Raw genomic sequence first — 72,089 nt, forward strand, 5'->3', positions numbered from 1 at the left:
TCTCTGAAATTAATTATTGCATTCTGATGATCTCAGTCTGATATCTGCACTTATTGGAGGACACTGCCTACAGATTAAATCCAAAATATCTGTTTCTAAAGTAGTCCACAGGACTCAGGAGAGAGCTATTTTCATCCTACTTTGATCATATTTATTATGCATAGGTGAGGGAAAGTCTGTAGGTAGCTGTTATCTGCCTTGAAAAGACAGATGTCCTTTCAAGGACAGATAGAGCAGGAATATAAAAAGTTATTAGTGAATACTCATTATTATTTCCCCTATGAATTTAAAGAAACTTTAACAAATTATGTTAATTTAATTGCTAATTTTGATTTATTGCCTGTCAGCTTAGTATCTCAGAATTTAGAAAAGAGTTTGCTACTACTGTGAAAAGTTTAGTATTGCTTTTAGGAATTTTAATTTTACAGTTGCAAAGAAATTGCATCATTTCCCTCAACAAACAGAACAACTGGTTTCTTATAGAGGAAGCTATGAAAACAGACAAACATGAAAGGCCACCGCCTGTTAATTCAAAATTATTTCTGCTTATATGCACTGCAAGACTCCATAGCCAAGTCCACGTAGCAGCCATGTCAAACTGATTGTCCCAGGTGCTGAAAAAAATGGCCTTGTCCTTCCCAAAATCAGGAATATTGCTTTTAAAGAGTCTTATTTTAAAAATAATATACTGTGTGTTCTTTTTAATTGCCTTTGGTTTTACAGCTTTTAGAATGCACTTGGGTCATGTTTTTACACTTTTCCGTTAAGCTAAAAGAAAAAGAAATTAATTTTTCTTAAATGACACCCAAGAGTCTCACATAATCACATTACCCTAGGAAAAGGGACTTGAGGAGAAATACCAAACGCTGTGAAACATTTGATAAAAGCATGGAAGCAAGAAACTACAAAATAGTAGTAAGCTAAGAGTGTTTTAAAACAGAAGTCCCTACTGATCTTGGGACAACAGAAGGTCGCCAGACTGAAAACAATCCTTTCCCAGCCGTGTGTTTATGAAATCAAACAGGTGCCAGGTCCAAAAAGTCTCAGATACCCCTGATAACAGAGGTGCTACAAGGAATAATTAGTCTGTGATCAGAGAGATAGTTGTGGGGGGTTTTGATGAGAAACAAACACATAGAAGGAATCATCTGTATCTTGTTAGTCTTCAGTGAGAAAACACACAGATGTTACTCAGCTTCCAGACTTCCAAAAGAAAGGGAAACTGCAGCAAAGCAAAGCAAGCAAAGACTGGGGACTGGTGGGGAAAAATTAAGTGAAAAAGTACAAATCCAGCTGTGGTGCTGTCAGCATGTAACCATCCAGGCTGAATGCACCTTGCTGAAAATATAAACCTGTCTGGTGAATTACAGATATTCAGGACTCCTCTCTTAATTATTATCATCTTAGATAACGATTGCTGCTGCTGAAGTTTGTAATGTTAATACAAATTAATAAGAGAACCAGTGTTACTGCTTTGTTTTGAGATTTTCTGATTTCTTTAAGCAATCCCTTTTCCCAGCTGTTTGGTGAGCTGAACCTACCCTCCCTAGGCTGTGATTACTGACCTTAGAGATTTCCATTCCCAGGCATTTCCAGCATCCCTGTAGACCAGAGGGCTTCACTTGTGCGTTTCATTCAAGACCTTTAGAACACTGAGGTGGTGGCCTATAAGACAGCTGAAATAGATCTAATCCAAATAACTAATATGGATCAAGGGACAACAGATACCCAAAAGAAATGTTTATAGAGGCCTTTGATCAGTAGAAACAGGTTGTCCTGAATGTGGAAAAACTGGAATTCAAGAAATCAGTCAAATTTCTAATGTCAAACCAGCCTCATCTGACTAGATAATACCCTTATTGTATAATTAGATGGTGTTTCTGACAATCCATTCTCAAGATTTATATTGATGTCTCCATTCGAAATTAGTACCTAAAGGAATAGAAGAATTTTTTCTCTATGCCTGAGACTTGATTGCAAATTGCCTTCCCATTTAATTTATTGTGGTTACCCAGATGTGATCCTTTTTTAAACACCACAACTGGCCTGAATTTAATTGCTTTTACACAAGTGCAAAGTCAGACTGAGCCCAAAGGCTGCTTTGTAGCTGTTCTGGATTTGCCCCAAAGAGTGATGCTCTGCACTGTGCTGTGGATTGCCTGGTGTCAGCTCAGCAGCCATCCAAAATATGGAGCTGCAGAACAGAAATGCAACAGCCAAGGAGCCTGGCCTTGTGTTCAGGCACTGCTCAATGCAGAGATTTAATCACACCCAAGCAATGTCTGTAGCTCAGCCAGGACCAGCAACCTTAGGCTGGAGCTGAGGGCTGTGCTTTGCAGAGGGCTCTCAGGGAAGGCAGGAGACCTTTGCAAACTTTTCAGCTGAATCATTTGCTCAATGAAAGCTGCTGTGGTAATTCCCTCCTCTCCTGACCTCAAGGTGTACCCCACCATGCTTCAGAGATCTTTGGGAAGGGAGACAATTACACCTAATGTGTTTGGACAAGCCTAACATGTGTGCAAATTAATAAGAATGGGATATTTTGGTCTGCATTTCCCTTTACAAATGTTATCCTGCATTTGTGCAACCTGCACATCTGTTTACCTGCTCTAACTAATGATAATGGATCTAGCAGGATGAGGAAATATTCCCTCCAGTGGTATTTTGGGGAGGGGGCAAGAAAAGCTCCGTGCTCTACTGAAAGTTAGGAACCTTAACCAACTCCTTGAAAGGGGGGATGGATTTCTTATATAATTCTCCTCTTTGTACACAGGAGGAAGAAATATCCACCTACCCATGAATGTAAGCATCTGGGAGTTGGGAAGAACGCAGCAGTTGCAATACCCACTTTAAACTGTGTGAACAAATTCTGTGATTTATTATAAAATGAAGCAGCACTTTTGGCTCTGGTATTAAAACCAAAATAAACACAATGGATACAAACAGCTCGTGTCAACAAGTGTGTGGTATTCTTCATGTGACCGTGGGGTCTGTAAGCAGGCTTCATGTCAACTTCTAACATTGCATTTCTCTTTCTAAAGCTGTCTTTAAACAGCTTTTAGCTTAAACTACATGAAGGGGGGGAAAAAAAGAAAAGAAAATTTTAAAAAGGTACTTTAATAATACATTGCTTCATTAAAAAATCGTTCAAATGTTTCTGCAGTCCTGTTCAGTGGAATTTATGAGTAAATGAATGCCAAATTAAGAAAAGCTCCAGATTACATTGTTTGTGCATCCCATTACATGAGCATTTCATAGCTTTTTATATTCACTCTGAAGCAAGAAGCATCTGCAGTCATGGAAAGATTTATAGCCAGTCTCTGACTGAAAACACCATGTAGATCTTTTCTCCCTGGGAAACAAATTCCCTCTGTTCACCTGAGCACAAATAGCAGCACAGGAGCACGAGGTGCAGGTGTTGTAAGACAGCAAAAGTACACGAAGAGAATCTCCAGAGAGCAGCAATGTTGCCAGGGAGGTTTCTGGTGTGGTTTATCAGCTGTGCTCACAGCATTGCACTGCTTGGAGTGTGCCCCTGCAAGTGTCAGGACTCTGTCCTGAAGGGTTCAACACTAAATGCTGATAGTGTGAAAAGAAATAAAGTGGTTCTGCCTTTGCATGTTTTTTGCAAGAGCTCTCTGTGAGCCTGGAGCACGTGCAGCTGTAAGAAGTCTACGATAAAGGAGAAAAATCCTCCACATATTTGCATAATTCTCTGTCAAATCTTACATATATGAGACATTTTTGCACACCTTGTGCTGGTACTCTCAAAAGAGCTCCAGTTACAACACCTCTCTTCTCTTCTTTGTCCACTACAGCAGCACACATTTGCTCAAAAATAAAAGAAGAACAAATCAAAATTAATAATTTCTCTCTTTCTGAAATCTTTCCTTTATGGGAGAAAAGACATTACTTTTCTTCAGCTCTGACTATGAGCTAATGCTAGAATTGAAGCTGCTTCTCATCACATTTTTACCATTTATTACTTTTACATATAAGATACATGACTTCTAGATTATTAGATTATCCTGTAAATCATTGCAACTGATTTAATTATATTACCTTTCCTTAAATTGTATAGTATTTTTGACCCACAAGTCACAAGTAAAAGATGCTATAAAGTTTTTAAGAGCCTCTTTCAAACACTGCTGTGAGTTCAGAACACCAAATATTCATGCACTGAGTGCTAAAATATAGATTACACAAAGTTGGTGGGTGTATGAATTTCGGTATGTGCACGTCTAGCAGAACTGTAGGGCTTTCATTAGTTCATTACTGATGCTTATTAATTTAACAAGGCCACTTTGAAATTCCCAAGATTTCTCTTTTCAGGACACAGACCTCTTGATGCTGCTTCAAATATTTGGAGGAGCACTGCATTTTCTATCAGAGGAAACAATAAGTATCAAGCCTTAATAAGCTGCTGAATATTTCAACACTTGTGAAATATGAACTCATGGAATCAGAGCTGCTGCTTGCAATTTGCTGTCAGGTACAAAGGGATTGTTCTCATATATTTGGCATTACAGTCAGCTAATCCTTGTCTGATTTTGGTATGTCACAAGCCAGTGAAATAAAAATATAGGATGTTGTTTTATGAGCAATGCAATAATAAATTCCCAAAGAAGGTTTTTTCTTAAAGCCAAGCCTGCAAGTAACAGCTTGAGGAATGCTTTCTGGAATCATACTCATTATAACCTGGACCCAGTTTCCACAGGAATAAGATCTGAAAGAGTATCTCCACACTAAACCTTTAGGCTGGGATTCAGAATAGGCTTATTCTTTTTTGTATGTAGAGGATATTTTTGGCTTATTGCATTAAGAGAACAACACAGTAAAAGATGATTATGAGTTTTACTCTTGTAAATCCTGGGTATTCTGCTCAAAATTTGTAGGATGTTTGGAAAAGAGGGTTTTGATTTTGTTATTCTAGTGTTTGTGGAGAAACTTGAGGTCCATTTTAGATTCTGTTTAGCTTAGTAATAGTATTAACAATAGCAATCTATATACTGGCTTAAGTTTAGGAGACCAAAATCCAAAGCTTCTAAACTAAAGCTTTTTTGAAACATCCCTGTGTCCAATAAAGTCAGTGGTGTTACAAAACTATAAAACTTAAATTTTACAGAAAAAGAATAAAAAACCAGATTTAGTTCACTGTATAAACATCTCTGGATGATTCCCAGATGACATGCTGGAGAAAGAAGCTTGTTGTTCTTTGTTATAGATGTATTAACTCATGCTATTGCCTTATACATCTATTACAGAGCACCAGAAATTTCATTTCAGAGAGAAATTAATGATTTCTAAAATTAATTTATTTTACTTAATTTTTCCTTACTTTAAGGGCACCTTCTTTCCCAGTGTTGTGAAATTTTTCCCACCTTGATTAATAGGTCACAAAGACTTTAGGGAATGGATAGACATGAGTGGCAGCAGTAGCAGCAATTGGTATCGCAGCCTTAGTGGGAAGGTAAGGTCAGACAAAAACATAAAGCATGGATAAATACCTGACATAAAGAGGCCTCACAGAGTACTGAAGATGAAAATGATTCCTTAGTGAAGTGGATCTTGAAACATGAGCCTGGTACTGAGGCATAGTATTTGGTAAGGAGAGGAAATTAAATTTTACTTTTAAATTTTAGATCATGCATCTTTTTAAAAAGAGATTTACTGATAAGATGGGTATAAAACATGGTAGTAGATGGGCTTTTAAATTACAGACATTCACAGGCTTGTATTTTAATGTGCCATGCCCTGAGATAATACATATCAGAGGTTCCCAGATTATTTCACAGCACTGATCAGCTTTTAAGTGAAGCAGGAATTTCTTGGGCCACTTTCCCTTTGGGTGACATTCCTGCTCCCAGCTGTCAGGGCTTGTGTGCACCCTGAGCCTCACAGGCACCAGTGTGGAGCCATTGACCAAAAGAGCCATTCACCAGCACTTTAAACACAAACAAATGCATCCCCTCTTCTTGCTCTTTCAAACATGCAATTCCATGTAACAATTAATTATTTATTTCTTTAAGTGATTAAGTGCTAAAGAACTGTTGCAGTACTGTATGTAGAAGTAACAAAATTACTCAAAGGTTTTAGGAAAGTATTCAAGAAAGCAATTATTGGTAGTTGTAGTCAAAATTATTTGTTATATTAATTACCAGTAATCTCTGCCTAGACATAATTAGACTGGAAGCAATTTTATAGTGGTGCAATTTAATTATGTCATTAATATAAAAATAACAGATTATTTTATTTTAATTTGACATATTATATGTTTAAGAGCTTTCCAATTAAAGAACAAAGCATTGAGTTAAGGAACAAAGTGTGCACCAAGTTTTGGGATAATTTCTCACAGCAATAGCATGTTTAGACCGATCTTAAGATCTGTACATTTACATTCCTGTTGAGTGCTTAAAAATATGACCTGAACCTAAGTTTTCAATAAACTTCCTCTTTGGGCCTGAATTAATTACTCTCCAATTAAGTAGAGTAGTTCTAAACTCTTGTACAAATTTTACTCCTACAAATTCTTGTGGAATGTACCTTTCAGAGACCCTTGTGCTCATCTCAGTAAGAGTGACCTGATGAACAACATAATTTATTCACATTTGTAATTGTTGGGTTTTTTTAGTTTTCTGCTGGAAATAGTATCTTAACAGATCAGCATAACTTAAGCACAAGCTTATCAATAATCAAACATTTGGTGTAGTCCACTGTTGTCTGTTCTGTCTTCCTCTTTTCCTCATTTTTCATGGTAACAATAAATAAATGCTCAAGGGGTTTTCCAAATTTAAGTTCAAATCAGCAAGGAAAAAAGGAGGTTTCAGAACATAATCATAAAATATTAACTAGTGATATAGAATGTTTCTTTCTCTTTGGGAAAAATCCCAGACAAACAAGGAAAAAAGTCTCAGGTTTTTAATAAAATTAAAGGACATATCACAAAGGAAAAATATTTTGCTGAAAACTTCTCATAAATTTTTTTGGAGCGAGGCAGTTTGTGCAACACATTTTTGAATTGGCTACACTTTCAGCAGTGAATAATAATATTTCTGATAAGTGAAACAGAAAGACTAGCAACAATAGAAAGATTAGCTATCTCAGATAATTGTTTGTCACCTATAATAGCACTAGTTTTATGAGAATTCACTGATAAGAAGTGTGGAAATATACCCTAAATGATTATTAAGGATCTGCTTTCATTTGTATCATTGTGTTACTGCAATTTCTTGCTGCAGTGTTTTGACAGAGGATCTTCTGCCGAGGAATGGAACAATAACCCATAAAAACCCAGAACCCCTGGCAGGAACTCTCACTGGTTATTCCCAGACCATTTTTCAGAGACCCAGTGGACGAGAGGATTTTGTTGTGTTCTCCAGCCTGAGCAGGCACTGGTCAGGTTTTCCTGAGTGTCTTCAGGCACCTCATACCAATAGAGGCTGACTCTTTCACGAGCCATTGTCATGCAAAGGAAGGATGCAAATTTAGGGTTTGTGCAGCCTCAGATGCATCACCTCAGTGATGAAATAATTTCCAGGGTTTTAATGTGTAAAATGTTCTTTTAAAAGGGTGGTATATATAGAAGAAATTCATGTAATCCCCTCTTTTTCCATAGCATTTTGTTTAAAATAAACACTTGTTACTGCTAAAGCATCTGCTAAACCTGCAGATAAGAAACAGTGTAGGTACTGCTTTCAATTTTAGGAAGATTCCACCTGAGCAAATTATTTCTAGATACCTCAATTTCTGGAATGTATTATGTGTTCCTACTTGCATATTACTATTCAAAAAAACCCCCCACAAAAACATCAACCAACCAACCAAAAAACCCCAGATTCCTGCACATATTTGGCTTAGTTCCTCCATTATTCACTGCAGAGTACTCATGAGAGATCTAAGTTACATTTACTGGAACCTGAGGAGTCTGAAAATCATTTTCATTTCAGTGTTGAAATAAAAAAAAAAACCCTACTCTGTAATTGTCTTTAGCTTTTAGGTAGCTCATGGCTTTCACAGTGAATAGCTCATTTTGAATGTGATTGAGATTTTTACAGGAAATTAGTACCATTTGTTTGTTAAGTAACTTTCAAATTAGAACTCATGGTAAAAATGGAGTCAATTTATGGAGCATTTCAGATTTTGATTTTTTTTCCCCTCTCATATTTAGTGATGATGACAAATCCCTTTTTAATGAAGTTTTAAAATGAAAGCCAATCTCATGTGGCTTTTTTTATCACCTATTTACTTTAGATCAAAACTCTTATTGTCCTGAACCACGAGCATTATGCAGACTAAAAATGCCATATTAAATCTGTCGTTTTAATCCCAAGCCATGGATTGCACCATAATTTATTGGATAAAATTATAGTAACAAATAGCAGTGATGATGTAACACTATATTTCAACATGTTTTACAGCACCACACTGTTATTCTAGTGATTATACTGTAGTTGGAATAAATATTACTAAATTTGAGACAGATTTATTATGGTTTTAGACTTTCTTTTACTTGGTCCAGCAAACAGAGGATTCACACACTAACTCTTATTAACATTAATGAGCATTAATTGCTTATCTCCCTTGGGTGCCATGAGGAGTTTCTACCCCTCTGGCTGTCCTGTATGTTAGCACCTTTTAAGGTTTGGTTTGGGATCAGATCGTCCCTCCAGTTTCAGCACTGTGTGACAGGAGGCACTGAGCCAGAAAAACATTTCAATCCTTCTTCCCTTCATCTCTCCTGCCCTTGAGAAATCTGAACTGGCAGGCAGAGGAGCCAGGCCAGACCATGAGCAGTCTTTGATGTTCTCCTGGGGGAATAAAGGACAAAATGCTCAGCCCAGTCCAGCCTTTCTGCCCCTCGTTCCAGCTGCAGAGAGCCAGGAGACCATGTGAGGGACCTGAGGGGATGGAGAGCCTCAATTTGCTTTAGTGTCATAAACTGGCAGGTAAGGTCTGATTCCTCATTATCTGCATCCTGAAAAGATAGCTTCAGGTTTGGAACAATCAGATTGTTATCAGAGAAATCTGAACATCTGTCAGATAGAAACTCAAAAATCCCCACACTTTGGGTGAGATGCTCAACATCAGGAGAACCTTAACACTGTCCTACTGACTGGTCATTGACTCCCATCATCCTTGCAGTCAGGCATTGCTCTGTGATGTTAGGGAGAACCATTTATGGCATTTTCAGCCAGCCCAAACAGCAGAGGCAAACCAAACTCCCAAGAGAATTTGTTCTTACGTCAGCAGCCCAGTCCTGCCGGGGCTCTCCCTGTTCAAGGCATGAGGCTGGCAGCAAGCATTTGGATTTCTGACCTGCTTGCCACTATCTCTGAGGAAGAAAAGGCTGAATCCTCTTTCATCTGTACCAGAGCATTCCATTTACTTCAATTACCTTGGCCTGAAAGAGCTGATTTCCATTTGATATTTACACTCTTGTACCAATATATTACGGGAATGGCTCTATCTGGCCTGTGAAAAGCTTCCTTCCACACTATAAAGTCTATGCTTAACTTCTGTTCCCATATTTACTTTTAAAATAATTTTTAACATCTCGGAAAATAGCATATTTTAAGCACAGTCCTGTGCAAACCTGATCTGTGAGGCTTAGCCTTGTGCTCCAGCCAGAATCTCACAGACCAAGTGCTTAATGGAAATGAGCAGAAACTGGGTGATATTTCTCCATTACAAGTTAAATCTTTGGAGCTTCAGAGTACTTTGGGGAAACAGAAGAGGGAAAAGTATGGAAAACAATTCATACAGGTTGGGAACCTGTTTTGCTGTAATTTTGAGACACGATCTAAACCACAGGTAATTGATCATAATGAAAAAAACGCATTAATGAAAGTAATTGACAAAAGCCAGTACACCTGTCAAAGAAGAGAAACCTTGAAAAGGAACGGCGAGCTTTTGAAGGTCAAGGCTCAGTGTGGTGTAATCCCTACCATCTGTGTTCAGGCTGGTGCTATTCTCAGACTGTCATATGCACTCTCCTCTTTGAAAATAACAGACAAGGGAAAAAAGGCTTACCCGACAGGGAGCCTAAATGTAGTTAGTTTTACAGAAAATGAAAAAGCACCACTGTATAAACTTAAGATGACCCTTAATTTTCCTTCCCCTTGACCTACACACGTCCACAATTGGTTTCAGAGCTGTAGTGGCACTGGGAATGAAAATAACTGAGGGGCCAATAAAATGTAACAGTTATAGCTGCGAGTTGGAATAGCAGGCAACCATACCCAATGCAATCAGTCAAGCATGGCACTGTCCTACAAACTCACTAACCTGCTCCAGGAATTCCAGCCTTTCCTTCAGCTGAGCCAGGTTCTTGCCTTGAACCTCCAAAAAGCTCTGGGCAGATTCGTGTGCCCACATCAAATTTACAACCCGTAGTTGCCTCATCCTTTTGGATTTTTGGGATGTCCTGCTCCCTAAAGTTTCTGGACATTTTCCCACTTGTGTGGGATTAGTGACTGGGAGCACATTCATGTGCTGGAGGTGCAGAGCCCAGGGACAAATCCTCAGCCAGTGCCCACAGCCCATGAGCACAGGGCTGGAACAGGCAGCCTGGTACCCAGCTCCTGACAGAGGCACTGCTCAGAGCAGGAGCAGCTGTGTGCAAGCCCTGTGTTTTCTGAACACCAACTACAGACATCAGAGCAATCAGAGCCTCCTGCAGACCTGGCTTAGCATGCTGCTTGGGTGACTTAGAAATGGAGAGTCTTCTTCATCCACAAAATAGCATAGCTTGCTGATCAGGTCACTTTGTGTGGTCTGGAGTTCAAATCCCTGAGGCAGACGAGGAAATTGAATTCAGGTTTCCCACACACTGACAGGATATATTAATCACAGCATTATTATATTAAATAAGGGCATTAGCTCCTCCATGGCAGCTCTGCTTTGAAAGAAAAGGTTTAGAAAACAAGCTCCAGAAGCTGGAGTAGAAACTCCAACTGTCTCCTCCAGACATCCTCATGGCATCTGAACATGAAGTCCTGATGAAGTAGAACACACACATTTGCTCTTGTTAAATCATCAAATGCAGAGGTAGCTGCCTTCTTGCTTGTTTTGTTTCTTATTCCTCTTTTTTCAAACATCCAACGCATCCCTCAGGGAGCCTCTTTGGGAAGTTACTCCTTCCATAAGATGGACAGGTATCTGTAGTGATCAAGCATTTGGTCTTCAGGTTTCAACCCATTCCGGTTTATTTCCAACTCTACTCTGGATTATTTCACACTGAAAATTCAAGGATGTGAAAAATTTTCAAAACCTTTACAAAATTCCCAAATTTCCTAGTTTACTTTCAAAATACAGGGGATACATGGAGACAGCAGGCTGCCACTTGGAGACTTTTTTGTTTTAGACATTTTTTAATGGGAAAGGTTCATCTACTAAAATAATGGATTTTCATAGACCTTTTTACTGCAGAGTGCAGAAGTATGAAACTACAAAGCACAACCAAACAGATCCCCCGAAGCCATGTTTCATGTACTTTGTGGGAAATTGTGTACATGAAGAGCTGCTATTTCTTATTTTTGAGTCACAGAAATGGTGTGACTAAAAGAGCAGATACAAATACTATATATGTTATATATACTCCTTGCTCCTGAGAAGAAAAATAAAAAAATAAAAACGTCTGCCTCCATGCACAAAACCAGAACACACCACATAAAACATCCCTCTGTTAAATGGAGATTCCTGGGAAAACAACCACCATAAAAATAACATATAAAAAAATAATAGTGTTCCACAAATGTCTAATTAAAAAGGTTCTCCACCTCTTTGGAAGAAACACATTTTATTTGCCCTCATTAAGGTGATCTAACCACTGTGCTTCACCCTTCCCTGCCTGCATGATGTAATCAACACAATCCCTGAAAACAGCAAACAAGAGGCAAAGAATCACCTTTCTCTCACTGAGCTGTAACTGCCTAATCAACTTTAAGCAAATACCTTGATTAATGATTCAAAAGAATCCTGTTGACCCTGTCTCATCTAACTCTACAGTATATACAGAAGTTCAGAATTGGATCTACCTTGAAAGGCAGAATCTCCACTAATTCCTTTTCCTTGCTATTCACACTCACTCAAAGCAAACATTTATCTTACTATTTTTAACTTTGACCTGGATGCTTTCTCTGCTGATAGAACGAAACCTCTCGCTCAGAATTGTAAGCAGGCAATTCTGGCAATTCTTCCTCTTGTTTGCATTAATTACCCTTTTTGATTAATTCAGTTTCTTTACCTTTTTCTCCACTGTATGTGTCTCAGGATATGGTTTGCTTGCACTGAAGCTGTACAAGGCAGGTCAGAGAAAATGAGGAGGATGAAGCTGCATTAGCACTCAGGAACATCCAGAGCCCATCTGTGGAGGAGCTCATTGCCAAAGCTGTGCTAGACCACAACACCTTGGAGAAAATATGGAGTTGGTACAAAAAGCAAGAAGTGTTATTGAGTCAAGGAATTCTTTTTGTTGGGATACTCACTGCACAGTAATGGGGGAAGAGACATGATAAAAACCAGTGTGGGACTAGGCTGAAATCTCTTGATTTATGGCTGTTGAAGGTGTATAAAGGAATGAAAACTTCAGAAAATAAATATTCTAAAGAATTCACAGCTTTGTACTTAACTTTACTGACAAGAAAAAGTAAAAGGGGAATAAAAAGTAAAATTGAAATCTAAAATTGAGATGGAAATGCAATGAAGCCTTACTACTCCGAAACTCAGTGCCCAGTGGCAAAAAATGGAAATATGTAGAAAGAAAGAAATGAGGAAGACAATCCTAAAACTCTTCAAAATTTGTATTAAAATTTATAAATAAATATTTTTCTATTGTAGACTGCAAAAAAATCCTATTTTGAAATTTCCAGAGTTTGGTATTTTATGCACTGGCTTGCCAATCTCAAAGCACACCTGAAAAAATAAAGTGGGAAAGAAGTGAAAACATTCAGAGGGGAGCATTTCCATGCAGAAATAGTGAAAGAAGCCAGATCACAAACAAAGCTACTAAAGCAATAGAGATTTCCACTTGCGATGAAGCTTTAGGAAAAGCTTCTGACAGTGGGAATAACTTTCTTAGCTCACAATTCTAAGCAGTTTATGTCAAAATTTTTTTTCTTGTAATCCTCAGGGTAATTTTTTTTTTCCTATGAGAGGTATCAGCTCCAGTCAACATGTAGTAGGTGCAGAATTTGTACATTACAGCATTATTGATATGCTGCTGGTACTGTCCCCTACATTTTAATTAGCTGCACAGCAAAGAGAAGGAGCTGCTTCATTGCTTTGTGCATCTTCTGAAATGGAGCATTCCACAAGAGGGGTGAGGATCTCGAGGGGCAGAGATCACTGTGCAGGGGCAGGACATGCTCTGAAGGAACACTTCTACATTTCAATTTGTCGCTATTGTTTTGGCTCTTAAGTCCTCTCTGCTTTTTTCCCAAGCCACTGGAGAGCAGGCAGGAGTCAGGAGACAGTGCACTTGCAGAGCAGGACTGCACAGCCCCACGCTCGGGCTGACAAGCTGCCAGTGGATATCTTTCAGTCAGTACATCTCTGGAAATTGCACCAAAAATGCCTGGGGAGCCTTGGTAATGAACACATCAACTTTTACCCTGCACTGTAAAAACAGCTGTAAGGAAATGATTTCTATGCTACAGAGGGGGCACACAGGCTAAAAAGAAAACACAACACTTGCCAGAAAAATAAATGCCCTGCTCCATCAGAGAGATGAGAGGGGAAGATAAAGTGCTCTGTTTATGCTATGCCATCATATTGGGTCTGCAGGGCAAGGTTTGGGGAGCAGGGGAGCCACAGGGGTGACTTCTCTGAGGAGGAGCCAGAAGCTTCCCCTTGTCCAAAAGAACACAAGACACATCCCCTGCTGGCCAAGGCTGAGCCCCCAGCAGCAGTGGCAGCACCTCTGGGATAAGGAATTAAGGAAGGGGAAAAAACTGCACAACTGTACCTGGGGAGAGGAATGAGGATGTGGGAGAGCAAAAGTCCTGCAGGCCCCCAGGTCAGTCCAAGAGGTTGTCCAGGCAGTGGAGCTGGGATTCCTCTGCAGCCCCTGGAGGTCCAAGGGGAACACAGACCCACCTGCAGCCCCTGGAGATCCATGGGGAGGCAACACAGACCCACCTGAAGGACCCCACACTGGAGCAGGGGGGATGCCCTAATAGGCTGTGGCCCTGTAGGGTGACCACTCTGGATCAGTTTTTTTGGCAGGACCTGTGACCATGTGAGGGACCTGGAGTGGAGCAGCCTATTCCTAAAGGACCCTATCCCATGGAAGGGGCCAACATTGGAGCAGTTCATGAAGAACTGCAGCCTCTGGAATGGACTTGTGCTGGAGAAGCTCATGGAGAACTCTATCCCATAGCAGACACCCCACACTGGAGCAGTGGAAGAGTGTGAGGAGTCTTCTCCCTGAGGAGAAGGCAGTGGAGGAAACAATGTGTGATAAACTGACCAAAATCTCCATTTCCATTGCCCTGCATCAATGCCAGGAATGGGAAGTTAAGCTGGGAAGGAAGGAGGTCTGGAGGAAGGTGTTATAAGATTTGGGGTTTTTTCTATTATCCTACCCTGATTTGATTGGTAATAAATTCAATTAATTTTTCCCTGAGTTGAGTCTGTTTTGCCTGTGTTGGTAACAGGTGAGGGATCTCTCCCACCCAGGAGAATTTTGTTATATTTTCTCTCCCCTGTCCAGCTGATGAGGGGAATGATAGAGTAGCTTTGTGGGCACCTGGTTCCCACCTGAATTGAAGCAGACTACAAACCCTTCCCCTCATTTCCAGGGGACAAACATCAACAGATACATACAGCTCCTATCTTCCATGGGATGCTGCTTGCTGCCTAAGTGGCAACTGATTGAGGAAGTTCTTTCACTTAAGAAGAAAAGCTGGGGGAAACAAATGAGAAAAAAACTCATGTGATCTATTACCAGTCACAACCTTAATTTGCAAAATGCAGCATACAAAAACTCCCTGATTCTGGTTAATGATTCCATCCAAGGGCAGCAAGACAACAGTGCCTGAGCAGCCCTCGGTTCCCCACCTTGCTTATCCTTTGTCAGGTGCCAATTAAATCTTTGCAATTTTTGTGCTGCACTCTGCTGTTTCCAGAGCCTGATGGAACTGGGAATGGGTATTGTTGGGATAACCCAGAAACAGCAGGACTTTTGTGCATTTCACTCTCTGGACTCTTGAATTTCTCAGCTGAAGTCCAGTTTTCAACTAGCCAGAGCCGAGCTGAGAACAATAATAACCACATTGCCTAAGATTTGAGTTTTGATTGAAACAGCTTTCTGATTTACTTGCCTCAGATAGAATCCTTGCACAGATCCATGCAGCAGAAACAGCAGAAGCGTCTGAGACGGGGAATTGCGTGTCCCGTCCGCCAGCCGAGCTGGATGGGCTGCTCCATTGTACATATTTATGGAGCTGAGCTGAACCCTCAGGGTAAAAGTGAACAAAGAATTGACTGTTTTTCTCCTAAAGCATCTGGGTGTAAGTCTTATTTTGCCAGCAACCGTGGTGTTTATGGGCATGTTTTACTGGAAACCTGCTGCTTCTCACAACGCTTCCTGAGCGACTGTCTTAGTAAAACTGCATCTGGAAATGACAAGCACACAGCTGTAAATCTGAAAAGCAGTGTGCAGCCCTAATAGCTAGCAGCTACAGCACAGCTGTCCTGCTGAACGTTGGAAAGATTTACAAAGACAAAGCAGAGCAATGAATACGTTTCTGAGTGCTCTGTGATCACATTACACCTTTTCCTCTTCCAAGATATTTTTGTTGCAGACACAGAAGAGACGATCACTGCTCTTTGAGTGACTGCCTTAGGCAGATAACCTATTACTGCTCACCTGCCTAAGGCACCCAGAGTTTCTGCCCTGTACCTATCCTCCAAAGCAATGGTTAATGTTGTATTATATCACTTTCCATTTTTCATTTTCACCTGAGTTGGATCCATGACAAGACCCAGGCCAGGAAAATGAGCCAGCTTTAAAAAAAAGATATACTGCTACAGTGGTGTGCAGCATTTTGAGCATAGCAGGGAGTGTTCGTGCAGTGGAATCATCATAAAAGCGATATGCAAGAGGAAGAGATGAAGGAGATTTGTGCTTTTCATTATCATGTGCCCTAAGCTGTGGAATCCTGTAACCACCCTGGATGTCCTGAAGCTCTGAAGTGTGAGGAAGCAGTGGCAGGAGGTGCCCAGAGGAAACAACCAACACACGTTGCAGAAATCCTGACTTGGCTGACAGCAGGAATTGTTGCTCCACTGGACCAGTCATTGCCAGGGAGGACTGGGGACTGCAGCCAAGGTGTTGGAGTATGAACAACATGGCAAATTGCCCAGCATTGTAAAGAAATAGAGTTGCTCTCTTCTGTGTAAAAATCTAGGCAATAAGATACTCATTAAAAAAAAAAACAACAACCCACCCCAATATTTGAACAATAATAATAAAACTACTAAAAAAAAAAAATTTAATTCCTAAATAAGAAGTTCTGTTCTAATTCTCAAATTCAAAATATAGTTTCTTTCAAATGCCCTGAAGTTTTGCTAAAAAGTATAATACCTAAAAATACTAGAATCCTTAAACAAACCATCTCACTTGACCTAAGCATTTTTGCAATTCCTGCAGAAACCCACACTCAAACATACTAATATGTAGAGGTGTGTTTGTGAAAAACCAGGTGTTACTGATTTTAAACTGAACTGCTTGCTTAAAACTAGTTTAGTTTTATGCATATCTATATATGCACACACCAGTACCTAAAGTCTGTGTGTCCATGCTTGGTTTTGGGTTTGCAATGGCAGAAAATCAATTATTCACCAAGTCTCTTTCTGAAGATGATGCTACTGGATGTGTACTTAAACCTGAGCACCTGAGCATAAGCCTTAAGTTTGCTAATTTTGCATCTGCTTATCAATTCATACCTGTTGCAGACTTTAGAGAAGGCTGAATACAAACTTTAGAAATGCATCAAGCTCCTCTTTCTGTGAGCCCAGATCTCTAGACTTTTGATAGCTTTACCTGCCAACCTGTCAATAGCTTCATTAAGTCAAATAAGCCTCCAGCCAGGATTCATCTTTTATTTAGAAGCAACTACACTGATCTTTTATAGGTTATACATTGCCCTCCTATGTCCCTGTTTACTCCTCTATCTTTCTCTGTTTCTGGCATTTTTCCCATTTTACAGTACTATGTTTTGCCTACCTAAGCCACCTCAGGGTATTCCCATGGAAGGAATCCCATGGTAGAGCAGACTGCTGAAGGTTCCCCTCTCAACTTGCTTTGTTACCTTTCAAAACAACGTAGATGGGGATAAATGGGGCCCTTGAGAACCACAGCTCTGGGGACAAAGAACAGAAATTTCTCTCCTCCTTGACAGTTTAGCATCTCCTGTAACAGAAAATGTGTTTAGAAACATACTTTTTCCTTTTTTCTTTTTTTTTTCCCGGTTTCCCTGCCTCTCCCCCCTCCCTCTTGTAACCTTGATTTTACCCTTAGATTTTAAAATAATAGCAATTTAGGATTTGGGAAGAGTCATCAGCCACCCCAAAATACCCATCAGCATTAAATCCACTAAACACCTTTCCCTTTAGAGAGGCACAAAGCAGCTGGGTGGAGGCTTTGGTTTGTTCCTCTGCAGTGCCATTCCTTTGCTCTGCTCCCCGTTAAACAGAGATGATAATGCTCCTCACTCAGCTTGTTTGAAGATTAAATTAGCTGCTATTAGTTCAGCTCTTTGAAGATGTACCCGAAGTGGTAAGTGCTAAGTGTTCTTAAATGAATTTGAGTCATTTGAGCCTGGAGAAGTTTTGTTTGAGCCGTGGTGAAGTGTGGTGCACAGGAGCACCCCAGCCCCCAGCTCAGCCCCGCCAGGTGCCACACAAGAATTTCTGTCCTTAAACACTGGCACCTTAAAGGTAATTAAAGGACCAGGCTGCAAACTGACTTTAAAGTGTAATCCTTGGTCTTCACAATTATGAGAAGATTTCATTTCCCAAGTGCTGTCTCAGAAAATTGCTGTCTCCTTTTTAACAGAACTTTAAAGAAGCAAATCACCTGCATGATTTATGAAGCTGAACTTCGATTTAATTTAAAATAAAAAAGGCTGTCATCCTGTCTTTCAAATTTAAAGGAAAATGGGCAACTACAATTTCCATTAAATTACTCCAGTTGTAAAGGGTGTAACACAGGTAAGATTTGGCTCCTCATTCTAGCCCTCTAGTGGTAGTTGTCCTGTTTGTTAACACGGGAAATTGCCATATTATAAACTATATTATTTGGAATCTTTAACAGGAAATCAGAAGCATCTGTCCTTAGAAGCAAGGAGAGGAAAAAAAAATAAATTGTTAGTAGAAAGGTAAGTATCTCTGTGCAGAAATAATTGTGATTTAAATGTGCAGAGTAGTAGAAATTCTAAATGCCAAATCAAGTAAACAGAAAAGGCAGAAAGTGCTACCCTAAGCAGATGACAAGCCTGTCCTCAGGGACTGACAGGTACTATGGACTGAAAATGCCTCTGCAAAATCAAAGCTGACCCAGTTCTCCTACAGACAGGTCAGGTCTGTAAATCAGGATCTGAACACCCTGGTACTGTGGAGAAGCAGTCAGTGAATGTGCTGCCCTGGCTCCACAGGTAACAACACCCTTCATCCCTCCAGGCTGCATTTCTGCCTCTACTCCCCAGCCCCTATATTGCCATTTCTTAGACTTTCCTTCCTCTGGTAAGTTCTCTTTCAAAGCAAATCTACAAATGGCACAGTCCAAGGCAGCAGAGACAACACTGAAGCATTTCAGTGAAAATATTGCTGAAATGAGAAAAAAAAAAAAGGCTCAAGATTAGGGGAAAAAAATCATGGCAATAAAACCAGTATAGGTAGGACCACTCCTGTTATAATGTGCATTATATAATGTCTGCCTTTTGCAGAAAGAATCTGTTTTAAAAAGTAATACTACATTAAAGCTTAAACCAGTTTTCAAAAATGCAAGACAACATTACAGTTTGTTTCCAGAAGCAATTTCAGGATTTTAACAATAAAACTGACCTGTCCAGAGCCTGCCTGTCTCAGCCCCCAGGTTAATGACTATCTGTATATTCTGCACAGAACTGCACTTGTAGCTGATGTGCCTGGCAGAGCATTCAGTGTTTCTCAAGAATAACTCCCAGAATTTTATAGCAGATAAAAGCTTTACTCTGAGGGTTCTGAGTGTTTCTTCAGCATCTCCTCTTAAGCATCCAGAGGATTTTCTGGAGAGCTTACATGAATAGAGGTGCTTGTTAGAAGTACTCATTTCAAGGAAGTGTTTTGCGAGTGAAACAAGAATTATAATAGACAGTCAAGAGATCCTTTGGGGAAACGGGGCTGGTGGGAACAGACAGAACATCCTTGCTGAATAAAACATTTTTTCAAGGAATGTCAAAACTAAGCATAACAAGAGATCTCTTCCAGAAGGGGATGGCCTTCACCCTGGATACTTTCCCATTACTTTTCTCATGTTCCATGAGAGCTCCAAAGTGTCTGAACCATTTTTTGGACTATCTCAGAAAAGTGTTTATGACATTTATTTGTATTCTAAGCATTTGATAAAGTAAGTTTTTTAAAGGCAAAGTAATAGAGTGGCCCGGATTAGTACAGTCCTGAAAATTAGAATAATAAGTGTATGTTGTTTTGCTTGCAGTTACAGTATATACAAATAAGAGAGAGCAAACAAAGAAATATGCATCACTTACTAGTATAAGGTTCTCTGAAAACTATCCTTTGTGAGAAGGATGATCACTAGGTAATGTATAGGCCATGTCCAATAAAAATGTACAATGAACACACTGTGTGGCAGAGTTTAATTTCCTGACTCTTGTGGAACTTAAATCTCAGCTTTAATAAAACTGTGCTGTTGCACAAAAGGCACCACGAGGCAGTGTGATGCAATGGCTACAATGCAAGCTGAGTGCACAGAATTATGTTCTTTTCCTGGATCTACCATTGGCTTCCAAAATCATTTTGTACATGTCACTTCTACAGCTCAATTTCCTCCTTGATAAAAATGGGACTAACAATGGTTTCTCACCTTTGACACTCCTGGATGAAAAGTGCTTAGTATTATTAATTCATGAATTTATCAACCTCAAGCAGAGTTGTGACCTTGAAAATGGAGAAGAGTTCCAGAGTCTGCAGGGGCTTCTGGGGCAATCATTACAGCTATTTATTTTACCAGGCAAGCACGAGGCTGTTCAAGTGATGTTGCAGGGCTGAGGAGGAGAGGCAGTGTCACACACCAGATAACAGGGGGGTTCTCACGCCCAGAATTATGGAGACACAGTACTGAGCAAAGGTTGGAATAAGCCCATCATATCCAAGTGGAAGGGCTGCTCACCTCCTGGGAGATGCAGAACAAAGTTTTGGAAAACTCTCTATGCTTCAGTACTATATCTTATGGATTAGTTCCAGCAATCAGTCATAACTATTGATTAATGTGGCAGTACACAAGGACTCACTGTAAAACCTCCTTCTCAGTAGAGATCCCTTGAGAACATTTTTCTTTTTTAAGGTATTAAAATGATCAAGAAAACTGAGGTTGTGTTTTGTAAATCTTTGCTGGAGAATGATAAACCCAACACAATTCATCATTTGAGTTCCAAAAATTCTCTCTAAGAGTATTTTTCATATGGAAGTCAGCCTTAGTCCATTGATATTTCATAAGTCTATATAAGAATAGCCCAATAGTTTGCCTTACCAAAATGCTCAGTGCTTTATTAACTTGCCTTTTTGCCTTATTGCAAAGAGAATTGGAAAGCCCTGAGTGAGTTCCAGCTAAGGGTTCTGCAGCTTTTCACTCTGCTCTACAATTTCCTTCGTGCTCCTTTAGCCGATGTTAATTGTGCACCACTGCTGTCCTTGTGTCCCCTGCTGCCCTGAATCACCAGAAAGCAGAGATCTCTCCCAGCCCATCTGTGACAGCTCCAAGAGCAGAGACACTCTGTGGATATGCTGATTCAGTGTGGCAGGGGATAAGTGGGCTGGCAGCAGTGGCTTTGTGCATTTTAATATCTGACGAGAAAAGAGATGGGAATGACATTCAGGAAGTGAAACAGAATGTAAATTTTCTCTTCTCGACTAACCCAACGTGCTTGTGCTTAAGTTGCATTTTAAAGGACTAGAAATTTAGCTGGGACAATGAAAATTGCATGTATCTCTCATAAAATATTTATATTACACCTTAAAATAACTTGTATAACAGATCTTAATACAGATGGTACACATTTTACCATGTAAAATACACCAATGTGCTTCAAAAGATTTGCTTAGCGTTCTCTTGGTGCTGTTGTTTTGTCTTGTTCTTAATGGGGATTAGTGATAACTTGTCTAAGATTAGAGAATGCAGAGAAAGGAAAAGAGAAGCGCAACCAAGGAAAATACTTATCAGGATTGCCCACACAGTGTCTGTGTAGGTAAACAGATGTAAGTGATGACCTTTGGAGCTACTGATATGTTCTTAAATCTGATAAACACTCCATGGGTTTTGTCCAACAAATAACCAGCTATCACATCATATCATGTGTACCATATAATCCTACAGTGTGTAAATGTGACACGCAGAGATTAATGCATGGCACATTTCTTCTCAGCCTTAGATCTTATTCCTGAAACTGGAAAGAAATTTTGGATATCAAGAGAAAATAATGTAGAAAATAAATCCTTTTCTTCTCTAAAATAGCCGAGCCTTCCATACAGAGCAGACTGAGATTTCAGCAGCTTTCCTCACAAAAGTACAACAGACACATCACAATACTTAAATGGAACAGATACCAGTGGGACTCTCAGTTAAGAACATTCTGCCTCATAGGGAAAATCATGACCCTATGGATTTTTCAGTCACAAAGAAGTTATGACTTAGTGAATCCTAAAACACCCTTGTGCCCTGTCTTAAGCTGCTGTTAAGTAATTATGTTCCATTTTGAGCTACTGACCTGCTCCATGTGGAGGTGATCAAGCTTCTCTGGAGCTAAGGGTTGCCTCAGCTATTTATTTTTTGCTTAGTGTCCTTGACGTGAAGGAGTTTAGGACACTTTGAACAGAAAAAGAATTGGAAGTGTGAGACAACATTTTCTTTTGGGGAAGAAAAAAAAGTTGAAGAAAGATATAATATTTTTTCCACTTTTTCCAAATCATGCCTTTAGTGACCTTTAAAAAACAGCCAACAAACTGTCACTTTCCCAATAAATGAAAGAAAAAGGAAAAGCATGGCTGTTCATTAAACCGCGTCAAAACTCTTCCCGATTTTTTCAAATTTGATTGGCAACATTTGACCAGTTGTAAAGATAGTGTGTGTGCCATAATCTTTAGCCTTTCAGTCTGAACTGACTGTAAAAGATTCACTTTAATGTGAAACATAAACAAATCTCTTATCTATCTTGCCTATTTTGGAACTTCAGCGCAAACATAACTAATATAGCAATAAAACTTCTGCAAGGAGCAATTTATAGTACATTAATCTTTAGATTCTGTATTTGGACTGGAAATTATTAGATGATAATGGAGTAAATGCTTTGCTAAGTGAATACAAACTTAAATACTGTATATATCAAATGTGGACATGCTGAAGAATAAATCTGTACTACAGATTAATTAATTTACAGAAAGAATTTCTTAAATGAAAGCTTCTGAAATAATAAGTCCAGGGAAGTGAGTAGGCCATAATTAAAGGGTAGGAAGTAAATTCAATGTGAATCTATCAAATGAGAGGCAGCAAAGTTTTCTATTGAAACAGTGAAAAAATAGTTACAGCCATCAAAGTTTCCCTCCCCCAGGTAGGAATCAACTCTTAATGCAGCCTAGAGGTGTTGCCAAACTTATTAATTAAAATGGTCTAAATTGTAGGGTTACCTGAACACAAAAGATTGCAATTCTGTAGAAATATTCCCTCCACAAGGAGGAGAGTGCTTGTAAAATTCACTCACCACCCACCACTTACAAGTCAAACTCTGTGTCAGATTTTGTCTGCAATGCATCCTTCATCATTTTTGTGAGAAAATCTATGGAACTCTACTACCAAACGTGGTTCTGCATGTGAAGTCCTAGCAAGCAGCTGGATGCAAATAGCGATCATCAGAGGTCAAGAGGAAATTAAATCCTTGTCACACGGTTTGCTCTAAGACAGCACCAGCACTGACCCAGGGCCATGTCTGCAGCTCCAAGTCAGCTCTGACCCTCAGAACCTTAGGGATAGCTTGGGTAAGAAAGCCAAAAACACATTTATTGTGCTATTTCTTCCCTTTCTTCTCAAAGTGCTTCTATGCTAATTGTACTGCAGGAAAAACACCAAACCAAAACAAAAAAACCCAACAAAAACAACAAAAAAAAACCCAGAAAGGCAATTCTCCTTCTTCCATTCCAGTGATTTTTAGTTGAAATTAAATCTGGTTAAACTGCAGCAAATATCTGCTCTGTAGGACTGAAACAGGGGGAAATAGGTTATTTTAAAATGAGAATTGCTGGTGGCCCATGTTTATGTTTTACACCATGTCATGATGTATTGGGTTGCCTGGCAAGGTTTTGGTGGTGGGAGAGCTACAAGAGTGGTTTCTCTGAGAAGGTGCCAGAAGCTTCCCTGTGTCCAGTAGAACCAGTGGCAGTTCATATGCATAAGGCCTCCTTCCAGTGTGTTAAAGTGCATTATAAAGAGGTAAGCCCCAGCATGCCAATGGAGTAAACATTGCTTCAGTCAGTGTTGCCCAAGTTCTCATTCTGAAAATGGAGCTGTGCCATTGGTGTCAGTTCAGCTGTGCAACACCAGGTACAGCCTCCTGTTTTTGTCAAAGATCTTCCTGACTAATGGGCCTCCATCACAACGAAATGCTCACTTCCACTGATAAGGGATTGCAGGAAGAAAAACAGCAGGGTGTTTGTTGGCAAGTAATGTTTCCCAATTTGAGGAAACAGCTGGGGAAGACGATTGTCAGACAGGTTTAAGAAGCACAGAACAGACAGGAGTAGCAAGAAAGGTGAGGAAACATGACCTCAACTCCACCCAAACCACAGGCCACCCACATTAATTTTCTGTATTTACGGATGAAATAGGAATTAACTCTTCCCAGCTTCTTTCTGTCTTCCTGCCTGCCCTAAAGCTGTGACCTGTGGCTGCAGCTTCTGCACAGGCTCAGTAAATCCCCGTCAAACCCTCTGCATCTCTCTCACCCAGCCCTGAGGTCTCCCAGAGCATGCCAGCTGAGCTGCAAGGAATGGCCTTGTCCACGCTTGGGCACACTGGGAATAGGAGTCCGAGGAACGAAAACGTGACAGTGAAATAAAAGCATGAAGGTGGAAAAGGGTAAAGAGCAAAAATGTTAGAATTTAGGAATAAAGATAGATAATGAAGAAAAAAAAACAACAAAAAAAAACACTCCGCCAGCCTGTCAAGAAAATCTTTGGGAAGCTTAGCTTTGGAAAAAAAATCTTAATAAGAATATAAAACTTCAAATTATGAGCCTAAAAGTGTTCTTATAATCTTGAATTAGTTTTTCAAGAGAGAAGTGAAAATCTGAGAGAGCAGTGTTAATTAACATCCTAATGTCATGCCAGTGCTGGTATAGGTGTGAATTACTGCCACAAACCCTAGAGCAAGAGGTGTGCTGTTATCTCTCTGATAGCACTCAGATATTTCTTTCCTGACTTCTTTGGCAATGGTGAGAAAGCTATCATTCTATGTAATCACAAAAGAGAGCTGAACATGGCAAATAGACAGTCCCTTAGTGTCAAAACTTTTGTAAATACTGCTATTATTTCCCTGTTAACAAATGTCCTGGCTGGGATTTTTGAAAGAAAACCCTTTTACAAAAATCATGTACTGTACTCATCACTGGCCTCATTTTCCACACACAAAACTTCAGCAATTTGCAGTCAAAAAGAATATTTTGTACTAACTTGCCATGAACCATTTATGGATTCCTCCTGAACTGGAGTCATTATCAAGCCAGCACAGAGCTATTCTGTAGGTAAATTCATAAATGATGTATGCCTACAGGACACAGGATAGAACACCTTACTTATTTACAGTTTTTCCTCACAGTTACTTTTCCTTCTATTTTCTTTTTCCCTCTCAATCTACTTCCAAGAGCTAAGTCTTTTGGAAAATAATTTTCAGTATTGCAACTTGTGTGTATTTGCACTTTTAGAACTGATTCCTGATACTCTACGCTCAGGTGGGAGCAAATGAGTGATAGGGATATTAAGGGCCAGGGATATTGAGGGCTCTTCAAGGTATCCAAGTAATTTTGAAAAATCTAAGGCAACCACAACTGGTTGACAAGGACTTAGCACCTCTGTAGTTCATCTTACAGACTCTCTGAAATGATCCTCCATCCCTTTCAAGTCACAAGGTCCCATTCATTTAAGCTGTGCAGGATCAATCCCATGAGGATAAAGCACATGCCAAAAAACTGTCAGCACCTAACAGCCAGGACATGTGACAGCAACACTTAATTCCCTGGATGAATATGGGGGTTCGCCTGGTATGAATAAGAATTATGCCTTCAGAGAGGGTTTTTCTGATAAAACCTCTGAGATGTATCCACTGCAGTCACTGTGATTTGAGTTCTAAGCAACAGGCTCCCAGGCACACACTTGCACCTTTCCTCAGCGATCCCATGCAATGCCAATGTCCTGTTCTTTCCAAATTGCTTTCCATAAATTAAGGCGGGGCTAATTTAGCAAACTGTCCAGCAAAAAGGCTTTTCAGAGTAAGGAAAATTTTTCCATAAAGTGATTTTTCAAGCATGACTTCATTAAAAAAAAAAAAAAAAAAGGCCAGAGAAAAAGGATTTTAAGGGGCCATGTTTGTGGAAAAAAACCCACCAAAGAACCTGACATTTTTAATGGCACATGGTGGCCAACAGCAACAATGGCTGAGGGTGGGACTGTTCATCGTAGCCTTAGAGTCGTAAGGAGAGCAGCAGCCTCTGCTCTGCAGCAAATCTGAGTGAGGAATCTGAGACTATTATTAGCTTTCATCAGTCTCTCTGTGGCTTATTCATGGAACCTGGACAGATCCCAGTAGCATGGTTTCTCAGCACTCATTAGGCTCTGCAAAATGAGCCTCCCGTACTTGGAAATACCTACTTGGCAGAGATTTGCTCTCTTCTTTCAGTGGGTGTTTTGTTGCAATATTCAGGGTTCATATTGGGCCAGACCCTTTCTCAGAGGAAGGGCTGAGCCCTGCTCCCAGCTCGCCTGTAACACTGAAGGGAAGGTGCACATGTCATTATTTCTTACAGCTGCACACATAACACAACTGAAAATGTCTGCATAAAACCAAGTTCACATTCAAACACCATGAAAAACTCCAGCAGGACTTACCTTTGCCACTGTTACCCTCTCTCTCAATACACACCAGACTTGCTCTCCGGCAAACACAGAGTCAGTGACCTGTGAAAATGTTCCTGATCTTCCAAACATGAGCTCTGCTCTGCCAGCCCCTAATCAAATAGAAAGATCATTTATGTAATGACCCATCCACAAAAGGCTTTTATTTAGAACACACAAGCACGTGTGTCACTTTCTGCTCATAATACCCAGCACACCAGCACAAAAGCAAATTCAGTTGGATGAGGGGAGAAAGGAATAGTCTTTTAAGGGGTTAGTGCAATGCTAAATTCACTTGAATTAGCCAGAAGGAGCTAAATTTGGGATGCTCAGTCTCCTGACTGAAAAGCTTAGCTGTAGGTCAGCCAGAGATTACTTGGGTTAGCAGCCTAGCATCCAAAAATAATTGGTTTTTCTGCTGGGAAAACAGACCCACTGAAGCCAGGAATGCTTTCTGTTTTGAAGAATGGGCAGCAGTAGTGCCAGATGACAATCCTCTTTTGGTTGGATGCTGGCTTGTTGCTTTCAAGTGTTTCATGGACCTTTAAAGTAATTCCCAATTTTTCTAACTCTTCACATTTAATTTTCCCAAATTCTTCAGGGAGATATTTAATATTTATACTTACTAAAATTGCAAGGCATTTTCAACACCAACAGCTCTGTTTTACTCTTCATCCTTGTCTGACACAATTTCCATCACCAATTCCACCATTGTTCCACCTTTTCCTGCAGTTAGACTCATTAAAGCATGGTGTCCTCATAGCAGCAGCTTCTGTGCCTAAAGCAATGACAGACAAAGCAAAAAAACAGATTAGTTAATTGATATTACTGACAGGAACTCTGATCTCTAAAGACTAATATATGAGGTTTTTGTGAGGGATTTTTTTTCATGCAGCAATTTTTTTTAATTCCTTCCAGATTTTAAATGAGTTGATTACCAAAAATTTGAGCTTTGTAAGTGGCTGTTGGTGTATTTTTATGTACATAAAGGACAGAAAAACAAAAACATTGATGTTAATGGGAGATTCAGTTGGCATTGATTACATCCACAAGCAAGCTTCAGAGTTCTGCCTCATGGATGTCTTACAAAACAAGAGAGCTTTCCAAATGTTTTGTAGAAAATATCCAAAATAAAGCAGTAGTATGTCCTAAGTGTACTTTTTTTTGTTCTTTGTAAACCCAGTAATAATGTGTTCAGTTAGCATCTTTTTAAAAAGGTACAATTAGGGTTTCTTTTCAGTAGTATTCTGCTCAATATTGCAAAAATAAAAACAAATCATGCAAAGTGGACTTGAAAGGCTAAAAGTATTACTGTTAATTCTGGGATATTCCACTTTTCTGGTGGCAAGGATTAAGAATTGGGAATTTGCTATGTCTCAATGGAAAGTTTTATATAAAACAGTTATCATTAGGCAGCACTAAGAAAACTGCTTGTTCTCAACATATTTTCCTTTCCATAAACCGGAGAACCAGAACTTTTCCATAGAAAAAGGAAGAGGAAATAAATGGATTCCATATAAAACCACCAAACATTTTTGGTCAGACAATTATTTTCAACAGCTTCATGGGGTGGTAGTGGTTCTGTTTCAAATTAGGGAGATGTCCAAGAGACACACAACAGACTGGGATGTGCTTTCCTCAGAGCTCAGGGATGCTGCTATCCCAGGCAGATTCTGTTAACTGTGGAAATGGAAAACACATACATAAGTTTAACATGAATACAACCAAGGAAGACAGGTGTTGGTTACAGCTACACTGTTTTTCTAGACAATGATTTTCTAATTTCCCTGTTTCAAAACCAGTGACTGGGAAAAGGCTGGTTTGTCCAGGCACAGTTTCTTCTTTTCCTATGCAGCCTAGATTTTATGCAACATATCTAAAATCAGCTATTTCCCAGTGTTTAAACTTGCTGCTCCCATAAAAATGATATTGCTCATTATTTTGTGATGTTGAATAGCTGGTCTACTGCTGAACTCCTTCAGCAATCTACCTTAGGTTTTAATAGGAGGACCCAGCTGTGCTACCACCAAATTCATGGCACAACTCAATGATGGACACTGCTGGTTACCAAGGAATACAATGTGCTTATAGCAGATGCCTCTAGAATCATTAGCAGCTTTGTACACATACATTTATATAATGTATGGCATTAATTTCTTAGCAGTAGTAGACATGAGCCTAAATATTGCCATTCCAAAGCCACAGTAATCAATAATAATGATGAATGAATTATTAACATAGAACTTAATTCAGGAGGTACTGCTTATGGAATTTTCACAAGGTGGCTGTGAATTATTCAAACACACACTGGAAAACAATGTGTTTGTAGCATTGTTCAGATACTCAGAGTTCAGGCTTTTGTTTAGCCAAATCAATTACAGGCTCCCTATGGAATGAGTGTGCTAAAGCCTTTCCTGTCAACCTTCCACAGGCAAGCATAATCATGGAGTGATAGAATCACAGAAACATTTCTGTTAGAAGATACTTTAGGATCATGAAGTCCAACATTGACCCAACACTGCCAAGTCCTCCCCTAAATCATAGCCCTAAGCACCATATCTACAGGTGTTTTAATCCCTTCCACAGATGCTGACTGCACCACTTCCCTGGACACCCTGTTCCAATGTTTGACAACCCTTCCTGTGAAGAAATGTTTCCAAATATCCCAACTAAACTTCCTCTGGTGCAACTTGAGGCGGTTTCCTCTAGCTCTGTCTGCATACTTGGGAGGAGACTGACCCCCACCTGGCTACAGCCTTCTTTCAGGTATGAATGTTAATGATTAGCTAAGAGAATGATGAGTTGCCCTGAGTTTCCTTTTCTCCAGGCTAAACACCCCAGCTTCCTCAGCCACCCTTGTGCTTGGGAGCCTTCCCCATCTCCCTTTCCTTCTCTGGACTCACTCCAGCCTCTCAGTGTTTTCCTTGCAGTGAAATGCCCAAAACTGAACAAAGCGTTCAAGGTGCAGCTTCACTAGTGCTTATTATGGATTTAATTCCGTCTTTCTCTGAATCTGGTAACAGCTTTTAGAACTTTCCTATTGCTATTCTGGTCTTTGCAGACTGGGTTTCTTCTTGGACAGATTTTATTTAAAGTCAGCTACTGTAGTCCAAAATTTCCTCTTACCTGACTGCATGACACATGACAGGAGAAGGATGGAGGTACCCCAAAATTGTCATTCTTCCTTGTTCTCCCTCCTCTGCACTCTTGCAATCCACAATAAAACCCCTATTGAGAACCTTTCTTATGCAGTCCACGAGTCCACCTCTAAAGTTTGAAGCTCTGGCTCAAACAGCTAATTAGAGAACTTACCTTCTATAGTCCCCTCTGCCCTGTAGTTTGCTAACCCTAATCAGCTTTGCCCATTTGAATGCTTCCCCACATCCTTCATCCTAAGCTGACATTCTGTCAGGCTGAGCAGTGTTTTACCTTCCTTTCAGTTAAACTTGATAATTTGATCACATAGTCAAGGTACAATTACTCTGCAGGAAGGAACTGGAAGCTTTCCACTGTTTACTTTGTCCAAAAAAATACCAGTATTTGAAAAACTTTTTAGAATGGGTGAGATTTTCATATAATTTAAAAGTGAAAGGCAAGAAAATATTTAAGAAACAAACAAGAAAATTCTTGTTCTGAACTCATTTTCAGTTTGGATACCATTTCAATTTATTAATCTTACACTTTTATCAAAGAGGAATACAGCTCTAAAATTTGTCTGTGAGACTTCTTATTTCCATATACTTCCTTTTAGAAAAGACAGTTTCAATCAGAATCATACATCACAGGAAAAACTACTAAAGAGATCAGCACAATTTAGTATCCTGGTCTAGTTTTTCTTATTAATTGTCAGTATGAAATAATTTTGATTGGATTTTTTGGAGCTGTTAAAGATTGGCAACTCCTCTGCTTCCCTCTAGGATCTCAGAAAATCTGAGATAAAAATTTGGAGCAGTTGATTTGCATCATTTCTGCAGAGGAATGCGAGGACTGAGACGTTCACTATCCTTTATTTGCCAGACAAGGACAGAGCTTTCAGACAATTGGTTTAATCTATGCAGATTACTGACAAAGGATGTGAAAAGGTCACTCTAAAAAGTGTCCCTTCAGGCCATGTGGGCTTGAGTGGCCCTGTCCACAACTTATTTGCTATAGTCCACTGCTTTTAGGTACATATGAAAAGAGCTTTGTGCAAAGCTCATATTAAGACATCTCTGCATGACCTTGCTTTGCTTTTTTCAAAGATTCTGGACAGACCTCATCTATGTGGCAAAGGTCAAAAGGGAAACATCTTGAAAAGAGCTACTGAAGCAACAAGGGAATGTGAATCTTTGTGCTCCTCTGCTCTCAGCCATGAAGCTACTGTACCTTATGAGTAAGTTCATGGTTCTTTGTTCCTTTGAGACTGTTTATTAAAATACAAGCCTTTGAAAGCCCTCTTTATTTTCAGTTTGAATCATATAATTAAGAGGAGGAGGTGGAAGCACACTTAAAATATTTTCACTGGAGTCACCTTTGTTAGCAGAGGGGAAGGATCTGTATTTACAAGAGATGAAATACAGGCCTGTGAAACGTAATCACACAGAATATATTGGTATTTGAAAATGACAGTTGTACTGAAAAACTTCATCTTGAGTTACATTTTGTTTCAGAACTCTGGCAGTTCAGAAGGCTTGATCACTTGGGAAGCTCTTCATATTACATTTCTAGTCTCTTTTAGCATCCAAGACAAATAGAAAGGGACAAATCATTCCAAGTCTGCTCAGATTCACAGGTTTTAGTAGAATATTGCCTTATTTTTCATAGTTTGAGATCTTACTGATTGCCTTGATATGTCCTCATATCAATTCTTTTCCAGAGCAATCAGTTTTCCTGTTACAAGACCTGTTACAATTTTGCTCTTGGTTTCAGAAGAAACCTCCTGAACCTCTTTGAGATAAGCAAGCAATAATATGTCACACCCAAAGAAATGACAGGAAATGTGCTGTTATGAGAGACAGCCAGCAAAGGTCAGCTATGAAAACAGGAAAACAAACAGCATTTCCATCCCTGGCACCGAGTGAGCAGGGAAAAGCTGCTGCCCCAGGCTGAGGGCACAGAGAGCTGTGCTCAGGGCAGGCACAAGTGGCCATGGAACAGAATTTGGCTCTGGCCTCCCCTGGCCAAGTCCCACCAGCCTGGTCACCACCAGCTTAATTTGAAGGTTTAAATGGGACCTTGTTGTGCCAAGTAAGGAAACATCTGTATTAAACATCTGTATTAAAGGGACAGATTTCTTTTGAAATCACACTTCTGTGCCTTTCAAACAAATTCATGGTGTCATGTGAAGAACAGGGTGCCATCTGAGAAATAGGGATGGGCCTTGCAATTTGCATAATACACACTGGTATTTGTGATTTCCGTTTTGTAACTCACATTTGCTTGATAGAATGTTAAATGTGAGCGCTGAAATATTGCAATTCTACAAATGTGTCAAGAAAATGCACTCATCTCACAGAACAAGCTGAAAAATCATGATCTGGCTTTTAAGAATCTGCCTGTGCCAATAACTCAAATTATTTTTTTCCAATATAAAAAGCAGAATGTGCCTATTTAGTATAACATGACCATAATGTTACCTAACAGAAGTCCACAGAACACACAAAACATTTGTCTTACAGTCCCTAGGTGAGCACATTATCATTTTCTTCTTGTCACTCAACACTGAGCATGTTAGATAACAACCTATAATAGAATTTAATATAATGGTTTCTCCAGTCAATACTGGGATGAAGATTGAGATTTTTCTAATGGGATCTGAGTAGCCAAGTCCCCTGGGAAGCATGATGATCACATCAGCTTTAAAATTCAGTCGAGCAAAAAAATAGTGGCAACATAATTTTAATACTGGAAAATGGTTGTTGCCTTCACTACCTTAAAATGAAAACTCTCACACAGCAATATGTATTTAACAGAAGATTTTTGAGAGAAACATTCTTTCCTCAAAGAGGCTATTTAAAAAAAAAAAAAATCTTCCCCCTTTACCAAATAGCACCTCAAGATTTTGCATCTGCTCTTCTATTTCTATCATGCTAATAAAAAGAAAATGGCAAAGAAACATAGCAAAAATAATTCTGAAATTAAGTCATTATTTTGATTTTTTCTTTTGTCTCATTTACATGGGAAGAGGAAGGGAGACTCTCTTAGTGGCAGGCTAGAAAGGTGCTTTGCTGCTGATTGTGTCTGTCTCACAGCACCTCTGGGCTGATGAAGCAGCACTGAACACCAAGGCAGAGCAAACCTGACAACTTCTCATGAGCCCCATCTGCTTAACCCAAGACAAGAACAAAAACTAGTCCCACCAAGGGTTTTTATAATGGGAAAAGGAATAGAGCTTTTCTGTTACAATTTACAACATGAGGCTGCCTGGGGCTGTGCCAACACTGCTCAGGTAGCAAATCCACTGTGCAATTACTTACCAAGAGATTGCAGATCCAGGCTTTGACTTTAGGCATCCATGAGGAACCAAACTTCCTCTTTGCCTCTTTGATCCAGTCCCTAAAAATAAGCAGGTGATGATAGTACAGTCCCACCTATTGTTGCCTTTCCTTATGCAACAATCAGTCACTCTAACAGAATTCAATCTGATAAGCCAACTTTTATCCTCAACTTTTCTGGTTCAATTAACTTGTAATAACTAAAACTCTCAAGGCAGCTGAAAAGCAGTCAGGAATGATCTTTCATGTACACTAACATCTGATTCCTGGGAAATGAACTGTAATTATTAAAAATAGCTTTCCAGTTGAATCCATATACTGACAGGAAGCAAATATACATTAAGAAGTTAATTTAAAAGTACCGGGGACATGGAACCATAAGCACAAATTGATGTATGTGAATTTAAATGTCCCTCTGCACCTTATAGCTTACTATTACTGGCATGTAAAAACATCTTACTATCAGTATTTTAATAATGCAAAGATGCAATCAAAGTTGTGCCACTTGAAAATTTGGAATTATTCATATTAGTTATTGAGAAAGCAAGCATCACACAAAAAGCTCCATGGATTTTTATTTACTTGTCATGTATAATATAGAAACAATAGTGTTTCTATTTGATTATAACAAATGAATACAAGCTATAATATATAAATCTCTATATAGATGTATTTTTATTACGGAAATCTGGCAGCTCAGACTGTCAGAGAGACCCTGCTTTGAGACTGGAAAAATACCAACACCCAGTTGTAAAAATGGTGTCTTCCAGTAAGACCTTACAGTATAAATAGACAATAAAGACAAGGAATGCAAAAAAAAAGAAAGCCTGGTTATGAACACTTTATGATCCGAGGCACTGAGGGAGTAAAAGATTTTCCCCACCACACCATAAGAAGCTTCTGACAGAAATAAGGATCAAACCAGGGCTCTTAAAATTTAGGCTTGTACTCTAACCACATGGCCAAAAATGTCTGTAAAATATTAAAGATTTAGTAGGAAATGATGTTGTGCATTAACATGAAGAGTTGCTAATACAATAATCAAGTTTATTTTGCATATTTGCCTTCTGAACTCCTGGGCATAACAAAACTCGTCAGAGAATGGGTGACTGTGTCAACAAAGAGAGTATGTAAGTGTATTTCAGAGACATCTTTTCAAATCACATGCTTTGTTTACTTTTTTCCCACTGACCTTCCTGAAGGTAACCTAGTGCTGACATGCTATTGTTGAATGGTTTTCTGTGAGAAAGAGAACAAAATAGAATCTGGATTAATGAAAAAATAATTTGCTAGAAGATTGTGTACCACAGGAAATAAGACTGCCTCTTAGCAATTTGAAAGAGATTTGAATCTGGAGAAAAACAAATAAAAAATAGAAGTGTTCTGGAAGGTAGGAATACCCCACAACTGTCAGTTCTACCACACCATGGGCTAAAACAGGAATAGTTGTGACTAACACTGCAGATTAAATGCAGCTGCTGAAACATTTCCTGGCTCATCTTTGGGTGTTACTTTTGACCCACATTGCTACAATGCTATTCCGAACTGAATCCTATCTTATGGACACCTTACAGGTTAGTCCAAGCAAAAAGCATCACTAAAACCAGTGGTGAGTTTACCAAAATAAGAAGATAAGTCAATGGAACCAGCTGCTTCCCCCTCTTTGTCACCTGTGCACACACAAAACCCAAAGCCAAGCCCTCTGCTCAGATGCTGCACAGGGCTGTCAGACCCTGCATCCTCTGCACACACAGCTGGAGCCTCACCTGAGCACAGTCCTGCCCAGCTTTCTCCTGACAGAGCAGCCTGTTGGCTCCTCAGGCTTCTCGTGGCTTGGGCTGTACTCACCTTGAATTCCCCTCTATGGACTCCAAAACCAGAACAAAATTGTATTAGCATGAAATGGAAAGAAAAAATTACAGGAAGCATTAAAATGCTGGGAGTAACCCAACTTAAAATAATTTTTTTTTTTCAGTTTAATTACTGTGCTGGTAGAGTGCATTACTGTGCCTTCCTAGTACAGTGCTGAGAGGATGAAAAAAGTCCCCAAAATTATACAACAGAAGTGCAGGGGAAGGAGGAATGGAAACCAGATGCTGAAAAAAGGTACAAGTAAGAGTGTAATTTGTGGCACCATACAGTCGTCCTCCTCAGTCTCAAGCCTCACTTGCCTCACCAGGTCAGTGTAATGCGATTGTTGCCTATAAAAATCACAGTAATCTTGGTTTTACACGTATCTCATTCCTCCAGGTCACAGCTCTTTTCAACCAAAATAACTTCTCTCACAGCATACCACAACAGGGATGGACTCCTCCTACATGCATCACTGCCATTCCCAGTTATTTTATGTTCACTTTAATTTACAGACTTCTTGGAACAGAATAACACTAAAAACCAGCAGGTTTTTAGTGCTTGTAACACATGTTTGTCTGTCTGAGAGTGTACAAACAGTGTAATCTGAAAGGGTCATATTTCCCCCAGCCTTTTATGCAGGGCTGTAGGGGTGTCAATTCCTCTTTACTCACACTTTCTCACAGAAGAATCACAGTCCAGTAAGTTGCCCACAAATTGCTGCTTGTAGAGAGCATAAAGCATCATACTTTAATAGCAAATTAATCTGAGTAGCATCTTAAAGCCTGTGTGTTGGGCAATATTTTAGCACTTATTTCTAAGCATTCCTCAGCTCATTATTTTTAAGTTTCTCAGCAAAGCCTCCTGTCTTAATGAGTGGGGTTTTCAGTGGGGATAGGTTTAATGTTATCCCCTGCTTTTGATGCTTAACTGAAAGATTTGTTTGTGAAATAATTTTTGGGAATTTAAGGAGAACTCATCACAGAACTAGATGTGTTTCTGAGAAGTTGCATCCAAGAATTATTGCAGGACACAATTCTGCACAAGTGGCTGATGGGTCACCAAGGCCTTACAGTGAGCAAGAAAAGAAACAAATCTGGTTTTCTCTTAGAGCTCAGCAAATAATCAAACCATCAGGATTAAGAATAGTGGTACCTATAATTGAAAAAAAAATCTATCTCAATCTCCTCTCTTGTTCAAAAGTAGGAATAAAATATAAATACTTGCCAGTTAACACATATAACCTATCTTCATATAGTCTATGCATTTTCATAATTAACTACAATTCCTAATACAAGCATACAATGCTAAAGAATGCACACAGCATACTTTAATCAAAGGCTGATGCAGGCTGATAATAGTACTTAATTTTATAAGCAGTCTTAAGACATTTAATAAAACCTCTTATTCTTTCCTCCAGCAGTAACCATAGCTTAATAGCAAAACTTATTAAACTTATTGTAGAACCATTCAGTAGATTTAACACATTAACTTATTTTGCATGCAAACTCACTCCAGCAGAACGAAAAATGGGATTTGACACTATTACAACACCAGCCTTCTCCAGCTCTCTCCAAAACTTTCTCCTTGTCATTCACAAAAGTAACAGATTTTTTCATTTTTCTGCATATCTTCTTTTTCCAGATCAGCTCTAGTCCTAGCACAAAACTTTGTGATTTCCATTACAAAAGTTCACCTTTTATCCTTACTACTCATATTTTTTGCCTCACATGGTCTTTTGATGAATTACTGTACTTTAACTTCCTCACTTCTCTTTTTCTCCGGTCTCTTGTGATTATACCTCTGAAAAGCCTTTTGAAATGTAAACAAGTTATAGATTCAGAATGCCTTCCTTTCCACTGCTGCATGGATTCCTTCCACCTACACTGACAAATTGTGCAGCATGATGTTCTTTAGCTGAACCTGTGCTAATGCATCAAGTTTAAGGACGTGATTTTGAGAAATCTCAATTCATAAACGTGGTAGGTTTTGATTACATAGGAGACATGCACTAAACTGAGTTTAATTTCTGTACATGAAAAAAATCTCATTAAAATATAGAAATTAAAACCTCCTAAACAGATGGAATTTCCACTTAGTGTCACTCATAGAGACGTAGGTATCTGCATGTGTATGTAGAAGTGTATCACATTTTAATCAGCCGTGGTTCCTCCTGCAGTATGAGAATTTATTACAGGGAAATGCATGCTCTCAGACTGACCATCAATCTTTAACCAATGTCATAAGTTACTGCTTCTTCTTTGGTAGAAGAAAGGAAAGTTGCTCTTGGCATTTGTTTTTAATTCTTGTTTTATGGAGGTCCAATATCCAAAAATGCAAAGACTTTTCTTCTTCCTCCTTTGATTATAGGGTAAACTCTATTACATCCATATTTGCATCTTCTCCCCTATCCCATATCAAATGTTGCACTCAAATACTTCTCTGACAGAGATCTGGTCTCTCAGTCTTCTAAAGTGAATTATTAGTCAACTATTCTTTTGTGGAAGGAGGGGCTTTTTGCTCTTTGACATCTGGCAATCATTTAAAGCACTAGCAATCCCTCATTCAGAACACTTCACATATCTGATTTGCTTTCAATATTTTCTTGGTCTAAATGCCACTCTATTGCTTTTCTTGGCCAAAAAAAAGAAAAAAAAAGATTCTGTCGGGTGGAGCTAGATTTCCACTGCTAGATTTTCACTTTACTTCATACTATAACAGATCCTTTAGAACTAATGTGCAAAATCTGTTGTTTATACAGATCTGCAGCTGGCTTTGTCCCAGTTGCTCAAGAGTGATATCTAAACATAAAATAATCTCTGTATAAACTGTGGGTTTGTAAAATATGTAAGCGCTCTGTGTTTGTTCAGCCCAGGTCACTTGCTGAAAATGAAGGTTGTGGCTGGGTGATAACCATCAGATGTCAGTTCAGAAAGGAATCCAACTTTTTCCAAAGTTTCATTATGCTCAAGTCACAAGGACATGAGATGGAGACAGGTTGGGTAGAATTTTAAAGCATGCCATCAGCACATGTAAAAACTTAGCCACAGTGGCTGCACTTTGTTGAGTTCTGTGACGAAGTCAGGTAAAGTAAACAACATTTAAAGGCATCCCTAATTACGAGATTGCACCCTTGGAGTCATTAGAGCTGCAATCAGGAGCAATGCCTCTGTTCTGCTCACACAGAGCAGTGATCCTGCTCTGATCATCCTGCTCTGATGATTAACTGCTGCTGAAGAGTACCACAAGGTAAGGCTGGAAGTTTCCAGGCCATGAAATGTGTGTGGCTCTCAAACAACACAGCTTATCACACGTCTTGCAAAAAGTGAGTAAAGCTGTAGTTATTTCAGTTTTGGTACAAGGAAATCTCACCTATCAGCTATAAAATCCCACTCTGATATTGCATTTGGGGTTTGAGGAGTTAATCTTAGGATGGCAGAAGCACATTATTTACATCAAGGTTTGGAAAAGCCTCTTTTTATATTAGAAGAGGCTGACATGTGAAAGCTAAGCCAAATGTTACCTGAAAAAATGACAGATATGGTCTAGTTTTAATGCCTGCTTTATAGAAAAACCAACTAGAAAGGTCAGTAGGTATTTTTTGGCAAAATTATTATTTTTGGCTTTTCAATGCTTTTAATCAGATATAACTTAATATATCGCCCCTACTTCAGCTGCATAGATTACCACTTACTAGAGCACACTCCCTGCTGTTAGTACAGCTCACTGATCAAAAATAGCACAATACAGCTTGGCAAAATTAATAATTTCTTTTCTGATCCCTTCCCATAATCTTCTGCAAGCTCTAGAGACCAGAATCTCTTCTTATGGAGGTGCCTCTGCCTAAAACATGGGGGCCCACTGCCTTAGTACACCCATAAATGAATATGCCAACACAGTGGTATAACTCCATGTGCTGAGATCTGAAATGGAATTTGTCTTTTTTCCAAGTTACCCTGGCCCTGGGACCTTCTCCTCAAAGCCCCTCTCTCTGAAACCCTCTCCTGCCATGGAGTGTGTCCACTACAGCAATGACAATGTTTGGGTGAAATCAGGTCATCAGCATGATCTTGTGGAAGTTTAACATATTTATTCATATAATAAAACCCTGAGACTCCTTGAAATTTATCATTCTTTGAATCTTCAAATAATCTTTCCTATTGCCTAGTTGAAAAGATCAGAGCACAGCTATTCTAATAAAGAACTTCAACTTAGTTTGTGCCAATCTTCTCTTCCAAGTTCCACCACTTCAATCCTCTTAGTGTCCTTCCTGAGCTCAATTTTTTGTACATTAAATTATTGCAAAATATTCAGTGTAATCATTTGGAATAGAGGTGCTTTAACCAAAACCTCAGAGCATGTTGGCTCAGCAGTGCCAAGGTTCAGGTGTGTGTTCAGGGGCTGTTTTCCCTGAGTGCCAGAGCTGCTAAACCCCTCCAGCCTCACTGTTCTTTAGCCAGCCCTTCTCCTGTCTCTAGTAAGTCATGTGGCAAGGTAGTCTTGTCTTTCTACAGCAATAATAAATAGTATTTGTTGCCTTTACTATTGAAACTTCCTCCCCACACTCTGTTTTTTAACTTTCCACAAAACTCACAGGGTGCAATGGCTTCATTCCAATACCTCACCTGCATCTGTATTTGCAAACCTTTGGGATAAGAGATTGAGCTCTCTTCTGTGGTATCCCTACCTGCTGGAGTGATTTCTCTCGAGGGAGCTGAAACTGGAGCTGAAGCTGACCCAAATTTTGTTTCCATTTCCCAGTTAGGTTCAGAGTCAAGGTTACTTGAGTGACAATAATTGTAATTTTTACCGTGTCATAAGCTTAACTATTTTTGGAGGTTTTTCCTAAAAGGTGCTCAAGTTTGCTTTTATAGGATTTGAAATACTACAGCTTTGCTCTAAGGATTCATACAGGGGGTAGAAAAGGTACAGATTGCTGAGGCAATCAATAAATTGTCTCCAAAGAAAAAAAGGAGGGGAAGAATATGTCTCCTTTAACCTAAGGAATTTTGAGATCAGGTAGATTGTTTCTTAGTGAGTAAGAGACCCAAGTTTACAGCTGTGTTCCCCCTTTGGGGATTTTTAATATTCTCAGGTGGCTGTGGTTAATTCTGTGTTTTTAGTTCATCTCTTCAGCCAGCAGCTGGCACAATTTCAAACAACAGAAATGCAACTCTCCAACTAAAATACAAGACTGACCATGATAATCAACACATAGCAAATATAATTAGAGTTCAGTGCTTGGATCCTGACATGGCAAACGTGGCTGTAGGACAGCTGCTGCACCTGACAGGCTGTCCTGTGCCAGCTCCTGCCTGCCTCTCCTCCCCACAGCCCCCAGCCCCTCTTGCTGCCCTTGGAGCAGTGCTCTGTGCCTGTTGAGAGGGGGCCAGGCCATCTGCACCAGTTCTGCACAAGTGCTCAGCCCTCACAATGGAGTCCTGATTTCCAGCGGCTCTGGCACCTATTCAGCCATCTCACTAGCAGCATTTTCAGAAGTGCTTGGCCATGAGCAGTTCCTGTTGACATGAGCCATGGCTGTGTGCTTATCTGCAGCTGCCACCTCTCCTGCAGGTCCTGTAAGCCCCTCCTGTGCCGGTGCCTGTGTCAGCACAATGACCTGTCCCATCCTCAGCCACATCCTTAGGTGTGAGGTCCCACACAGTCCCAGCAGCTGGTGGGGTCTGCTCTGCCTCGCTGGGTTCTGCCAGCAAATGTGGCACAGCCCCAGCTGCAGAGCATCCCATGGATCCCTCACAGGGTCCTGGTGTTAGGGATGGAAAGTTCCAAGACTCCTCCAGTGCTCTCAAACGAGTGAGCCAGATCTCAGGACAGGAGAGGGGAAAGAATGCAAGGCTGAATTCTGCTGTGTGAATCACAGGCTCAGCATTTCCCATGTTCAAGTGGGTCTGGAAAGAGCAGAGACAGGATCAGTTAAAACTGACTGCCTCTAACCAGTTGCCCATTTGCTCTTTGTAGGAAGGCTTGATGGCATTTTGAAAATGGATGTTAACCTTGAGGTGAGGATCACAACAAATTGTCCACATTTATCCTCTCTGCAATGCTCCATGCAGATTTTCTTCAAGCTGGTACCATGGATGTAGCACACAGGGCTCTCCCCCCAAATTTCTGAACATTGCTCAGATAAAGGCAGCTTCTCCAGAAACTAATCTGGATGGAAATATTTCTGTTTTGTAAACATATTTTCCCTGTATTTGTTAGGAGTGACATTGCCACCTACCTAAACAGAAGCACAAGGAAGCAAAGCCACCTTCCTACTCCTGATAGGAAGAATGGGCACAGGCCACTACATTATTGTTTAGAGAAATCATTTTCCTCACAAATGTGTCTCTTCTAATGTTCCCTTCAAACTGCAATTAGCATTGGTTTGATTCTTCAGGTATAGTGATGATTTGCTTTCATGCATTTTCACCATGCACTTAGTTTGGAAAACTCACAAGAAACAGAGAGAACACATGGACCCACTCTGAAAAGGGGACCAGGAAAGTGGATATGCAGGTAAATCTATTGTAACATCCCACTGCAACAACTGAGCCAGGCTGCGGGACACAGAGTCTGCTGAGGAGCAGGAATAGTAAACTACAAGACATAAACAATGACAGATCACTGAGTCAGTTGAAAAAAATCTAAACCAATTTTGCCTTCCAGAAAGCCTTTTACCTGCCTTCATATTTACATTTTCAAAGGTTATCCCTTTGTACAATAAGCAAAAGAAACTTTTTTAAAATGATTAATCTGACAGTGCCATTTTTAACTTTCACAGCATCCCATACTGTTATGACAAACAATGCACAGTTCAAAAGAAAGGAATGTTTCCATCAAAGTATTCCACACAAAGAACACAGAGCCTAGCATGGAATAACTAACCACCCAAACTACAGCAGTGGTGTCCCTTTTAAAGTTCTTCAGCCCAAGGTGCAGTCAGGTTTATCCATCTGTGATCCAAACCTTTTCTATGCATACAGTGTCCCTCTGTCTGACCTAATACTTGACTATTTTCTGAGCATATCAGATAGCAACACAGAGGGGTTTTTTTAAGGGCTTCAGAAATGCTGATGATTCTTCAAAAGGGCTACTAAAAAAGGGTAAAGATTGAAAAGCAATTATAGAGGATGGTCCTTTTTGGGATGAAAATATTTCTACTTAAAAACAGTCATCAGTTTGAAGGAATTTTGAGGGCCAAGTATCTTTCAGGGTGGATTGTAAAGGATAGCAAGCAGGAGCCACACAAGGAATTGCTGGGTCAGGCCATGTTCTGTCCAGGGACCATGCAGGTCCCTAACATCTGAGGGTGTCCTGCCAAAATCAGCTCTACAAATTCAATTTATTTCAGTAGGAAAATAATGTAATTTTGTCAGGTAAAGCCTAAAACATTGAAAACTATTCCTTGATTTTGAGCTTAAGCTTATTTACAGACCACATGGATAGTAGGTGAAATGCAGAGCTCCACACTTGGCTCTGGTGCCAAGGGAAGGAATGACCACCACTACTAAACAATAACCATAAAACATGCAGATGCTGTTCCTTGAAATACCTCCACTCTTTTCTCATGACATGCTCATTTTCTATCTGTGCAGTTCTAAAGGTTTATCCAAATCCCAGTGAAATCAGTCAATTCTATTTCATCTCAGGGACTATTTCTACTCTAACTAGCAGCACTTCAGTGGAAAAAAATTAGAAAGTTACAGCACTACAACATGTCAAATAAAGTTCTATATTTTTAGCTGTTTCAATCATAGTTTCTTTACAGCATTAAAAAGATCAAAGGACTAATGAAGTTTTAGCAACACCAGTATAAGAGAAAGAGGACTTAAAGAAAATGGGTTTAGTTCTTATTTATGAACACATAAAACACCAATATTTTGCTTCCTTACTTGTTTTTATAACCAGTTCCACAAAAACAGAATCAGGAAATGAAGTTATGGATTCCAAAAGAGAAAGTGGCAAATAGACTCAAGCTGCAGATAATTTCTTCCCTGCATCATTTTTCCTCACTTCCCCTTTCCCAGACAGCCAATTTTTGTTACACTGGAAATCATTCCAAAACAGGTCAAAGAGATCACACACTACTGCACTATGACTTACAAAAAGAAGGAAATGTCCATTGCTTTGTTAACATGTTATTTCCAGAAGTACACTTCCACTAGAGCATTAAATCAGGGATTATCAGAATTGTTTTCTTACTGTCCTGATGCTCAGGTAGAGAGTGGTTTAACTGGCCCAGAGATGAAAGCTGCACTGGTGCCCTCCCTTCATTCAACACTGCACTGCTAGAAAGTATTCCAGAAGGTTTTATCAATGTTTTAGGCCACAAGAAATCTAATTGTGCAAAAATAATCCCTTGCCTGTGCTTTTAAGACAATGGCATTTCAGACAAAATGAGTTAATATAAGTCATCAGAAGACTGATGGAACTTGACCAGTCTGGGGAGCACAGGTGAGCTCAGGTGAATTTTGGGTGCAGGGTGTACTGAGGTGCACAGGACATCAGGAATTATTTGAGACCCTGAGAGGGTACATGCTTTTGCCACATGTCAGGTAAAGCCACAGAGTGATGGCTCAGCCAGAAGCCCCTCCCCATATCAGCCTACCAGCGTTTGTAGCTGCCCTTCCCCAGATTCAATGGACCCTCTATTAAAGAACAGATATTAATAGTATTAAAGAATAAAAAATCCTGCTACAGGAAATAAATGACACTTACCTCCGTGCCAGCACATGGAAGGATGTGTCTCTTCTTTCACAAGTAGGGAAGCCTTGGAAAGGAAGGCTGGAAATTCAGGATCCTGGGAGCAATCCAGAAGGAGGACATCTCCTGAGGCTAATGAAATTATGATTCCATTTTGGCTGGCTGTGTGAGGAGAAGGGATCATCTAACTCTGAGGAATACAAGGCAAAGGTTGCAGTCCTAAGTCTCTGCAACACTGGGTCAAGTCAGACACTGATTTTGTCAGTGAATTTGTGTAGGAATAGTCAGAATAGAGGGGTAGTCCTGCCACTGGTGAATCTGCAGTCAGGGAGTTCAAACACAATCTGAGGCTCTGGCATGGGGACATACCCCTGCACTCGTGCAGAGCAGCTTGCTGAATCAAAGCTGGGGTGGTTTATTTCATGGATTATACATGTATTTAATTAAATTTCTAGATAAATATTTGTAGCAATAAGTTTTTGAAGTACTGCAAAGTTACATTGTATTAAACATTTATTGCAATCTTATGAAATATTCCTTGTGTTAAATATTTACTGTTATTTTCAAGATATTGGAATTGAGCTTATTACAAACATGGCACAAATGCAAAGCCATCTTTCTCAGAGCAATATACTTCCTGAGTTGCTTTTAGACTTATTTCCTGATGGATATTTGCCATTAACGTACTATGACTTTTTCCTTTATGAAAAAAGGCTCTAGCTCAAGCTAAGAGAAAGTTGTAATTTAAAAGATAGTTTCCACAGTGCTCAGCATTCTCGTGATAATAAAAGCTTGTCCTTTTTCTTACTGCAGCTATTGTATTAAATATTTATATTCATGTTTATTTTGTAAACAAAGAAACTGAATTAGGCTAACATAGGAAGAGCTCATGATGTGTTTTAATGTCTGTATTTGTTTTATGCTTATTTGTTGTGGCCTTTTATGCAATTGATTCAAAGTATGGTGTTAAATAATAAGTAACATTTTTAAAATCACATGAAATTATTTTTGTTTATTTGCTGAAGACGATCAATTTTTTTAAAAAAATAAAAACTAGAAGTACATACTGCAGAGAATATCCAGTGTCTGACCATTTTCTATGCAGTAAAGGTAGTGAAATTATTAGTAAGTGTTTGGTTTTCCTGAAGACAATATGATTGTCACAGTGTCCTCTGGAATTGGAACTGAAAACCTCGACACGTTAAGACTAGAGAAAGCAAAAGGCTTTTGTTCTGACATTTTATGTGATATTTTCTTCCTGATCAATAATTGAACAGTCCAGTCAACTTGAAGGTGCTATATGTAGGAAAACCACTCACATTTATTTAGTTCATTATGTTTCTCAGGTTATTTCAGGATTTCTAGAAAGTTTGTTTCCCATGAACTCTCCTGCTGCTTGCAGCTGCCCAGGGTGGTGAGTTCTGGCTGGGGAGCACCTGGGCTGTGTGCAGGAGGGGCTGTTAGGGAAGAGTTCACTGAGCAGACTGACAGCCCTGGCACCTGGACACATCCCTTTCTTTGGCATCTTCTGCACAGCAGGGTCCTGACAGGGTAACTGCTCTGCATCCCTCCGACATCAGTGCTAACCCAGTCCCCACTTCACAGGCCGATGAAATGTCTGGCCACTCCTAATCCACAGAGCACTTAGAAGGTGCCTCCCTGCCAGTTTTCTCAGCCATCCCTTTAGTGCAGGTCGAAAGGTTGGATTTTTTTTTTCCTGATTATCTGAGGAATCTGACACTTAAAAGGCAAAGGAAATAAAAAATCAACCAAGAAACGCAGTAAGGACAAACTGAGGTACTGAAGCATTTATTATTCTTCAGATAAGGCTGGTAAAAACTATCAATGCACCAAGTGTTATCAGAGAAAAGGTGCTTGTGTTTTCCTGTCTGTTAAAGCTGTCAGAGCTCAGGACATAATGCACATTCCTCAAGCTCAGTTATCAACACAACTCAGATAGACTTGTATATTTTTATGTTCCTACTTTAGCATCATAGTGGTCTTTTGCTGTACATTCTTTAGATTTTAGATCTATTGGAAGTGTCAAACATTAGTTTAATGTTCTTATAGCTGTGCTCCTTCTCCTTCCAATCTGATGCTTAGTGAAGTATCAAAACAACTGCACTTACATCTTTCTCCAAAGCTGACTTGAAAGAGGAAAATTAAACTTTAAAGATGTACCAAACCTGGAATGAAACAAATTGCTCCAGAATTAGCATACATCATTTTTCAAGGTCTGAGATAAAGATAGTCCTTTTATACAATGTAAATTACCTGCATGCCTACAAAACTCTTACATAAACACTTTCAAAAACAAGAACGCATTTTTTATTCAGTGAGCAGTAAGAGATGTGAAATGTTTCTTTTTGGGAAGCTAGAATAATGTTTGCCTGAAAATCTTGCATATCTAGAGAAGCAGTCTCAAGGTTCTTACAGGTCTCTTGATACAAAATTCAAGCAATTTAAAGGGGAATATAAGGGAATGTTCTCAGAATCATTGTCTGCCATATTAATGCACATTCAGCTACATGTGTAGTCTCTAATAAATTCATAATTAATTATCCCTTGTTGTAAAATGTTGTTTGAATTCCCCAAGTACTTGTTGATGGCATTTGGTTCATCTTGTTCAGTGTTGTCTTTGATGCCATTTTGCTGAATTCCACTAAAGGAAATGAACACCCATTTCCCATTATTATGAAAGTCAATGACAAGGGCTTCATGCACCATCCAGTGAGAGAGCATCATAATCTTCTACAAAAAGAATAATGGAATGGGTTTTATGTGTTTCTGATCCCTAGCTAATCCTTGGGAAGACCCAAAGTCCTACTTCTACCTTCAAGCACTCTTTTGCTTGAGTCCCCATTTGCCAAATTGCTTGTTGTTTTAGAAAGAACTTTCAGACTAAACCAGAAATGTCTCCAACAGGAGTTAGCAGACATCACTTTCTCTGTATAAAACATAAAGACAGAGGATTTTCCGCAACTGAATAAGTACTACAGAAAAATACATAAACAAAATCATAGGCATTGTGTAGGCACAGCATACTGGCAAGCTGCTGAATTTTTCTTTGTACAATGTTTTACAGACCATATTAAAATAAGAATTATTCATTTCCATTGACTATCAAACAAGACTTTTTTTTAGCAAGCTGTAATCTTTAGTCATTCAAAAATAGCCATTGCTTCTGAAGCAAAACCAGTTTTATTATGGAAAAGAGTGCTAGCTTAGTTTTTGAATGTACCTCTCATATTTCTATTATATCCTTTTGCCAAAAAAGGTGTTCTTCCTGGTCCCACAGACTTCATTCACCTAGGAGTGAAAGGAGCCTTATCATGTTGAATTAGTTAGCTTCAAGGTCTGATCATAAAAAAAAAAAAACAAACAAAAAAAAAAAAAAAAAAAAACAAAAAAAACCATGCTGAAACTAAATGAACTGGACTATAAACAAAGAATCCTGCTCTAAGTTCAAGACACTCCAGGAGTATTAGAAAAAAAATATGAGCTTAAGCTTGAAGCTGGTCTCTGTCAACTGACCAAGGATTCTGAGTAATACCTTGCTATTTTAAAGTCCAACAACAGCCTCACTGACTAGCCTGTCATGTTAGGAGCAGTATCAGTGGTTTGCTTTAGTTACACTTTATTCTCATCATCTTCACATGAAACAGCCCAGGACCACCCAAACCACTTCAACATAACACGAATGTTAAAGCAATCCATGGTATAAATTGAAATACCAACCTGTGATCCCAGTCTTTATGCATGGATTCCATTGACCCACAAGTTTAGGGTTTGGCATTGTTTTGCTATTTTGTTATCCATGTAAAACCACAAAGTTCCCACGTGTCCTCATTATTTGCCTATTGGAAAAATCCGACATAATTTTTGAAATATAAATTTCATACTACATATTTCCATCAAAATCTAATTCATGAGCTAAAAAATATGCAAACTGTTGGTGAGGTTCTTACCTTGCAGAGCACACACTTCTCCCTTTCCAGTCCCAGGGGTCCACACTCAGCCTAGCAGAAACCAAAGGGTATAGCAGGAGCTTGGATCTTCTCTAGAATTTGAGAGCCTGGGAAAACAGGGTACTGATGTACAGGCAACTGACTCCATTTGGAGTGATGGGATCCTGAGGGACTTGGGACCTAGAAAAAGATTTGTAAGCACCAAATCTTGTAAGTCACCTTACCTTGTCTTTATGACAAGTCTAAGTCCTTGAACATTTGACTACAAAAGTCTGATCTATGGCTCCATAACATCACATATTTAACTTATTATTTTATCTGGATGCACAAAAAGACAGACTTCTTGGTAGTTATGCTTTCTTGGATGCATTGACACAATTATTAAGGTGTATTATGGATTTTCTATTGGTTAAGCCTCAGACAAAGATCTTTCTACCCTGAACAGAGGAAGTTTCTCAATAGAGAGAAGATACAGCTTGGGCAGTCCATTATCCACGTGAAAGAAATAAAGTAGCATGCTAAATAAAATAAAAGTGTTGTAAATTGTTTTCAAACTGATTCCTGAAACATATTTAAAGATAAAAGGGGTCATACTTTGTCCTGCTGTATTCAGAACATATTAATGATGAATGGGATGGCAGGATTTATGCAGATAAGTATTTTTACATATATTTGTTTTGAACTTTACATGCTTAATTCTCCTTCTGGCTCATACTACAGTGAATTGCAGAAGGAAAAGTCAACTCCAGTGATAAATTGCATAAGATACAATGAAGAGTATTCACTCCAAAAATGCTAATAGTGAAACCACCATGTTCCAAACACTTCTGTAACTAAGCCTCAAGGAAGCAGCTCCCACTGAACAATGTTGTTATTCAACATCAGACTCGGCATCAGAAACATTGGCAGTCAGGCAGTTCCTGCAGTGCTGATGTGCTGATAAAGTCATTCTTGCTTTTGGCTGGGCCAGGGCCCTAAAATAACATCACTGGCACCCAGAGGTAAACCCATGACTGTGAAGGTAAAAGATAACCTACTATATCCCAATTTTAACACAAGTCACTTTATGTACTCACATTCAGCTGCCCCATAAAGGGGCCAACAGGCAGAGCACTGCTCTGGATTCACGCACTGCTCCAGGTCCCAAACAAGTATGACACACTCCTATTGTCCTTCTCCTTAGTTATGAATCCTGTCTCTTTCCTGCAAAAGCACAAGGAAATAATTCACTGCCAGGTAGCTCTGCCCCATCCTAACAATGCTTTAGGAATAAATTTGTTCATTCTCTCCAGACAACATATACTGCTGGCAGACTTACAGTGGCTTGTGATATGAAAAACTTAATCACAAGAAACACAGCTAACAGTGAAATTACATTAGCTTGAACAATGTTTTACATAATCCTCAACTGCCTGATCTGACATATTCCGTTTGTTTTAGACTCTGATTTTCAGAAAATACCAGATGTAGCCCTTCCCCCCAAAGTAATTGCTGGTATCTCTTTTGAGATCCATCAAAATTCACCTTGCACAAGTCAGTTAGAACTGAGATACCAGTTCTAGTGTGAAAACTATGGTGTTCCTTTTCTGAAAATAAGTGGAATAAAGCATATAAAAGAAAACTTAGTGCAGAAAATTAATACAGTTCAGTTGTCTCCTGATATTTTCCCATAAAGTCCTTGATCTGATGGTGATGAGATACTGAGGATGGCTCAGTTCAGAGTACCAGACCTAAGAAAAGTGATGCTGTCTAGAGTCTTTCCAGAAGCTGACTGAACTACCAACCTTGCAAAATCCTTAGAAGAAAAACAACTACTAGGAACACTTCACAAGTTTTCTTTCCTAACTGAATAATGTCTGAAATAAATATAAAAATAAAATCAGAAACAGAAAATAATGGTGGAGTGAGATAAATAATTTCCTAAAACTTTCTGTCAAACTGCTTTACTCTGCTTTTCCTGTAGTACTCAGTCTATGGTTCTGCATCCTGAAGTATGGCACTTTGCAGAACACTAACTTAAAATGATAATTGTAATTAAAATACATTATCTCAGTAAATAAGATTTTTTTTTGCATACCTTGTGTCCTGAAATAACCAGTAAACTAAACCGAAAATTCTCTGCACTCTCTGCCCAAAAAAATTTTCTTTTTTGTTGGCACAGCTCAAGAGAGATTACTGTGCACTTGACTGAACATTTAATATCAGGAAAGTCTTAAAAGTTTTCTCTTGCAGAGAAGAGACTGCTCAGAAGGTTTCATCATTGCAAAGATGCATAACTACATGAATTACTCGCCAGCAACAAGAAAGGGGGAAATGTTGGGTGAAATTGAGTGAGATAGAGCAATAGAGGGGGAAAAGGAAGATGCTGGAAGATAAACAAGAGTTTAAAAAGTCGGCTTGCTGCACACAGAGCTTCAGAGCCAGCCCCTGCAATACTGGCAGCAGCAAAACCAAATCCTGCACGTGCACAAGTGTGGAGGAAAGGCTGCAGCCTACACTGGAGCCAGGCTCAGCCAGAACTACCCACCTTGATTCCAAACTTTCTAACATTCAAAGAAGGATAAAAGATCATCTTGGACACATGAAAGAAACAGAGCCTTATTCTCAGCTGAGTTCAGGGAGCTTGCACAGCAATGGGGAGAGAAGCCAGTCTTTTCTGGCTGGCACAGGTGGGGTGTGGGCTGTGCAGATGGTTCCTGGGCTGTTGCTGTGTGCAGAGCACACACATCACTCCTCCACAGGAGCCCTGTGAGCACCTCAGCGCCTGTGCCTCCAGAAAGGCAGAAAGCACACCAAAGCAGGTGCTGGGAGATGTGTTGGTGCTCCATATCTCAGGATTGCTGTTAATAAGAGCAGGCAAGGCGGGGGAAGAAGGGGGGCAGGCTGTGAAGGGAAAATCACACAGCTAATTGAGGAAAAGATTTTCTTTTAATGCTAAACAACCTTGAAGAAACATGATGCCAGCTTAACTGATGATAACACTAAATGCTGGTTAAGGGGAGGGAAAATGGTTGTAAATACAAAGTGAGAGCAATGAAGTACAGGCAACTTGAGTAGCTCAGGAGCACACAATTTTAAGAAACTGCAGTTCCAAGATGAAAGTGGCAATGTAATGAGACGAGAAATGTGAAATTGTCCTCTGTTGCAAAACACTAGGCATGAAAAAGCCCTTAGCCTGCTCATGAAGAAGTTTCTCTTCACGCCTTCCACATGCTGCTTGGTGGCAGAAAAACCTCACCTAGCATGAGCTGACCAAAAGATTCATGCAAAAACAGAGTCAGGGGAGTAAGTCCAATTCTGCAAAAAATGACTGAAGATTCATTTGAAGTGCAATAAGAAATACCAGAGAGAACATAATTTCTCTTATGCTGAACAGTAGCAATAGCAAGGCTGTTAAGGGGAAAGGTATGTATTTGGGAGAAGTGCAGTGGAAGTACATAAGTGGTAATGCATAAGGGAGGTGGGAAAAGCTGCTTTATGTGTCCTAACCCATGTAAATGTTTCTATATAAGCACAAAGCAGACCTTCAGACCTCAAGTCACATTTTGATAATGTCCACATTACAAAAGACATGCAGAATTTGATGGATAAAAGTAAAATATAAGAATATAAATCTAATAATTTGTCCAGTTCTCTGAAATTTATCAGTGCATAAGTTGAAATACTGTACCTAACATAAATTAATGTGACACTAAAATATTACACAAATTAATGTTTTGCTATGATGGGTAAGCAAATCAACAGTTTCACTGAAATGGATTGTTTTCCATTAGCTTTACTTTTCCTTAGCAAATGAATAAAGGCAGTAGAAAACTGCAAGCTCAGACACTTTAAGACTTTATTAACCACACAATTACTTATGGTATTTGTGAAGAAACGAGAAGAGACATCCATAGAAAATGCCAAATAACCTTAAATTATTCCAACACTTACCTATATAGTCCATCTCTCTCCAACACCACATTTAGTTAGATTTATACCTGCAGTACAGTAATACCAAAAGCTTTTAATTTCATTGTGTTGCATAAAATTAGTTGCAGTGCTTTTCATCATCTCATGTTATGAATGATGGAAGGGGACAGACACAGTATTTAAAATGCTGACTGAATAAACCCCATGAGTTATTACAGCCACATATTGCAGGCAGAAAAAAGTAGGGCTCAGACTGAGAGACCTTATTCAGAATTAATTTTGGAGACTGTAATGAAACATGTCTTATTTGCAGCTGTATAAAAAGGCAAGATGTATGTCTTCCAAACTTGGCCTCTGACACACTGGTCAAACCCCTAGAGATGAGCAAAGGGATTTTTTGGAATGAGATTATCAACATATTTAATGTCCTGAATCTGTACACATCATAAGAATAAACTTTAGCATTTAAGGGATTATTTAAAACATCTGGTCTCTCCTTTGGTTTGCAGAGCCCCTGTTTGCCTAGCAGTTGTTGAGCCCAAACAGCCAAGCAGCGCTGCCCACACTGGGCTGGCTGGGGGATGTGGGCAAACCCAATTTTGGTAACCAAACATTGCAAGAGCCGTGAGAGACAGTGGGGGCTGGGGTGCAGGAGGAAAGTGCTCCAAAATGGCTATTTCAGTAAAATATATGGGGTTCCCACAGATTCAGAATTAGCACATTTAGCTGACTTTTTTCTGTGGAATTTTAATTATTACACTTTTACAAGCTCTTGTGACTCATAAGCAGCATTACTACATATAGACCATGTAATACTACTAAGTTGTTAGGATGTTCCACATTAAATCATAAAAATAAATGCAGCTGCTCTTTCTTGCTGCTTGATACAACTCGTCAAGTGTCCTCTTTGTGTGTGGGAACAAACTAGTATCAGATTTAGATTCCAGAATCACACAATAAAGAATTTACATTAAAAAATAAAATATATATATATATACACACACATGCATATATTCCGCCACAGACAGGAGAATATATATCTATGTATTCTTTTTCTCATCACTAGTGAGGGGGAAAAGAAAACCAACAAGTTTTTGGATCAAAAATTTTTAGTTTTAGTTATAATATTCATGCAGGATGTCATATATTCTGTTCGTTGGTCACTGGGAAAGGGCTGGTGAATCCAAGCATCATTAGACTTAGCAATAATATCCTAGATAGTAACCCTTCAAAAATTATTATAATAGTAAAAGCAGAAATAAAACCAGCAGCCCTGTTTGCTTCATCCCAATCTACCAGAAAAACCACCAGTCCCTCTCAAGAATGTGAATACACAACCTGTCACGACACAAGAGATTGTGTCCAAATTATTGGTTTTGATTAATTTCCTTCTGCAGCAAGAAATCTACAGCTTGTATACATTGACCAAGTCCCACAGGCCATTCATATTTACAATTCTTTTTTCTCTAGTGATGTCTCATGTACCATCGTGCACAAGTGATAAACGGCGCTTGTCAAACACCCAATTGGCAATTCCCTTTTTGACTTTAAGGGTCACTCTGCTAGCACCTGGAGTAAAATTCCTCAGAAAACTCTGCCAGCCCTCTATTCCATTCTCAGTTACATTGGTGTAATTCAGACAAGGAGAAATCTAAACGTGTTCTGAGCAGTATGAAAATGATACTACTGTGAAACACCCACGTGCACCAAGCTCTGTTTAACACCCCGTGCTCTATTTCAGGGATTCATGGTGGGAAAAGTAATGGGGAGGGTGTCATCAGTTCTGAAGGTAATTTAAAAGTTATATACATGCCATAGACAAAGACTTGGCAACACTATAATGCAGATATCTATGCTGAATCTTTTAAAAAAGAAAAATGCCAAATCTAGCATAAGCAGCATGTTGGTGGAAGGTTGTCACTAACCTCATTAGAAAAGCTGATACCTGCAAAGCCCAAACTCCCCTTGGTAAAGGAGCTCAAACTGTGACCTTTTGGAGCATTTTTCTCATAAAGGTCACTGTTTTGTGACAACACTGCAAAATCAATTGGCTCATCTGGTCCTTTGAAATGCATTACAGCTGATGTCACATGGGCCAGGATACCTTTGTCAAATATTGTTAAAGTCCCACTGTTTTCTAGGAACCGTAATTGATGGAGTGTGAAAGAACCAGTTCCCTCAATTCTGCCTGATTTCTCTTTAATTTATTTCTTTGGCTGATTGGCAACTGCCCAGTTCAGCAGTGGTTGTGTTATCATGCAAAGTCAAAACCTACAGGCTGAACTTGCCAAGAAAGGTTTGAAAAAGGAGGTGGGAGAATGGGCAGAAAGGGCCTTTGTTCTACATCAAAATTAAATTAAACTGAAACATTTATGTCCCCTGAAAGTAAATTTTCTCATCATTCCTTTCTCATAGAAACCCTCGATATTTGTGAAACACAACTTGGAACTCAGGCCTTGCATGAGATGATTAGTTTTCTAAATTGAAAAACAGTTTTTTGTCTTTGTTTCTTCATTTTCTAATATTATTTCTAGCAGTAGTTCAACATGACAGATTGGGTATGTAAACTGAAAGGGAATTACAGATATTCTCATCCTGAAAAGATGTAAAACAAGTATTTCATGTAAAGAGTAACACTCATGGGGGCATAAATATCAGTTCTGTGAAGATGCACAGACACTATATTCAGAGAACTTGCTGTGTTACTAAGAAACCTCTTCATTAAAGGGACACATTTGTTTGGATTAGGCTCTGCCAGTTGAACACAAAGTCTTCTTCCTGAGAAATCCCCTTCATTTCCTGACATTTGTAAAGTGCTATAAAATGCTAATTGGTCTCATCAGCAAACAATTAACATTCTGTTCAGTTTTATTCTCAATGCAAAAATTATAATAGGAAATAAAATGTCACACAGCAAAGGGACAGCTGAAGACAATAACAAGAGACAGTCATACCTGCTTTTAGAGGTTCAGTGTACCTGCATATTACCAGGTAAAACAGCCCTTTCAGATATCCACAGACTTGGCAGCCAAAACCAGTCAACATTCCTGCTTCTGACAAGCTGTCTCTGGCCAGCAAAGTCTGCTACTGAAAAAAAAAATTAAAAAATTAATATCCTAATAGTCTAATTAAAAATCTGATTAGTTTTATTTAACCTCTGTGTTCTACCATTTCTTGCTAACCCACAGAGAAGCCTCAGCTCATCACCAGTTTGCTTCTTTGCCCTAAACTTTGCTTCCTCTTGCACTGGTAGGTCAGGTCTATCCTTTCCTCTCTCCACCACCAAAGCTTGGAAAGAGAAGCCTGGCTGCCCTGACTTTTAGTACAAGATGCCTTTCATAGCTCTGCTAGGCCAAACGCTGCAGAGTTCAAGCACAACATGGTATTTGAATTAAACTAACATGTAAAAACATTTCTGGATAAAAAATACTTTATTGCCACCAATTAAAAACCATAAACATACTTTGAATCCAATTCAATATATTTCTTATTTGTCCCTGATTCTCTCTTGTTATTATTATTAGAAGGCATAAATTTCCAGCAAGGCTTGTGCTTGACAAGGCTCCATTATTTGCACATGACAAGGTTTATCAAAAACAGTTGGATTTTTATGAGGAGTCTTTTATGTTTCCTTCATAAAATATAAATAAATGAAAAGGATTAGATGGAGGAAGCAGAGTATAATTCATCAGCAATGTGAAGCAGAAGGAGCAGGCTGCAGATGGATGAACTGAAGAACAACATGGTGACTGGAAATCGCTCTCTCAAATGTCGGGGAGCAGAGAGCACAATAAAGGAACATTGACTTTGCTTGCCTTTTCAAGGTGTCCCTAAATGCACAAAGCCCAGAATCTTCCTGAATTGCAAACCCACACACAAAACAGTAGTACAGTTGTCCACTTTTTTGGCTGATATTTTTTTCATGGCTACAGAATAAACTAAAAGACCAGAAACTTAAAATCAAAATTTCTCCCTGTAGTTAAAGAATAATTAGGAGGAAAAAAAACTATTTAAGGTGGCAGGGTCTTACTTTGTTCACATTACCCTTATGTCAGTCAGGAAAAAAATCCATTAAATTGTCTTGTATTCTCATAAAAACTGGTGGTGGAGACTACAGCCCACCTTTTTTCCCCAAACAAACCTGAAAAGTCGTCCTGCAATCCTAAAGCAAGCCCATGGGATTAGTTCTGCCTGCCACATAGGCTGTGCCAGGTGAAGAAACTCCAGGAATGAGGTTGTTTTTTTACACAAGGTAATGGCATATATAAATTAGGCACATGATAATTGTGTTTATTTGGAAAGAATTTACAGGGCAAGCTAAAAAGTCTAACAAGCAAAGTGGTCACAAGCAACAAGTATTGAATGGCTCCAAAATCTATCTTTTCAAGCCCAGTCCCCTCTTTCCAGCACAACTGAATTTTCGTTTCTCTTGAAACTCTAAAATTCAGGCGTTCACTTTTTGTCCAATTCAGAACTAAATTATTTTTGCATATGGTAAAAATTCTAATGTTTGGTTTCAGTAAGGTGAACACAAATGCCAACGCACACACAAAATATTTCAAAATAGCAGAAAGTCAAGATACCTTATTATCAAAAAAGAGTAAAAATATATATTTTTAACTGTCTATATATGCACATTTTCGTGCTGAATTTCACCAAAGTCATTATATTCTCATGGATCATTTCTCTTTTGGTGAAACTTCAGTGAAAAACTTCTCAAAATGCTACAGCTTGAAGAGGGCATTTCCAAGAACTTCCCTGAAATAAAAGCTGATGGTCATCCTTGTTATTTAGAGTGGAAAGCATGCAATTCTTAGATGCAATTGCTATGCAAATCCCTTTGCAGATGAATTGTGAAAATACTACATTACATTAAACCACTGTGGGGTTCTACATATTTTTTCCAAAACAAGTAAAAAGACCCTCCCCTAAGCTGATCTCTTACTACCCCATAACCTTACCTATAAAAACTTCTGGTTTTTATCTATATGAGGTGTGTCTTTCTTCCCACACCTACACAGGACTCTGCTTGTCAGTACTAAATCTGTTTCCAGCAACAAAGGAGTCAAGGGAGAATGTCCTTAGAGACAAAGTGAATTATCCAGAATAAGTATGAAAGCTTAAGTTAAAATAATGGCTTACAGAATGATGGGTACAAGATGGAGAGAGACCGTCTCAAGGAGATAAATTTTGCTAACAGTTTTTCCACAGTGAAAAGCCATATATTACATTTAAACAACCCTCTGATTCAATTGTGTGAGAGCTGCAGTAGAAATCCAATAGAGAAATATTTTCTGGCACTTTTACATCACATGCTCAAAGCAGGAGTTAAACCACAAGTGTACAAGCTAAAGAAAAAATTAAACATTTTATTGCTATATTTTAGAATTAGCTCAGAAAGAACTAATGTTTTCTTCTTTCTTCATTTAAATATAGTAATTTTAGATCTGGATCTTACAAGTTTTGTACATGTGATTTGCCATACAAGCAAAGCTTAGGGTTTGTAGGATCTGTGCAAGTTCTTATGCACTTTTCTTATATTTCAAGTTCTTCATGCACTTCTCTATGAGTGCTAAAGAGAGAAATAATTAAAGGGACATGGGAGAGATTCAGGTGCCATTTAAGGTAAACTCATTCCCAGGAATTTCTTTTGATGCAGGCTATGTAGCATTGCACTGCATTGACTAACTAAATCTCTGCATTAATCAAGTCTATCTTTTATTCATGGGTCTGAACGTTTTCATTTGTTGGAAATGAATTGTGACCTCCTGGTACCTCTCCCTCTACCAGGCATGTATTAAATGTGTGGGATATGCCCTGATTTAATCAAGTTGCACAAATCTGACTCAGATGATGATAAAATCTGACCAGATAGCCTCATTATTTGTTTTGGACTGTTGACTAAATCTTTGGCACACCCTGTACTGGATTATATCATGGATCAAAACAGGGGGAAAAATGGTGCTATGAAAATGGTATTTCAATATATGGGAGAGCACATACATCTGATCTGCAGACATGCTGGTTATAAAGACATGGCAAAACCCAGCTGTAGGCAGTATGGGAAGGCTCTCCTGTGTGCCATACACAAAGGCATCAGCTTTACATTTATTCTCATTTCTCCTTCTGATCATTCAAAACAACATGATGCTGCTACCCTTTAGCCCCTCTTGCTTCTGGATGTAGAGCAATGATTTTCATGAAATCAAAATTAATGAACTCACAGAGCACTGATATTTAAAGAACATTCAATGAAGACGTATTAGAGGTATTAATGGCTGCAATCTGGGACTCATTCCCATTCAAATGAAGCAACTAATTAATTGAGAGAAGTCAGCAGACAGAGTCCAGCAAGAAATAATTGTTATTCTACAGGTGACTAGAGCTGTCCTTGTGACTCTTTAGTAAAGGAGGGACCTCAGTCACCATCTCCAGTTTCAGCCTCTGCTGACATTCTGTATGTCACAAAGTGCCATATGTGATGTCTCTGGAACATCTGGGATCCCTGGGGCAGGGAGTGAAATGCAGAAGTGACAGGGGAGAGCTGATTCATGCACTTACTCTCTCCCCTGCATTAGACATTAACAGATTGTGCCCACTCCTCACCTCACCAGGGAGAAATACCAACCACTGAAACACCAAAAAAAAAGGAACAGAGGAGTAAAGTTAAAGCAGAGCAAGCTCAAGGCTCCTCTGTGCTCTGCTCTGAGACTTGTGCAGCAAGAAGGTGTTAGGTAAAAGGAAAGGTGTCATAGCATGAGCAGAGCATGTTTGAAACACAGTGGAGTAGAGAAAAGGTTAGGCAGAATTCACTGGACAAAAGAAGCACAAAAGACAAGTGGACAACTGCTTCTGTTACCAAAAGGGACTAGAAGGGGCAGTTGTGAGGAGCTACAGTTAAACCAGTCATTTTTTTTAAACTTGAATTCAGCTGAAAAGGTTTTCCAGAGCCAGCTCAGTGCATTGCACAAGGCAAGCATTACAATTCCAGGACAGAGGACAGGGACAGATCCAGTCTGTGCAAGCTCTCCTTAGACATATGGCCTCACTGCTTACCAGGACCAACCAGACACACAGGGAGCAGGCTGCAGGTGCTGCACACACACACACACACCATCACCTGCTGCGCACACACACACACAACACACACACACACCATCACCTACTGCACACACACACACACACCATCACCTGGCTACACACACACACACACACACACACACACCATCACCTACTGCACACACACACACACCATCACCTGCACACACACACCCACCATCACCTGCACACACACACACACACCATCACCTGCACACACACACACACACACACACACACACACACACACACACACACACACCATCACCTGCACACACACACACACACACACACACACACACACACACACACCATCCCCTGCTGCAGAAGGCTTTAGCTGTCTCTGAATAAAACAGCCCACGTGCAACTGCTGGGCCATGGCCCCTCCTATGGCCATCTTGCCACACTGGCAAGAAGGTCACCTAACAACAGACAGGACTTAGAGCAGCAAATTGAAAGCTTCATAAAAATGAGTGTCCTGTGAGCTGAGCTCCTCATGCCACAAGAGCACAGAAACAATCTGGAATAACTTGTGCATTTCTTCAGAATCCTCATCACATCAATGGCTTTATTACAAACCAGGATGAGCCACCTCTGAGACTGCCTCTCTGTTTGAGGCTGTGATTTGTCACTGCTTTCATTCTTAATAACAGGTTCACAGATTGAATCAGGGAATACAGAAAAATATCTCTCACCATCTGTTTAGAAGGTATATTTCACACCCTAGGGCTGATTCAAGAGCTAGTAAAAAGGTGACAGCTTTAGTCTAGCTCTTAAGATCTTCCTGTATTGCTTTAATGGTAACTTAAAGCAGCCTTTAGCTCCAGAATTTTACCACAGTCTGAAATGCAGAGGTGATAGCCATTTATTAGGGCTCGAATTCTTCCCCACTAATCGCACAAGGTATCAGTTCATTCCTTGCATAATCTATTATTTAAAGGGGATTCCTTATCAGCTGGTGCATTGTCATGGGCAGGATGGGAATGCTATATACTCTAAATCAAATCCATTTGTTTGTACTGAAAAGGAAATGCTAGTGGAAAGATCTGAAAACATTACTAATTATTATTAATATTACTATTATTATTATAGCAATCATCACCATCATCCTGCTTACTGAGAAACATAAAATAACATATTCCATTACTTAGAAATAGCAAACGACCAAACTCAAAGAAATAAGTAAGAACAAGGAACTCATTTTAAAAAAAAATCCACGAGATAATTGATCAGAACATCACTGTTTTCTCTCCAGAAAAATTGTTCTTCCTCTCTAAGGGTTGATTAACATTTTGCAAATTTTGTACAGACCTGTATTTGGTCTGTATTTGAACACATTTCCATAAACTGAAAGTGTGTTTCTAAACAAATGAACTGTGTTTATTTTCATTAACAGTCTCCTAAACAGGGATCATTTGCCAGAATAACAAGAAAATATTTGATTTAGGACAGTGATTGTTCACCTTGGAAACACATCTGTGCGCTAAAGACATCCAGTCATGGCAAAGTCATCTGTCCCAACAAGACAGCTTGCTTTGCATATTGCTCCTACCCTAAATGTGCCAAAGGCACTTCTGAACAAGCCAACCTGAGCCCAAGAATCCCTGTTCTACCGAGAGCCACAGCAATGCTCAGCTTCAAATGAGGGCAGATTTGATTTATTGATGCTCTGTCTGCCAGACAGAAGCTGTACAAGAGACAGCTAACATACAAAGCTGGGTAAAATGTTCTTTTTAAAAGCAAGCTTCCAGAAGGGTAGTAAAAAAGAGAAAAAAACCCTGTAATAATAGTTGTTCAATTAAAAATTTGTTCAGGTAACACTCTGCAAGCTACTGAACAGCTGTTCCACAGTGACTCAGAAAGAGCAATTCACTGGAAAGTAGAGGTGCACTTGTGTGCCCTGGTGTTTCAGAACAATGAAAACAGCAAAAGTACATGGGGCTTAGAGGTTGCATGGGTGGTTTTTTGATTAGAAAATGTATATTTCTTAACCAAATCTTTTGTTCAAGTATTTTCAACAAAACTCTGCTTTCTTTTCCCCAGAAAAAAAGTGCTCATACACTATTCCTCCTAAACCTCTCAAGTAAAGCATTTGTCTTACCTGTCAGGAACCTATATTCAACTCCTTCTTATGCCAGACTCAAATCTGTGATTTTGCAGCACCTCACATTGAATAGCTTATTTTCTTTTCTGATTGAACTCTTTCATTATTTAATGAGAACAAGAGAGAAAATTCATTAGCATTTTTAGTCCATCCTAATGTAAATTGCAATTTGCCCACTCCTAAAAACCCTTTTCTACACAGGCAAACTTAAGGGCAAGTGCAGTTGGTTCAGAGTATGTTCTACTCAGAGTTTGGTTTGGAATCTGACAATTAAACATCATCACTGTAAGCCTGTTGAACAGAGTGCTGCTTTCATTGCCTCCCTTTCTCTGAAACCTGAACCAGGACAACCCCAAAATAAAGCAGCACCAATTTAACCGCAGCAGTATCGCCCTGCTGCTCATTTATCCAGGTCTGTATGGGCTTGCTTGGGAGGTTGGGTTCATGTATCAAGCCTGGAGACTTGGCTTAAGAAGACACATAAATAAATGGCATGTGGCCCCCCAACTTTTGGCTGGAGGGAAACCATCAAGTGCTTTGAAGTTTCTTTTAAAACGTAGAAAGCAGTACCTGATTCAAAGTGCAAATATGCAGATTAGAATTCCTCAGGTATTAAACTCTTCTGGCTCACAAATTGTTTGTGTTTGAATGCAGTCTAAAGAAAAGGAAAATAAAAAGAGCTGTACCATAACACTTTTTATGACACAATTTTGGAAACCATTCAAAATTCCTGGGCTTTCCACCTCACAAGGAGTCCTTTGAGCATATGTTGGAAGCTGTTGTTTGATATCAGTAGATTTTATGCTAATTTTCTGCAAAGAACAAACTGTGTAGTCATAATTTTTACAAGAATTTTAATTACCTGTCAAATTACTTTGTGTTTCACCTAGGGCAGGTGTGAGGGTATTTTTTACCTTAATTTTAGTGCTGTTCTGAAATTTTGGTTGCCACCATCTAAGAAATGTTAATGATGCTACTGAACACTCAGGCACCGAGCTTGTGTAAATTATTACAGCTCAGTTGATTTCTGCACTTCCACTGATTTACAGTTACTGAGGACCTTAAGATCTTGGCATTGCAATTCATTAATCTTGGCTATTGATTTTATTCCCTACATTCAGCTGTTTAGAAGTATTTGCAGGGTCAAGTGAAAATCCAGGTTGATGCAGTGAATGTCAGTCAATATGAAAAAAAAACAATTTCTCACATTAATTTCCATTTGCATTCAGTGCTACATAATTTTGACCACAGTTTTTTTGGGGGGTAATATGAACACACACAAAAAGGTGAACCTCAGTTTAAACCCTTCCAGTCTGCAACCAAAGAATGAGCAGGGCATTCCACACAGGTTCAAGTAGCAAGCTCCAAACTCACTGTTTTTGACTTGCATACCCCTAAACTTGGAGTATCAGAACAATCTGTATTTTTAGTACAAAGTCATCACAAAACGAGCTCACAAACAAGGCAATATATTAAAAAATAGAGTATAGATAAACTCTTTGGAGGAATGTAATTGCCATCTCATTTTAGCAAAAGTCCTAAACATTGTCTCAACCTCATTTCCAGTGTCATCCTGGTTGCTGGTTTCACCCTGTGTGACTCACAGAGATGTGGGGTACCCTCACAGGACAGCCTGTGCCATGTGTGCTGGGTCATGACTGCAGTGCCAGGACAGAGCCCATGGCACTGAGCACTGACCATTGAGCACAGCCTGTGCCATGACTGCAGTGCCCAGGACAGAGCCCATGGCACTGAGCACTGAGCACAGCCTCTGCCATGACTGCAGTGCCCAGGACAGAGCCCATGGCACTGAGCACTGAGCACAGCCTGTGCCATGACTGCAGTGCCAGGACAGAGCCCATGGCACTGAGCACTGAGCACAGCCTCTGCCATGTGTGCAGTGCCCAGGACAGAGCCCATGGCACTGAGCACTGAGCACAGCCTGTGCCATGACTGCAGTGCCAGGACAGAGCCCACAGCACTGAGCACTGACCATTGACCACAGCCTCTGCCATGACTGCAGTGCCCAGGTCAGAGCCCATGGCACTGAGCACTGACCACACTCTGCTCCCTGCCCACTGACCTCCCATGAAATGAGGTCTCTCCAGGGCAGGGCCACCAAGCCCTTCCAGATGAGTCTGAGTTTTAATGGCACCTGTATGACACAATTACCCATGAGAAAATTCCTCTTCATTTGCTCTTCAGCAGGAAGTAGAGGAGCAACACAGAACTCTGCTAAGCAAAACAGTGAGTCATCTGAAATAACAAGCAGACATGCAAAGACTGTTGGCTAATAATTCCGCATGAGACCCAGACTTTCTTGAAATGGTCATCTAAAACATCACAAGATAAACCAGTATAGCCTAAAGAACAGTAGCTCTTCTGGGATTGAAAACAAATCAGAGACTTTACCATCAGGGGAAAAATTTAAAACAACTCTCCTGAAATATTCATAAGAATGGGACAAAAATATAAAATTCCAATGATAACTTCCCTTTTACATTAGGATGGACTAAAAATGCTAGTGAATTTTCTCTCTTACTCTCATCAAATAATGAAAGAGTTCAACCAGAAAAGAAAATAAGCTGTTCAATGTGAGGTGCTGCAAAATCATTGACTTGAGTCTGGCAGAAGAAGGATTTGAATATAGGTTCCTGACAGGTAAGACAAATGTTTTACTTGAGAGATTTAGGAGGAATAGTGTATGAGCACTTTTTTCTGGGGAAAAGAAAGCAGAGTTTTGTTGAAAATATTTGAACAAAAGTTTCGGTCAAGAAATATACAATCAAAAAAGCCACCCATGCAACCCCTAAGCCCCATGTACTTTTGCTGTTTTCATTATTCTCGAGAAATGTCCAACTAACCCTAGTTCTGAAGCACCAGAGCACACAAGTGCACCTCTACTTTTCAGTGAATTACCTTCTGCCAAGCTGAAAGCTCAGGTGTGAGTGCTTCTGAGGAAAACACCTATTGCTGAAGGGCTAAGACCAGACAAAGAAATTGGGTCTTTGAGTCTTCCAGCTTGAAGCCTTTTTCTGTGTGTCTGTCTCAAGAGCTTTCCTACCCTATAAAAGGTGGAGGAGATCATCAAAGACTGTAGGATGATTCAGGTAGGGAGGAACCAGCCACTGCTGCTGCACTTGGATGTGGACAGTGAGTCTGTGAGATTTCTGCCTCCTTTACTGCCTCAGCAAAACGTCATTGCGTTATTGGCTTGTGTCAGGAAAGGCAGGTATTAATTATCAGGTATCAATTGAGGTAGAATTCACTTTTATCATCACAATTAGCTTTTCTAAAGAATATTCACAGTTATATTTAATGTTTTATATCCCCAGATGAAAGTTGGAGGAATCAATTATTTGCCTTGCCCTTTTTGTTGATTTCAATTTATCTCCAGTTTAGGAATAAGAGCAGGCTGTGGTAATAGAAAATGCATTGGTTCCCCCAGTGCAAGGATATTTTTTAAAAAAGAGCAAAAACACCAAGAAGAATGTGCTCAGCAAAGAAACAATGACTCTGGGTGAATGTGTTGGTGTTTTTAAGCAGGGCCTGACATAAGCTGGTGCTAAAGATACACACAGTATGTTGTGAGTGGGATTTCATAACACAACTTCAAGATCAATGAAAGCAATTACCCCTTTTTCTGAAGGTATCAGAAATCCTGGTGAAGAAAATATTTCTAATGTAAGCAAAAGAGTTATGGAAAGGATAAGACAAAGACCAGATGGATTCCTAAAATAATTTTTTCAAGAGAATTATCAGAATTAGTTCAGAATTACACTAAAATAGGCTTAAAAGCTGAACAGTAATAAACTTCACTTTTTAGAATTAGATAAATTCAAGGAGACCTTGGTTGGAAAAAGTGTAGAGGGCTTGAAAACCTCCTTTCATGACTTTTAGAATCTGGGAACACAGTTTTGTCAGAGGTGCCCATATCTCCCTCTGTGACAAGCCCTGCCCTGCCTGCTGGTTGTGAACTCTGGCACAGCTCTGCATCCTGTAAACACACTGTTGTACCTAACAGGTATGTATTTGGACTTTTGTTACTATCCCTAACCAGGGTACATATGAATTTGAAATATGCATTCTAAACCAGTTTTCTCCCATCCCCCAGGGAAGGCACAAAGCTGCATTTTTCCCTCTCTGCACAGGGAAGCTGCAGGAATTTTTGAGATGTGGACAGTCTGACTGTTTTGTCACTGTTGTCAGAGCCATGAACAATTTTTGACTCTTCAGTTTTCTCACCCTACAGGTGAGATAAAAGGCAGGTCTTTCTTTTTCTTGTCTCTCCCAAAGCTATGCAACACAAGAGCTGTGATGGCAGTTTATCTTACCTTAGCTACCTTTAGTCCTTAATCTGCATAAATGCAACCAAATGGCAGAAAGGCACATTGTCCTCTGGAACCCATGACAGTCTGCTGGAACTCTTCTTTTATTTCTATCAGTTTTAGATGAATAGCACATTAGTCAGACTTCCATGCCTCCCACTGCCATTCACACCTTGCCCTCCCAGAGCTCCTGCTTTGAAGGCAACATTGCAGAAGGAAATTTAGGCATAGTCACATATCATGTTATCACAGCACAATAGTGAAAAATTAAAGCAAAAAAGCTGTCATTTCAAACTAAACTAATTAAACAAAGAGAGCTGGCAGAACGATGTAAAGATAAAAACAGGTTGGAGCATAAGTAAGTTTGAGCTGTATCAGACTGTGGATGCTCAGTAAAAGGTAGCAAGGAGAGAGCAGACACCAATTAATCCTACCCCAATACACCTCCAGCCTATTGCAGTTGTTGGATATATTCTACCAGCAATAACCTCTTTACATGAAATGCTGTTCTACACTTAGAGAGACACCAGGAAAATATAGCAACGGCAGTTTGACCCTAATTATTTCAAGGAAACCCCAAGAGAAGACCTCTGCCATATGATACAATGTCAAATGTGCACAGAGGAATCCAGGGAAGGGAGATGGGGAGAGGTTAACTCGCTTGGGCACAGCTGACACAACTGGGTGACTTTTGGACCAATCCCATCTGTCAGCTCAGCACAAGGGCACACTGAAGATATGTGTGTCTATCCCCAGCACTGTATATCTGTCTTAAAAACTGCACTCAATCCTTCCATTTCCTTTGCAGACAAACCACTCCATTTTCTCACACTGAGGAAGAAACACCTGCTGTGCAGCCTCACCCTGTTTGCCTTCCCATCCATGTCCAGGCCAGGAGGAGTCTCAGCTAACCCTACAACATAGTCAGCATGAAGCAACCTCTGGTCAAAGGTGGAATTCTGTGATGGCAATAGCAGGATGTTTTACCCTTCCTTCCAGTCAGGACATTGTAGCCATAATTATTATACATTGCCTTTCCAATACAAATCACTACCAACCCATGTTGCCCAGGGGAAAAGTTTTGGATAGAGAATCTCCAATATATCTGCCTGTACTTACTGCCATTGCAAAGTTCACAGTGAGAGGAGGAGGCCAGAGCACCTCTGAGGGTTCTCAGGGCTGGTTGCACAAACATTAATGAAATCCCATAAATCACAGCCCCAGCCATCACAGACTTGTCAGCACAGGAGGTTGCAGACTAACCACAGCAGGTAGAGAGGTTAGAAAAACATGTCACAAGAAGGTACATGTATGACCTTTCCTGAGTCTGCAGTGTTGGTCAAAATATTTTTGTGCTGTGGCTAAACCGGAGATGGGAGGAAAATGCCATGGGGAGAACATCTGCAAAACCTAAAATGACACAGTCCAGGGAATTTCCATGGATCCACTCTCCACCTTTCAAAGACTTGAATGGGAAGTATTTCTCCATCCACTTTGCCAGGCAGGTAATTATTTGTACTCCTCAGTACCCATATTAACTGCCCTTGCAAAGGAGCATGGTTTTTAAGTATTTTGCATGCAAAGTGTGGCAGAGACAGAACTATTTCTCACCACCACCACTAAAGCCCAGGTAAAAGTCTTGCAAGAGGGAACTACAATACCATGATGGGTTTTAGCTATTTGTCACAGTCTTCTCTGCAGTGCCTGTCCCAGCTGTGGCAGACACAGCAATCCTACACCTGCCCCTAGGGCCCAGGAGATCTGGCACCTGATAAGGTTTCACTGCTCACTCTGGGCTCAGCTTCACTCAGGTGCACTGGTGTGCATTCACCCACAGTCAGCAGATATTCCAGCACAGCCTAAACCAAAAGCACACTCCTGGCCTCTTGTTACTATTCTGGACACCTCATTATCCTGAAGGAATTTACTATCTCTGGAGCAGATCTGGTAAGGAAGGGAAGCTTTTACTGTTCTCCTGTGCCAGATAAAGTGTCCTGGAAGCTGCTCACAGATGCAGACTCGATCAGATAGAAGCTGCACCCCTGTCCCAGGTTTTCCCTGACAAACACAAGCAGATGGAGATGACTGATTGGGAGTGTAATTTAATGCAAGGTCTCCTCCATAATGTTCCCATAACAATATCTGAGGGCCAGTTTAGAAGCCGTGGAGCATACAGTTGTGAAGTCACACACAGACTATTTTGAGAGCCTGAAAGAGGCTTTTTTTGTCTGTATAACAAGACAAAAGTAGGCATTTTATAGCAAATATGACTTTCTGGGTTTGTATCTCAATATATGACAAAGTTGGCTGACTTTCTTTTTCTATCAGAATGGTCTGTGGTTTTCTTCTGTCCCCAAGCAGCCATATTCTGAAAACCTATAGAAAGAGTTATGCACATTTCCTCCTTTGTATATTTACAGTGGGAAAAGAGCACAGTGAAATCTAAGATTGTGAGGAAAATATATGTTTCTGTAAACCATGTTTCTAAGTTGTTGGGGGACTTTGTTAACAAGAGACAATGCTCAAATCTTTTATTTGTTTAAATTTATTGTGATACAACTTCTTTTGGTTAAAAAGGCCAAATACACAGATTTTTTCTGTATAACCTTTCAAGTGATCATTCAATAATGTCTTAAAAAAGAAAAGCTGCATTCAAAGAACATGCACAAGTGAATTCAGTATTTCATATGGGATACAAAGAGAGAGTAATTTGCAAACTGTGAGATAAAAAAAGATATCAAGGGAAGAGGGATTGCCTTATATAACAATCTTTGATTGTAAATAAAATGTCTGGGCAGGATGTTGAACTGTAATAAATTGGCTGTTTGTATCTTTGCTGACATGTCTTTTTAGCTTTATTGACATTAGCTATATTTGTATGGAACTTTATTGTATGGGAAACAGTTTCTCGTTTGGAATTTGAAAAAAACTAACAGTACAAGCATCTTGAAAGCACAGAAGATGCTGTTAGAGAGAGACTGAGAAGGCAAGAAGTAAAGAGCTGAGTCTCTTGAATGCAAGAAAATCACAGAGAAGACCAGAGATGGAATGTAGATATATTTAATTGCATTTCAGGCAGGATCAGCTTTTTGCTAGATTTCTCTTACTGGCCATTTGAAATGCAGTAAGAAAAGGGAGGAGGGAGAATGAACCCTCTCCGTATTGAATTATTGTAATCTGAGTCACCAGTGAAACCAAAGGATTAGACTTTGACTTTAGCTAGGAATGACATTCCTTCCATCCAGCCCTAGCATTCACCACCAAATGAACAACAGCTCTGCCCTCAAATTCCAGGAATATGGAAGCAGTTCATCAACCAGGGTCTGGAACAAGCCTAAATGTTACATAAAAAATTCAAATAACTTTTTCAGTCTGTTCCATCCAGCTTTTCAAGTAAATTTAGTATTTTCATATTCTTTTCCTTCTTGGCTATTCCTAGTTCAAATTTCCCCCTGCTCATGCTGAATTCTATTTTCACCTAACAGGGTTCAAGAGCCTACCCAACGCTCAGACTTGTGGGAGATGCCCTGGCAGCAGCTCAGTGAAGCTCTCAAGGCCCGGGGATGTGCCCAGAGGGGAGGGCAGGGGGAGCAGGGAGCTCACAGTGCTGTCCTTCCCTCCCCATTCAGCAGAGAGGGCTCACTGCACTGCCCAAGGCACTTCTCCCATCCCATTCCCACTCCCCTCTGGCCGAGGAGCTTTCCCACAGCATGGGTGATGGAAAGCCTGCCCTTCTCACTCTGAATTTCACTCCACAGCGTTTTTACTTGAAAATCTGCCATTGGAAAATGGAAAGAGCTCTCCATTTAGGGAAGAGGTTTATGGTGGCACATGGCTGGTGACCCCTTTCTCCAACCAGGCTGACACAAGGTAATCACACATCCCCACTCTCCAGGAGGTGTGGTCTCACTTGGACCTCCTCCCTGTCCAGGATTTAGGTATTTTCTCAGCTCAGAGATGATCATTCTCATGGCAAGACTAAAGAAACAATGGGAAAATCTCAACACTCCAAAGCACAGAAGAGAATATACATCAGACACATTTGGGAAGAGATCAGTGCTGCTTCAGTGGGCCCTGTGTCACAGTAGCTCCAGTTTCTAAAATGAAATATTAGGGAGCTGGACAGATTAGAAAAGACTTATGGGGGAAAAGAATCAAATGACTAGAATTTCTGCCTTTCTTTCTAAACCCACACTTTTTCCTTGCAAACAGGATGGCTAGAAATTTATCCCCAAATGTAGTAAGCACATGAAATCCATAGCCTTTAATGTGCAAATTCTATACTGCACAAGGGAATAACTAATGAGCCACTATTTTAATGAATCAAGTTAAAATGGCAAGGTGACATATCTCATTTAGGGGAATTAATTCTTAATGTCACTGTAAGATGAGCCCCTCCTTCCCCTCTGAAGAGAAGACAGCATTGGTTTGGGTTAAAGTCCTGCCTTTTTTGTGTTTGTTGCAGATTTTCCACAGTCCTTGAGAGCTCTCCAAGGATCACACACTTCTGAAAAAAGCAATGGCAGCTTTTGATCAGGGAAGTTATTGAACTTTAGACAAACGCAGGCACTGCACAGCAAAGATGAACAGAACAAGCCCTGCCGTGGGTGCACAGCACTCTGAGGGAGCAGGGTGGGCACAGGCAGCAGCCTGGGGACATCTCTGCAGCCAGAAAAGGCTGCTGCCCTCCAGAGAACAAACCTCCTTCATGATCTCTGCACCTCCCATTCCTGCTACCAAACACCTCCACATGTGCCCCTGCCATGAGCTGCTCCTCACAGGACTATTCCTAACCCACAGGTATTCCCAGAAGCAGGTCTTCACTCCCCAGAAAGGTTCTCTGTGCCTGATCTCCTTAATGGTTCAAAGAAAATCTTTAAATCCCTGGTTAAAAAAAAAAACAATCATCACCCTAATCCTTACCCTCTCTTTCCACATTTTTCAGTGGCATTGGGAGTGGGCGGTGGGGAGTTGGCAGCAGGGCTGTGGGGATGCTTGGCCCTCGGGGAATTGGGTTCTGCCCATGAGAAAAGGCATTGAGGACAGGGTGGAACCTTGCCTGCCAGCCAAGGAAAATATGGGAGAAACTTGCTTCTGTCCGACCCTGAGCATTACTCAAGACAATGATCTGCCCAGTTAATTAACCCAGAAATCTGAAAGGATCTGCACTAAATTCCTGCACACTGCTGCTCAGGCTCCCGTAAATTCTTGATTCACATTGGCAGGTCTGATCCAAATCCCAGTAAAATCAATATGAATCCTTCTATCAACTTCCCTGCACTTTCTGAGTCATTTCAAAGCTCCACTGACCACACAAGTTTTCTCAAAGCAGTATTTAAAGAAAAAGTGTATTTGTAGCACTGTGCTTTCAATCTCCCACCCCCAGTAACCACATAAGATTACCACAGAAACCTGTACCATGCAGTTTACCGAGCTGCTATCAGACAATCATTTGCTTGCAGACACTACTGCAAGAAACAAGAACCGATTCAGTAAATGTTAATGTTTCTCTTCTAGTCCTGGCTGGTTAGCACAGCTCTGAGCAGGCAGTAATGAACAGGACACCCAGAGCCCAGCAGGCACATGGGGCTGTCACTGGCTGAAGGAAAGCAATCCCTCAGGATTGTGCAAACAGTGCTCAAACATGGCAAGGTGCTGCGGACAAGTGTTTGAGTAATCTCTGCTGCTGGGAAGTGAAAGAGGCTGGAATCACCTGTCTATGGAAAGGGAGCAGGGAAGAGCAAGGCTTTGATTTACTGAGGGGGAAGGACTCTGCAGCAGATAGCTGATAACCTCTTTATGCAAAGCCCACAAGCTACAAAGATTGAAGAAGGGATGAAGTGCCATCTTGGAAATAGGAAAATAATTTATTCATAACCAATTGTCCATTACTGTTCAGAAAGAAATTGTCAGCGTCCTAGAGTCCTAAATGTATTCATTATTTCAAATTGTTCCATTTATTTCTTCAGCAAATAAGCTATGTATTCTGAAGGCACTGAAGTTGTGAAATGTACAATTGACTATTCCATTCACAATCTGCATTGTCTTGGATAGCTGAATTATTTGCATAGTTTAATTACATAACACAGAGCAGGAAAATTGAGCCTTTAATCACCATGAGTAATGCTTACTCAAGGAAGAAGTCCTATTGAAGTCCAAAGAGTAAAGACTTTTCAACACTAGAAAATGAGTCAGAATCTGGCCTTATTCATAGTTTGTGCTCTGAGGTAGTTTTACTCCTTGCTTTTCAAATATGTACCTATCATACACAGTATTTCCAGGGAGCAGCAATAAATACCTTTTGACTTGCTTAGTCAGCCAGCGTAGGACCAATCCAAAACTGAAATGCTGAGAAGAAGGATATGAAGTCCAACAGCTCAGCTTGAGGAAGGAGAGGAGGGAAATACCTGTTCATCCAGTGTCTCTGTGGTCACAAACACTTCTGTTGGAAAAAAAAGTAAAGAAAACATAAAAAACTACAAAACAACCAATATTCAAGCTTGTTTTGAAATTTAGATAAATATTGATAAGTTAAAATAAAGTCTAAAATATCATGCAGCAAATGAAAAATAAGTCGGAACTGCACATGATTAGCTTGTAGAACCACCAAAGAAAATTATGAGCTGTTCTGTCATCATTTCTGGAGGTCTTTAGGAGGGATCTAAATTGCTATTGTGGGAAGAGCACTAATAAAGAAAAACTACAAACATATGCTAACTTGTGGTTTGTTTGCCAATTAACAACACACCAACACTCCCCAACAAATTAGACAAAGTCAACAGGCAATATTCTTTATTGAGACAAGTGCTGTAAAGAGGACAGCAGCACAATGAGCTACAGAACCCCTCTGCACCCTAAAAACAGTGACAGATCTGAAGTGGAGCTGTGGTGTAAGTGCTGATCAGCACAAAGGGCTCAGGTCCAGGGCAGCTGCTGGCAGTGGGCACTGTAACCTACATGAGAGGAGAGGGTTATGGGAGGAGGGCTCAAAGAGAAGAATCTCCAAAATCTAGTTTTTCTGTAAGTTTTTTTTCTTTCTACTTAAAAGACCACATTTTGCTAAAACAGTGAGTTCAGCAACAAGAAATTCAAACTGAGTCAGAATTAGTTTTATCAGACATTTCTGATCAGTGTCTCCAACTTTCCTTGAAAAGGTGAAGTAAAGGTTCAAGCCTACCTTGCTCTATTTAGAGATTGAGCCAAAGCAGCTCTAAAAGCTGGTCTAGCCAGTAACTTGAATGTCAAGGTATTTGCCTAGCTTCATTATTATTTC

General features: G+C 39.8%; 1 long non-coding RNA gene across 2 annotated transcripts; it reads right to left on the reverse strand.

Moving 5' to 3' along the window:
* Nucleotides 1-26,163: 26,163 nt before the first annotated feature.
* LOC117000848 lies at nucleotides 26,164-43,749 on the reverse strand. Of its 2 annotated transcripts, XR_004418861.1 has the most exons (5): nucleotides 43,422-43,749; nucleotides 32,832-32,910; nucleotides 27,003-27,154; nucleotides 26,371-26,489; nucleotides 26,164-26,252 (listed from the first exon to the last, which is right to left on the reverse strand). It is a non-coding gene; the product is annotated as an uncharacterized LOC117000848 (long non-coding RNA). The 2 variants fall into 2 exon arrangements; XR_004418862.1 differs by lacking the exon at nucleotides 32,832-32,910.
* Between the last annotated feature and the right edge of the window lie 28,340 nt (nucleotides 43,750-72,089).

The sequence above is a fragment of the Catharus ustulatus genome, chromosome 10 (assembly GCF_009819885.2).
Source record: "Catharus ustulatus isolate bCatUst1 chromosome 10, bCatUst1.pri.v2, whole genome shotgun sequence".
In the NCBI taxonomy this organism is placed as follows: domain Eukaryota; kingdom Metazoa; phylum Chordata; class Aves; order Passeriformes; family Turdidae; genus Catharus; species Catharus ustulatus.